This window comes from Chiloscyllium punctatum, chromosome 23 (genome assembly GCF_047496795.1).
Source record: "Chiloscyllium punctatum isolate Juve2018m chromosome 23, sChiPun1.3, whole genome shotgun sequence".
Taxonomy (NCBI): Eukaryota; Metazoa; Chordata; class Chondrichthyes; order Orectolobiformes; family Hemiscylliidae; genus Chiloscyllium; species Chiloscyllium punctatum.
In genome coordinates this window covers 89,074,823-89,146,911 of record NC_092761.1, presented here as the reverse complement: position 1 = coordinate 89,146,911, position 72,089 = coordinate 89,074,823, and positions in this window count along the sequence as shown.

Genomic DNA, 72,089 nt, shown 5'->3' with positions numbered 1-72,089 from the left:
TTCCTTTATCCCGAATATAAGACACACCAATCAGGTCATAATGAAGTTAACTGATATTACTGACCTTCTATTCATTGAATGATACTGTCAGTGGAAGAATTGTATCCCTTTAGAGGTGTGCATTTGTTTTATATTAAAGAACAGTAACAATGCTTGCAAACAGAAGCTACTGTTATAAATATCATATTTGCACTCAATAAATTAATGTTGTAGAGCAACAGTATAAGAACTTTGACAGGCCCCAATTTCAGATTCCTTATAGCTGTTATAAAGCAATCTGGAACTTAAAATAATTATAATAATTTGCATAATTACAATAATTTGGTTAAAGCAGTAGCTACTGTGCATTAATGATGGGTATTAGAGTTCACTGTCAATCAGAGTTCAAGACTCGAAGCACGATGCTTCAACTCTGCTACCATTCCCACTGACTGTACAGCTGCTATTCTACTGTCCACTAAACCTCCAGGTCAGAGCTTGCTTCACATTAACCACCATTTCAAAGGAAGTTATCAACATACCTTCACTCTCCTGTCTGTATATCACAGGATTGCAGAAAATTAGTGCCGTTTGTCCCATTTTATACTCCACTCCAGTCTTCCCATCTCTCTTTATCTGATGTCTTCACCCAAAGGGTTGTGAATCTGTGGAATTCCCTGAAGTAAAAACAATGACTGCAGATGCTGAAAATCAAATACTGGATTAGTGGTGCTGGAAGAGCACAGCAGTTCAGGCAGCATCCAACGAGCAGCGAAATCAGTTGAGGCTACCTCTTGAATATTTTTAAGGTAAAGAAAGATTTTTGAACAGTAAAGGAATGAAGGGTTATGGTGAATGGGCGGGTTAGTGGAGCTGAGTCCACAAAAAGACCAGCCATGATCTTCTTGAAATGGCTTACTCCTGCTCCTATTTCTTATACAACGTGTATATCTGTCAACTCCTTTCTCCCTTGTGTGCTTATATAGTTTCTCCTTAATATTCCACAGACAGCAATGTGATAATGACCAGGATTTTTCTTTTAGATGAGGTGAGATTCCCTACAGTATGGAAACAGGCCCTTTGGCCCAACAAGTCCACACCGGCCCTCCGAAGAGTAACCCACCCCGACCCTATATTTACCCCTGACAAATGCACCTAACACTATGGGCAACTTAGCATGGCCAATTCACCTGACCTGCACATCTTTGGACTGTGGGAGGAATCCCACGCAGACACAGGGAGAATGTGCAAACTCACACAGGCAGTCACAGGAATTGAACCTGGGTCCCTGGTGCTGTGAGACAGCGATGCTAACCACTGAGCCACCATGCCTCCCCAGAGTGATGGTGATTGAAAGTTGAGTGTTGGCCAGCACACTCCCTGAACAGAAGTCCCCGGTGCATCTGAAAAGTAGTGTCATGGGATCTTTTGCAGCGTCCACCTGCGAGGGAAGACAGAGCATCAATTTAAAAGTCATCTCCGACAGTGCAGCACTCCCTCAGGGCCATGCTGAGAGTGTCAGCATAGATTTTGTACACAAGTCCTTGGAGCGGGAATAGAATTCATAACCTCTTGACTCGCAAGCAACAGAATGTTGTAAGAGAAGCGTTAAGGATCCCTTGGAAGATAGTGAAAGATAGGACAGTGAGAAATATGCCAGATTGCGGGGCAGGGAGAGAAAAGGAAACAGTTAAGGAAGTGGATAGGGAGAGGGTGCTAAAAACCTATTACGACAGAGTGAGTGGATTGAGATAAAAATGACTAATGGACAGAGAGGATGAGTGAGCTGGGACATACTGCAGTAAGGCAGTGACGGAGACATGTAGAAGGAAAGTGAGACACAAAGATGAGAGAGATAAAGCCATATTGGGACAATGGAATATAATAAAGCAAACAACTGAGAATGGGCATAAAGCACAGTAAAAATACTAGAAGACAGAAAGATAGACTGACTGACACAGAGGAGACCAATAGGAAGAGACAAGAGGTCAGGACACAGAAAATGTACAGAGAATATTCCTCTATCTTTGTTTGCTTTTCATCCACTGACTGGCTGATCTCATTATCTGTACACCTGGGAGGAGCTTGCAGCGAGATAGCATTCTAACATTCAAACAGATTTGACAGCTGTGGTGCAAATTGCGTTAACACTCAAAGACATGGAGAGTATCACCACACAATCTCATTTGTCTAAGTCCAGACATAATGGTTTTTATTTCCCCTGCTCCATATTACCTTCACCTCAGAGTCCAGTGCAAACGTTTGTTCGCACAGAGTCAGAGCAAGTTTTGTTGCTATGGTTATATTGTTAGACTGTTAATTTCATTGTGAAAATTTTTCAGTTTCTGGTTAAAGTACAGAAGGAAGGAAATTGAATTTATAGAGTAGCTTTCACATTTTCAGGGCATCGCAAAGGGCTTTACAGCCAATGAAATACTTCTTCAGTGTACTCCCTGTTGAAATATAGGAAATGCAGTCGTTGCTTTTTGCACAGCATGCTCCCACACACACTGAAGTGAACTTACCCAGATACTCAGTCTCATTGATGTTGGTTGAGGGATAAATATTAGGTACGACACTAGGGGAAAACTCCCTTGCTCTTTTCAAAAACTGCTGTGCAATCTCTCACTTCCACTTTGTTTTGATGTCTTATCCAAACCATGGCACCAGTAGTCACTCTTAGACAGTATTTAATTGGATGTAAAGTGCTTTGAGTTGTCCTAGAATGTGCAGCATTTTTAAAGGTGATTTATTGGAGCAAATGTTGGTCACAGATTTTGCAGGGTTAGTGGGAAGTTCTAACCCATCAGCGATCATTCAGAGTTCAGAGCCAAACTTAAACCCTGCATCATCCACCTCCGATGTGGTGCTGTCACTGAGAAAAATACCATTGTTGCACTGATGAATACACACAGAGTGTGAGACTAAGGCAGACAGACCAGGACAGCTAAGGAATCGATTTTCCCCACCTCCCCCATTGCCTCGCCTGAGAAGAGATGATGGATTTTGGCTTCAATGCATTTAAAGCGGAATTACCAAACACCAGCTCCTTATCACCTTCTACTGTGTCCTGGGAGAGCTTCCTTTTCTGTGTAATGAAATGGATTTAGAAGCACTGGAAAAGGTGTGAAAATTATTTGCAAGGGTGATCTCCGAATTGAACAATTGTAAGCAGGATAGGCTGATCAGAGTAGGGCTCTTTTCTCTGAAACAAGAGAAGTCTGAGAGATGACCTGACCATGATAATGAAAGGGTTCGATGGTCTAGACATACAGGATCTGTTTTCATTTGTGGCCAAGACCAGACTAGGGGGCTGTAATTATAGGACAGTCACAAATAAACTCAATAGGGAGTACATGAAAAATGTGTTTAGCCAGAAGGTGGATAGAATGTGGAACTTACTATCACAGGGAGGGATTGAAGTAAATAGCACTGATTTATTTCAACTGGATAAACGTGTGAGGAAGAAAGGATTATGCTGATAGGCCAAGATCATAGGGGATGGGGGAGGCAAGAGTGGAGCATGCTTAGAACAAGCAAAAAAACGGAGAAGTGTAGGTCAGTTAACTTGATGTTTGTCACTGAGAAGGTGTTAGAATTGATCATTAGAGATTATTGCTGCAATCTGGGAAAAGGCGAAGGTAATTTGGAGACTCGGCATTGATTCGTCAAAGGGAAATCGTGTTCAGCTAATTTGTTGAAGTTTGTCGAAGGAGTAATGTGTACTGTGGCTAATGAGAACCCATAGACATGTGAAACTTGGATTTCTAGAAAGTATTTGAAAAGGTACCATACCAAAGGTTCCCGTTGAAAATAAAAGCTCCTGGTATAAGGGTAACAGAGAATGTAAGCAAGTCTTTGATTGGCAGGATGTGACTGGTGGAGTCCCACAAGGATCTTTGCTTGGTCCTCAACTGATTACAATCCCACCCACCCCCAATAAGACCAAAAGATATAGGATTTGACTTAGGCCGTCCAGCCTAAACTGAGTCTGCTTCACCATTCGATCATGGCTGTTAACCTCATTGTCCTGTTTTTTCCCTGTAACCCCTGTTCCCTTCAAGTCCTAGTTTCTCCTGCTAGTGGAAACATCTCTTTATCCAATCTATCCAGGCCTCTCAACATTCTCTAAGTTTCAATCAGATCCCCCCCCCCCATCGAGTACAGACCCAGAGTCCTGGATTGATCCTTGTATGACACACCCTTTGTCCCTGGGATCAATCTTCGAAACCTCCTCTGGACCCTCTCCAGAGTCAGCACATCCTTCCTTTGATACAGGGCCTAAAACATCTCACAAAATTCCAATTGCGGTCTGACCCGAGCCTTATAAGCCTCAGAACGTCTTTGCTCTTGTATTCTAGCCCTCTTGAAATAAAAGGAAACATTGCATTTGCCTTCCTAATTGCCAGCTGAATCTGTATATTAACCTTAGGGTTAACAATTTACATCAATGACTTAGATGAGGCGATTTAAGGTATGGTACCATAATTCACAAACAACACAAAGATAGAGGTGGGAAAGTGTGTTGTGAAGAAGAATAGAAGATGCAGATGGATATGGATAAGTTGAGTGAGTGGACACAGCTATGGTGGATAGAGCATAATGTGGAGTTTGACAGGAAGCATGATCATGTTAGTATGCAAATACAACACATCATCAAGAAAGCTGTAAGGACGCTGACCTTTATTACAAGAGGAAAAATGAGGATATTATGCCTCAGTTCTACGGGGCTTTGGTGAACCACATCTTGAACACTGCAATCTTGGTCTCCTTATATAAGGAAGGAGATAAATACGTTGGTGGTGGTTCTGATGAAATTCTCTCGATTGCTAGTTAGAATGAGTTGATTACCTAGGAAGGATAAGTTGGACAGGCTGGGCTTATTTCCACTGGAATTTAGGAGGGTATGATGTAATGTAATTAAAGTGTGTAAGGTCCTGAATGGTCTTGACAAGGTGGATGTGGAAAAGACGCCTCCTGTTGTGGGTCAGTCTGGAACTGGGGGGGCTCTGTTTTAAAATTAAGTGCCATCCTTATTGGACTGAGATGAGGGGAATATTTTTCCTTCTGAATATTGGAGCTCTCTGCCTCCAAGGGGTATGGAAATGGTGTCAGTGAATATTTTTAGGGAATGTTGGATGGATTCTTGTTTAACAGGGAAATCAAGAGTTATCAGAAGGAGATGGGAATGTGGAATTTGAAACTCGTACAGCCATGATCTTGTTGGATAGCAGAACAGAGAGTGGAATGGTCTGATTCTGTTTCTATTTTGTATGTTTTTATGTAAATACAGGATTCGGGCTGAATAATTTGTTTCTGTCTCATTTTTTTGTAATTTTATAAGAACTTGGGTCACCCATGAGCAAGCACTGCCTAGACTCTCATGCAAACAATGGGTGATAGGGAACGGTCAAATAAATCTCTGTGGCTTGTGCAGTTACATCTGAGCATGAGACTGTAGCTCCTGGGAGCAGTGTGGAACTATGGGTGAGTAAAAGGATTAGGGATAATTAAGAGGGGAAAAAAGCCCCTTTTTCATCTAAATTGGCAATGATTACGCTCACCAGAAGTAATGGAATTTACAGCTCAGCTATAGATCATACAAAGCACGGTGCAAATTTGCAGATAGTTTGCTCAAAATGTTGAAAAAAAACAAAAATTGATGGAGAACCTCAACAAGTCTGGCAGCATCTGTGAAGATAGAAACAGAGTCATCTCTTCACAGGTAATGTTGCCTCTGCTCCCCCTCTGCAGATGCTGCCAGACCTGCTGAGTTTCTCCAGCAATTTCTGATTTTGTTTCAGATTTCCACCATCTGCAGTCCTTTATTTGATTTTAGTGCACAAAACGTTGAGACTGAGGCCACTGAAATGTCCAGAAACTGGTATCGATGGATTGTCTTTGCATTAAAGAATATAGTACCAGTGTGCAATAATGGAATTTAGATATAGACCAACTGTGATCTAACTTTATGACAGGACAAGCTCAGTTGGTTGAATGGTCGTCTTATGTTCCTGAGTCATTTGCCACTTTTGCTCTGTTAATGCTTATTCTTTATGTAAGCCACTTTCTATATGATATTTTCTTTACTTATTTAGAATGATGGAATTCCTGCAGTGCAGAAGCAGGCCATTCGGTCCATCAAGTCCACACTGACTGACTAAAAACGAGGACTGTAGATGCTGGAAACCAGATTCTAGATTAGAGTGGTGCTGGAAAAGTACACCTCGGTGCTGCCTGGACTGCTGTGCTTTTCCAGCACCACTCTAATCTAAAGAACATCCCACCCAGACCCACACCCTACCCTATCCCTGTAACCCTGCACTTTCCAGCCTGCACATCCCTGGACACAATGGACAATTTAGCATGGCCAATCCACCTTATCACTTACAGGATGTGTGTGTCACTGCCTGGCCAGCATTTACTGCCTGACCTTAGCTGCCCTTGAGAAGGTGGTGGTGAGCTTCTTTCTTGAACTGTTGCAATACTTGAGATGTTGGGACATTCTCAGAGCCTTGAAGGAGGGAATGCCTAAGGCAACAGTGAAGGAAAAAAAGATGTAGTTCCAAGTCAAAAATCTGTGGTGCTGGAAAACAAACTTGAAAGTGATATTGTTCCCATGCATCTATTGCCTTTGCTTTTTAAGCTGGTAGAGCTTGAAAAGTACTCTCTGAGCGGCCTTGGTATATCTTGTCTATGGGCGTAAGTGAGGACTGCAGATGCTGGTGGTTAAAGTCAACATTAGAGTGGTGCTGGAAAAGCACAGCAGGTCAGGCAGCATCCGAGGAGCAGGAAAATTGACATTTCGGGTAGGAGGCCTTCATCAGGAACATATCTAGTCTATGGTATATATTGCTGCTAATGAGCAGGTGGAGGGAGTGGATGTTTGTGGATGTGATGCCAATCAAGCGGGCTGCTTTGTCCTGGATGGTGTTGAGCTTTTTGAGTGTTGTTGGAGCTGCCCCCCTCCAGGCAAGTGGGGAGTATTCTACCACACTCCTGACTTGTGCCTTGTAGATGGTGGACAGGCATTTTTTAAAAAAAATCTACCGTTATCAGTGTAACACTGGATCCCAGTCTCCTTTGTGGCCATCCAGCTTCCCCTTAAATACATTCTGACAGATTCCTTGGTCTGGAGCCTCGGGGCTGATCGTCAAACTGAGGATTCAATTCAGGCCTGCATGAACCTGCTCGGAGACAATCGATTATACTAACAGGGCTTTTTGTCCAAACTGGATCCCTGATGGATAAAAAGAGCTCCGAGGGTCTGTAAACTGAGCTGTTTTGACGGCTGCTTTTAAAGTGTCAGATTGTTATTTGGTCCAGTGGTGTGGAAACCTTGTCACATTGTAAAAACATCAAATATTTGCACTAATCAGACCACTACCCCCACCCACCTCCCCTTCTCCTTCTTTCTTTCAGCAAGTCCAGAGATCTCTGGAAGACAAAACAATGGAAGGGAGATGAGAAGCCCCTGCAGAGAAGTCTCAGCAGGCTGTAGTTGAGCCTGATTTAATTACTGTCGAATGTTAACCAGAATGCCTACAATCTCATGCCAATTAGGCGGCGAAAGATGAATGTGCTGATAAAGGTGAGAAATTCTACATCTGTCTTTTCACACTTTTCAAAGAAGCTTCTAAATGACAAGCAATTAAATATCAGGCATTCACCTAAACCACTAAGAATTAAAATGTTTCGTTGGCGCAGTGGAGGGCTGTTATGAGATTTTTGTTCCTTTATATTTCACACTATAAGAGTCCCCTCCCATAAAAGTCACTGAATATTGAATGTAACTGGCACGTTTCATTCAGCGTTTTTAAAAATAATTTTGCAGTGTTTCACTCCTCTGTTCTTCTCCACCATCAATAATAACTTGCATTTATGTAGCTCCCTGAAAGGAGTAAAGCATTTCTCAGTTGATTATCAAATTTGATTCGACATTGAGCCACCTAAGGTATGAGGACAGGTGACCCAAGCTGAGATGGAGAGGCTATTTTTGATCAGTATCTTTATTGGAGACAAAGATGGGAGAGGTTGAGAAAGGGAAGAGGGAATTCGAGTTTGCGCAACTGAAGCCATTAGTGGCATTTACTCCTTGTTGAGATGACACCAAACCTTCATATTTACCTGAGTCTTGGAAGGCTATTTGTCTGTAGGTGGCATTACATACTGTATATCCATATCATATGGATAGCAATTGAAAGCAGTAATGCTTGCCATGCCTGGATCTTCCTTATTCCTGACAAATTGGAGACTTTAGACTCCCGAGTTGGATGTCACATAACAGCTCAAATTAAAGCAAAATACTGCAGTTGCTGGAGATCTGAGATAAAACCAGGAAGTGCCAGAGAAACTCGGCTGTTCTGGCAGCATCTGTGGAGAGAGAAACTGAGGTAATGTTTCCGAGATCCATAGAAACCAGCAGCAGGAGCAGGCCATTTCGCCCATTAATCCTGCTCCATCATTCAATATGAACACAACTGATCCTCTATCCCTGTGCTACTTTTCTGCTTTCTCTCCATCCATCTAATCTTTCAAGTCCAATATATTCCGAAGAATCCTATTGGACTTGAAATATTAACTCTGTCTTTCTCTCTCTCTCCACAGATGTTCTCCAGTATTTTCTGGGTTTTTTTGTCAGGTAATAGTTGTTTACTTTTCTCCCTGTTCAGGTGAGTGTTCACAGTCCAGAATTTGTACTGACCAACACTTTTTCCTCAGCTGTGGAAAGAAAGGGCTTCTTGATCAAAAATACGGTTTACTAACATGCAATAATTGCCAAGACATAAAGCAAGAAAATACCTTTTTGCACATGCAGGATAACATTGGATAGGCTTTCTCTCTTCCTGAGATTTGCAAAAGTGAGCACCAGTGAGAGTGAAAAACAGAATCTTGTTAATCTCTGCCTCTCACATAGCAGTCCACATCACAATCTGTTTACACCGGAGGGAACCCCCCCCCCCCCCCCCAGGAATTTGACCAATTTGGAGATTAGACACTATTATGTTGCAGGCAATGCTGACATTTTCTTTAACATCTGTCCATGTTCTGTTTTTTCCAGAATTTAAGAGGTTAAGGGGTGAACTGCTCGAAGTCTTCAAGATAGTAAATTCAGGGTGGATAAAGATAAACTGTTTCCACTGGTTGGGGATTCTAGATCTACGTGGCATCGTCTGAGAATAGGATCAGACTGTTCAAGAGAGATGTTAAAAAGTACTTCTACACACAAAGGGTGGGAGAAGCAGTTGATAAATCAGTTGCTAATTTTAAATCTGAGATAGATACATTTTTTATGAGGTAAAGGCATTAAGGGATATGGGTCAAAGGCATGTATATGGGGGAAAAGGCACAGATCAGTCATGATCTCATTAAATGGTAGGACAGACTCAAAAGTCTGAATGGCCTATTCCGCTCCTATGAGGTAAAAACAATAACTGCAGATGCTGAAAACCAGATTCTGGATTAGTGGTGCTGGAAGAGCACAGCAGTTCAGGCAGCATCCAACGAGCAGCGAAATCGACATTTCGGGCAAAAGCCCTTCATCAGGAATAAAGGCAGTGAGCCTGAAGCTTGGAGAGATAAACTAGAGGAGGGTGGGGGTGGGGAGAGAGTAGCACAGAGTACAATGGGTGAGTGGGGGAGGAGATGAAGGTGATAGGTCAAGGAGGAGTGGGTGGAGTGGATAGGTGGAAAAGGAGATAGGCAGGTCGGACAAGTCCGGACAAGTCATGGGGACAGTGCTGAGCTGGAAGTTAGAAACTAGGATGAGGTGGGGGAAGGGGAAATGAGGAAGCTGTTGAAGTCCACATTGATGCCCTGGGGTTGAAGTGTTCCGAGGCGGAAGATGAGGCGTTCTTCCTCCAGGTGTCTGGTGGTGAGGGAGCGGCGGTGAAGGAGGCCCAGGACCTCCATGTCCTCGGTAGAGTGGGAGGGGAGCTCCTATGTCTTACAGATTTAAATACCCATGGCTTGCTCCTTTCCAGGCTGTGTGTCATTGTAGATCAGTGGGCCATCTGCTTTCACTTTTAACTCAGGGTATTGTAGGTTCAAGACCCAACCTGGTCTCACAATGGACTGCAGTACTGAGAGAGTGCTGGCCTGTCAGAGGGTCAGTGCTGAGGGAGTGCCGCACTGTCGGAGGGTCAGTATTCAGAGAGTGCCGCACAGAGGGTCAGTACAGAGGGTGTGCTGCACTGTTGGAGGGTCAGTACTGACGGAGCACCACACTTTCAGAGGGTCAGTGCTGAGCGAGTGGCACACTGTCAGACGGTCAGCTCTGAGGGAGTGCCACACTGTCGGAGGGTCAGTGCTGAGGGGGTAGCGCACTGTCGGAGAGTTAGTTCTGAGGGAGTGCTGCATAATTGGAGAGTCAGTACAGTGGGAGTACAGCACTATCGGCGGGTCAGTACTGAGAGAGTGCTGCACTGTCGGAAGGTCAATGCTGAGGGAGTGCTGCACTGTCAGAGGGTCAATGCTGAGGGAGTGCCGCAGTGTCAGAGAGTCAGTGCTGAGGGAATGCTGCACTGTCGGAGGGTCAGTGTTGAGGGAGAGCCGCACTAGCAGAGTCAGTGCTGAGGGAGTGCCACATTGTCGGAGGTCACTGCTTAGGGTGTGGCATACTGTTGGAGGGTCAGTGCTGAAGGAGTGCCACACTTTCGGAGGTATTGATTGTTTTCTGAATGAGATGTTAAACTGAGGTGCTGTCTGCCTCTTCAGGGGCTGCAATATTTCTCACAAAGAGCAAAGAGTGTCCAGTTAATATGCATTTTTCAGTTAGCTTTAAAACAGATGAGCTGGTCGTTATGTTGTTGCTCATTGTGGGAGATTGCTGTGCACAGATTGGCCGCTGTTTGCCCGACACCACAGCAGTGAAATCAAAAAGTATTTCATTGAGAGACAAAATGATTTGAGATCATGAAACATGTTATACAAATGCAAGCCAACCATCTTGTCCCCTCTTTCAGAAACCAACTGAGCCTCTTAGACTGTGAGAAGCATGATTTCCTGCTTGCCAATGTTATTCTACATTAAGGTCTTGAATTCACGTAGTGGCCTCAAGCAATCTGTATTTCCTAAAGAAGTTATAGGAAGGGGTTGTTTCACTTGGGGGTTTCCGCAGACTTACACTTATTTTGAAGTATAGAGTACTTTGTGAGTGACTTGTGGTGGCTCAGGGGTTAGCACCGCTGTCTCACAGCTCGAGGGACTCAGATTTGATTCTAGCCCTGGGAAACGGTCTGTGTGGAGTTTGTACATTTCCCCATCTCTGGGTGCTCCAGTTTCATTCCATAGTCCAAAGATGTGTGGGGTAGGTGGATTAGCCATGGGAAATGCAGGGTTACAGAGATGGAGAAAGGTCTGGGTGGGATACTATTTGGAGGGTCGGTGTGGACTCTGGGCCAAATGGCCTGCTACCAGACTGTAGGGATTCTGTTTACCAGCCTTCCCATTCATGGATCATGATTGTCCTAATTCCATATTCTAACTAGGCCTCTGCTTGGAGCTGCAGGAAGGAAGTAGGATTTAATTTAATCCTGCTATAATTGGAAGCTGAGGTTGTCCAAACACTAAGACAGCAATTAAATGGTAAAAGTGCTTGTGTTTCACGAATACTCCAAATTATGTTGCCAAGTGTGTTCTTGGTGCATCATACAAATTACTTTTGAAGTGCGGAGTAATTCTGAATTCTGTTTTTAATACTTTCATGGGATGTAGATGTTTGTGGCAAGACCAGTATTTGTGCCCATATCTAGTTTCCCTTGAACTGAGTGACTTGCTTGACCATTACAGAGGGCGGTTAAGAGATTTCCATGTTACTGTAGGTCTGGAGTCACATGTAGGCCAGACCAAGGAAGGACAGCACACTTCCTTTCTGAAAGGACATCTGTTTTTACAGCAATCAGAGTGTTTTGTAGCTTTCTATTCTAGATTAATTAATCAAACATAAATTCCATCAGCTACACTGTTGGCATTTGAATTTATGTTCCCAGGGTCTGAAGAAGGGTCACTGGACCCAAAACATTAACTCTTATTTCTCTGTCAACACATGCTGCCAGAACTGCTGAGTTTCTCCAGCACCTTCTGATTTTGTTTCCAGGTTATGAGCCTGGCTGTCTGGTTACTGGTCTGGTGACTTTACCACTACACCATTGAACCTCTGCTGAGCAGGAGGAGGCCGTTGTGTTTGCACTGGCTCTCTGAACGTTTTAATGCCAACCTCCTGCCTTTTCCCCATACATTGTTTCTATTTAAATACTTACCCAGTGCCTCCATTATACTTCCAGGCAGTGCAGTCCAGACCTTCATTGTGTGAAAACGTTTCTTCTCACCTCATATCTGGTTCTTTTGCAACACATTTTTAAAACTGTGCCTTCTGGTTCATGATCCTTTTGTGAGTGGGAACAATTTCTCCCTATCCACTCCCTCCAGACCCCTCATGATTTTGGAAATTTCTTTCAGATGTTGTATTTGTCTTCTTCTCTCCCAACTTCTCCAATCTAGCCTCATAACTCATGTCTCGTACCTGGGACCCTTCTCATAAATCTCTTCTGCACCCTCTCCAAGGCATTCACATCCTCCCTGAAGTGGAGCACTCACAACTATATATAATCCTCGAGCTGAGCTCAAAACAGTGAATCATACAAGTTCAACAGCTCCACTTTGAACCCGTACTCTATACTGCTACTAATGATGCCTGTTTATTTTATTAACTGCTCTGGCTATCTTGAGGTGTAGTCGCTGACTTAATGTACAAAATCATGTACAGAAAGCTCCCACAAACAGCAATGTGTTAATGTCTGGAAAAGCTGTCTTGTAGATGTTGGTTGAGAGGTAAGTATTGGCCAATGTGAGCAGACTGTTCTCCTTCCAAATCATGTCATGGGATTTCTTGAGGCGAAACAGGCAGGACCTTGTTTTAATCCAAACAATGGCACTAGTGCCATTGCAGCAATCTCTTTGCAGAAGTATCAGCCTGGATTTCGAGCACAGGTCCCTGAGTGGGATTCAACCCACAACCTTGTGTTTCTGGAAAGCGTGTTCTAACATTGAGTCATGGCTGATGTCCAATCCAGGCTGGCTCCATTGGGTAGCCATGATTTGGAGATGTCAGTGTTGGATTGAGGTGTACAAAGTTAAAAATCACACAACACCAGGTTATAGTCCAACGGGTTTAATTGGAAGACTAGCTTTTGGAGTACTGCTCCTTCATCAGGTGGTTTAGATTAGATTACTTACAGTGTGGAAACAGGCCCTTCGGCCCAACAAGTCCACACCAACCCTCTGAAGAGCAACCCACCCAACCCCTTCATCTAACACTACGGGAAATTTAGCACGGCCAATTCACCTAACCTGCACATTTTTGGACTGTGGGAGGAAACTGAAACATCCGGAGGAAACCCACACAGACATGGGGAGAATGTGCAAACTCCACACAGACAGTTGCCTGAGGCGGGAATTGAACCCGGGCCTCTGGCACTGTGAGACAGCTGTGCCAACCACTGTGCCACCGTACCGCTTTGTGGAGTAGCACTCCATTGGGTAGCACTGAGGATAGAGTCTAAGACTCCTCTCCCTAGCCACCACTGTGCATGGCCTTGGGCTGATTGAGTGACCAGGGCAGAGTTCAATAGTTTGAAGAGTTTGGTTTAAATTTGTTAATGGTGTGCCAGTCCATTAGAGGCAATGACTCAAATTGGGAATGAGAGGGTTACATAGTCTGTGCTTCACAGGAGTGTATTACATTTCTTGCTGGCATGTGGATGTTAATGATACCCCGTGCTGGCTTCACTGACTTGCAAGGAAGCTCATTCTGCATTCTGAATGAGCTTTGGTAAATAACCATGTCGCCCTCCTTCCTAGAGCCCTATGCCTCCCAGCACTATGGCTCAGTGAAGGGAACAGGAGCCAGCTCTGGGCTATCTGTGTGAATGTGGAGGTATTTATAAATAACGAGGTTTTTCCAGACAATGAGAGAGAGGCGTTCTGTTTGCCTTTCTTCTTTTCCTTCCTGCCTTGTTCCTGTGTCACCGTATCTGCAGCTATTGTCTCCTAACAGTTTCTCCCCTTTGAATTTCTTTGAACTGACAGGCTTACTGAACTACATTACAGGTTGGCTCTATTCCATTAGACCAGTACCCTCCCCCCAACACATTCATCCATAAGTGAGAGTACGCAAATCAGTCTTTCTCAGATTGGTTCCAAACTGTGCCAATATCTGCATGTTAAGATGACTACTGATACTTGCAAGGGCGCTGTTTCTCTATCGTTGATAAAGAATAGAAAAGACATACATTTCTCTCGTGCCTTTCATGGTTTTTTGTTAAAATAGTTAATAACATTCTGCTAAGATTTTTTTGAACTGTAGACTGAATTGCAACATTGTGAAATATGGCAGTCAATTTCTGCACAGCAAGCTTTTTTATAAACAGCTGTAGATGATAATGAGCAGATCATCTTGTTTAGTGATGTTGATTAGGAATGACTATCAAACACAGGACTCTCCTACTTTTCACAGAATTACAGCAAACAGAAATGTTACAGCACACAAGGCGACCATCCCACCACACCTCCAGGCAATACATTCCATATCCTAACTACTTGCTGTGTGAACAAGTCTTTTTTATCAGCTTGCATTTGCTTCTTTTGCAAAATGCTTTTCAAACTATGTCCTCTCTTTCTTAATTCTTTAACAAGTGGGAACAGCTTCTCCCTATCCACTCTGTCCACACCCCTCAAGATTCTGAAAACTTCTAGCAAATCTCCTCTTAGTCTCACGTCTCCACAGAAAACAGTCTCAACTTCTCAAATCTTTCTTTATAACTGAGCTACCTTATCCCTGAATCATTCTCATAAACCTTTTTGCTCTCTCTAGTGTATTCTCCCTGAAATGTAGCATCCAGAATTGTATACAATACTCTAACGGAGGTCTAACCAATGTCTTATATAAAACCATCATAACCTTCCTGCTCCTGTACTGTCTGCCCTTTGAATGAAGCCTCGAGTACTCTCTGTTTTATAAACAGCTCTTTCCAAGTCTTGCCACATTGAATAACTGATCCACATATGCACTCAGGTGTCTCTATTGCTGCATGCTCTTTGCAATAATTGTCTTTACTCTATATTCTTTGTACCAAAGTGTATCACCCCATATTTGTCTGCACTGAACTTCCATCTGCTACTCATTCACCTCGTTGACCAACCTGTCAATGTCCTTCCGCAAAATAATGCCAAGGGATCTGATACACTTACCTCAGAAAGGAGATGGAGCCTCAGTTCAGTATTTCACTTGAAAGGTAGCATCTCTGACACCACAGCACAGTTCAAAAGTGTGGGGGTCTAACCTCAGCCTGTCGCCCTCCCTCCATTGGTTCTTGACTGTGTCAGACCTTTAGAAAATTAATAAAGAATGAGTGTTCAAATTACGTCAATACTTGTCCTTATCATGTTTTCCCTGGGTTTCGCTCTCCCATGTTGCCTATGCAATTGATCTTTAATTATGAGAGATTTCTGGTCAGATGAACACTTCTACTTACAGTTGATAGGCAAGGTCAAGAGCTTAGTTTGTCAATCTGACCAAGTTCTATTGCCTACTCACCCAGACAGATCCAAGAACTTATTGTACTATCATGCTAGAATTCTGAAATATTCAACTGATCGTCAGGGTGTTGGATTGCAATATTCTTTGTAAGAACCCAGAACATTTAATTGGTATTTTATCAATAAGCTAGAAGTTGATTCTGCAGCAGCTTGGTTTATTTGCTTTTACTGTGCTCCAAATAGGTGTGAACAGCAGACTTCGTCAGCAATATACACTGAAATTGTGTGTTAAATTTCCAAACTTCAAAAACCCTGCTTTAACACAGCAATAATGATGCTGTGGGATCAGTGTATCCTGTAACGTGATGTAGCAAAATAAGCTCAAACTCTCATAAAGGCTAACTGCTCCACAACCTCATACAATCCCAGACAGGATGTAAGGAAGAGCTTGTTCTCTCCCTGAGGATCCACCTCTTACATCTGGCTTCCACTCTTTGGTTATCAGAACATTCCTAATCTCCAGATTATTGATGCTTTGATGGTCATTGTTTCTCTGACTTGTTCGGATCGATTTCCATCCATGTCAAATAGGTGACCGCGACAAAACGGGGGTGGGGTTGGGAGGGAGGGAGGTGAGGGGAGTCTGGCTGGTGCAGATGGTGGGTGGGTTTTGGAGTTAAGCTACAGATCAGCCGTGATCTAATTAAATTGGAACAGGCTCTATGCTGTTAATGGCCTCTTCCTTGCCTTGAATTTTCTTATCCTACTGGTTCTTATTCCTCCCTGCATCTTCAGTGTGATGTTTCCATCATTCCCTGTTCCAACTCCTTCAATGAATCAAAACAAAAGACAGAATAAAAAATCAAGGTCTTTTTCCCAGAGCAGGGAAGTCCAAAACTGGAGATTTAAATTGAGAGGGGAAAAATTTAAAAGGGATCTAAGGGGCAACTTTTCACACAGAGGAAGGTGCATGTATGGAATAAGCTGCCAGAGGAAGTGGGGGAGGCTGGTACAATGACAACATTTAAAAGGCATCGGGTATATTTTCCTTTATTGGTCAGATCCTTGAGTATAGGAGTTGGGAGGTCATGTTGCAGCTGTATAGGACATTAGTTAGGCCACTGTTGGAATAGAGAAGAACCTCAAGTATCTGAACGACATGGGCAGGGAGTATTTTGTTGGATAATCAAATGCTTGGATAATTGTATGCCGAAAACACAGTTTAGCCAAACATCGAGACCTTGCAATCTTGCCAGATAATCTGAAATTCAGATGATTGAATGCAGATAATCGAGGTTCCTCTGTATTGTGTGCAATTCTGGTCTCCTTCCTCTCAGAAAAATGTTGCGAAACTTGAAAGGGTTCAGAAAAGAGTTAAAAGGACGTTGGTCAGGGTTGCAGAATTTGAGCTATAGGTAGAGGCTGAACAGGCTGGGGCTGTTTTCCCTGTAGCATCGGAGGCTGAGGGGTGACCTTATAGAGGTTCATAAGATCATGAGGGGCTTGGATAGGATAAGTACACAAAGTCTTTGTGGGGGAGGGGGTGGGGAGTTCAGAACTAGATGGCATAGGTTTAGGGTGAGAGGGGAAAAGTTCAAAAGGAACCTAAAGGGGCAACTCTTTCATGCAGAGGGTGGTGCATGTATGGAATGAGCTGCAAGAGGAAGTGGTGGAGGCTGGTACAATTACAACATTTAAAAGGCATCTGGATGGGTGTATGAATAGGAAGGGTTTAGAGGGCCATGGACCAAGTACTGACAAATGGACTATATTAGGTTAGGATATCTGGTCAGCATGGGTGAGTTAGGCTGAAGGATCTGTTTCCGTGCTGTATGTCTCTATGACTCTGTGGAATGGTATATGATTGGGAAGCGTTTAGAAAGATATGGGTCAAATGCTGGCAAATAGGACTTGTTTAATTTGGGGTATCAGGCCATCATGGATGAGTTTGACCAAACTGTCTGTATCCATGCTGAATATCTCTATGACTCTACTTGCTTCATCTCCAGCAAGTAGTTTCTTCCTAGGTATGGAGACCAGAACTATCCACTGTGTGGAGGGTATGGCTGCTGCAATAATGGAGAAGCTATCTTTCAGATGAGACATTAAACCTCTCAATTAAACATGGGATTTCTCCACAGTGTGTTGGCCAAAATTAACATCCCAGCCAGCCCAAGTGAATTCAAGAAAACAGATGATCTGACCACTGGTCTTTGTGGGAGTTTGCTGTGTGCTGCAATTTTTCCTTATTAAAACAGTGACAACCCTTTGAAAAAACACTTCAGGATGTGATGAGAGTTGTAAATGCAAGCTCTTCCTTAGAAATGTGTTGAGATATCCAAGATCCCATATAAATGCAAAGTTACATTGTGGTCATAGACCTTGCTGCATAGTCTCAAGCAGGCTGTGGAATTTACAAGGTGAGTTGTAAATGAAGCTTTCCCATTTCCTGATGAGCTCTGCTTCATTGAGCGTTAAATTCTTTGAGATTCTAATCCATTTAAATCACAACATGAAACATGGGTTAGTGAAGCATAATTACCAGATTGGGTTCCCAGCAGATGGATCTTACCTCGAGGGTTTTAGAGACCTGCATTTAAGCCTTCAATGCATTTTCATGCAAGGATCCTCTTTGAAAGACTCAGTTACAGTTACAGTGTCCAGCTTGTGTGAGAACAATTTCTGACATCAAATCCTTGCTAGAATCTGATTTCCAATACTGACAACAACTTAAGACCTTGTAATTTTATGCTTTCCAGTAAAAGATTTTCTTGTACACATTTGCTACAAACTAAAAATCTTTGTTGAAGGGTGAGGAGGTTTTTGTGCCAGAATTGGTAATCTGCTGTCTGGAATTCTTTCTGATCCCTGGTGGATTTAATTCTGCTGCCTTTACCTAGTCTGGCCCAGACCCACAGCAACTGGTTGACTCTTAACTACCCTCTGAGCATTTGGGGATGGGCAATAAATGCTGGCCTGGCCAGCGATGTGCACATCCATGAATGAATTTTAAAAGTCATATTCCTATCTCTGATTAATCTATATTGTTTTTTATTGTCTTTTTGAGTCATAGAGTCCTACATAGACCAGTTTGGCCTAAACTGGTCCATGCTGGCCAAAATGTTTGTCCACGCTAACTCCACTTCCCTGCACCTGGCTCTTATCCTTCTAAGCCTGTGTATTTGTTCAAATGTTGTTTAAATGTTGTTAATGTACCCGCCTCAGCCACTTCCACTGACAAGTCATTCTATATGTGTACCACCCTCTGTGTAAAAAGGTTGCCCCTCAGGTTCCCTTTTATTCTTTCCCCTCTAACTTTAAACTGATGCCCTCTAGTCCTTGATTCCCCAACCCTTGTTTTGCTTCTTCTTCTCCTGGTGGTGGTGCTTATTGAAGCTCCACAAGCAATGTGGCTCACTCTTAACTGCCCTTTAGGCAATTGGGAGGGGCAATAAATGCTGACCTAGCTGGTAATGTCCTCATCCCATGAGTGAATAAAACAAAGATCACACTGTTTACATTACAGTGTGGAAACAGGCCCTTCGGCCCAACAAGTCCACACCAACCTGCCGAAGCGCCTACATTTACCCCTTACCTAACACTAAGGGCAATTTAGCATGGCCAATTCACCAGACCTGCACATCTTTGGACTGTGGGAGGAAACCGGAGCACCCGGAGGAAACCCACGCAGACACGGGGAGAATGTGCAAACGCCACACAGTCAGTTGCCTGAGGCGGGAATTGAATCCGGGTCTCGGGTGCTGTGAGGCAGCAGTGCTAACCACTGTGCCACCGTGCCACCCATTCTGCTACTTGTTCCAGGAGTCACTTTTTGTGAGAGAATGTACGCCTGGGCTTCCCCAAGTTTGAGAATGGGGGAGTGTTTTGGGACCTGTAATGGGGGACTGGGCATTGGGTCAAAAGCTCTGAATCATTAGGTGGCTCATTGGTTAGCACTGCTGCCTCACAGGGACCTGGGTTCGAATCTGGCCTCGGGCGACTGTCTGTGTGGAGTTTTCACATTCTCCCCATGTCTGCGTGGGTTTCCTCCAGGTGCTCTGGTTTCCAAAGATGTGTAGGTTAGATGGATTGATCATGTTAAATTGCCCCATAGTGTCCAGGCATGTGTGGGCTTGGTGGATTAGCCATGGGAAATGCAGGGTTATGAGGTTAAGGAAAGGGAGTGGCATACTCTTTGGTGTAGACTTGATAGGCTGACTGGCCTCTCCCTGCATTAGTAGGGATTCTATGAGTCTAACCAGCAATGGTTGGTCTGGAGTTCCCCACCCTCATTCCCCTGCTGTGTCTTGTCTTCTCAATGTGAGAGGTTACAATGGTCTTCCAGCCCTGAAGTGGGGTCACAGTGGGAAAGAGTTTCGGAAGCACTAACCCAGATGGTCAGTGTCACAGGCTATTTGACCCTGATGGCTTCATAACCAAGCTTTATGCAGGCAAACAATTCAGTAAGGCATTTCTGAGTAATCACTCCAAAAGCTGTGACCTCTAACACCCACAAGACAGACAGTTGGTGAATGAAAAAAACTGTCACTTGAAAGTTCTCCTCCAAGTTACATCTCACCCTGACATTATATACCCATTCCTTCACTGTGACTGGGAGAAACAGCCTCCCTACAGCACACTGAGAGGTACATCATCCAGAAAGACTGCATTGGTTAGAGAAAGCTGTTTACCAATACCTTCAGGGGCACCAATGGGATGGGCCATTAACGCTGATCTAGGCAGCAACGCAGACATCCAACAAATTACACGTTTTAAAAATCTCATGGAATAATCAAATCTGCGTGCACAAGATAGTGATTAAAGGCTCGTCGACATGAACTCCCAAAGACATTGGAGAATAAAGAAAAGCAACACATTTTCATATCCAGGGAGAACATGCCTATTCTTCAGAACACTGCCTTGGGCTCTCTTGCATTTGGTATTAATAAATGCAAGTTGCAGTTAAATGTGGCCACTTGAATAGGTGACTAACTGTCGAATCAAAGAGTAAGTGTGGGTATTGAGTGACAGGGCGGATGTGAGACATATTATAATTATAGTGGGCCAGGGCCGTGATGTTCTTTTTCATTCAGATTTTAATCTTCATAAGCTGTTCTGAATGCTGATGTACTGAATAATACTTCATGACCTAATGTTCCGGTTGTAATCAGCTCATGACAGCCTCTTATAGGACAATGCCCATTAAAGGATTACAGAATCAAAGAATGGTACAGGACACAGGAGGGCATTCTGCCCCTTGAATTTGTGCTTGCTCTTTTGAAGAGAAATCCAATCAGTCTCACTAATACCCCCATTCTCCATTTGCTTGGAAAGAGGTCAAAGGTAAACAGCCAAACTCTGCTGCATCCACTAGCAACATTCTGGCCAATCAGAATCTACCTGCCTGGTTTGACAATTAAGATTGACAATTAACTGTTCTTGCTATATCTCCATGCCAATTATTGCCCAGTCAGCACCTTTTCCTCAGCTTGCATAAAGTGGTGTCTCTATTGTATCCTATTTCTAATGAGTGCAAAATGGAAAGCTTCAATCTTTAGTTTTGTTTTAACAGTGTTTAATTTTTTTATCTACTGTCAACATTCTGGAAGTTACCATGGACTAGAAACTGAACTGGACTCACCATATAAATACTGCAACGACAAGAGAAAGTCAAAGGCTAGGAATCCTGCACTGAGTAACACATCTCTTGACTCCCTGAAACATGTCCCTCTCCAAGCCACAAGTCAGGAGTGTGATGAAATACTCCCCATTTGCCTGGATGGGTGCAGTCCAACAGCAGTCAAAATATTTGATGCCATCAAGGAGAAAGCAGCCTGTTAGATGAGTACCATATCACAAGTATCCACTCCTTTGACCACTGCTCAGTAGCAGCAGTGTGTACCATCTACAAGATACACTGCAGAAATTCACCAAAGATCCTTAAGACAGTACCCACGACCACTTACATCTAGAAGGACAAAAACAACAATTGCAAGGGAGCACCAGCCCCTACTGTTCCCATCTGAGCCACTCACGATCCCGACTTGGAAATATATCACTCAATTTCTTTGGTGTTCCTTCGGTGTTATTGGGTCAAAATCCTTGAACTCCCTCCCTAAGGGCATTGTGAATCTACCTATAGCACATGGACTCCAGTGGTTCAAGAAGGCAGCTCTCCACCACCATCTCAAGGGGCAATTAGCGACAGGCAATGTATGCTGGGCCCAGTCAGCGGTGCCCATGTCCCATGAGTGAATAAACAAAATCAAAACTATTTGTAAATTTGAGTGTCTCCAACAAATGTTCTCTTAGTCTTCTGATCTATAAGGAGAATAAGCCTGACTTTTTCAATTAACAGACTTTTCTGTTGGAATATTGCATACTAAGTAAATAGTTTTTTATTTGTCTTTGCAACTTTTTACCCTGCTTGTTGAGATAACTCTCCAAGGTATTCTCCATCCTGGACAGAGACCATTTTCAGGGAGAGCTAACCTCAGCCAGAGCTTCAAGTTGGAAATGAAAAGAATAGAGTCATCCAGCTGTACAGCATGGAAGCAGACCCTTCAGTCCAACTCACCCATGCCGACCAGATATCCTAACCTAATCAAGACCCATTTGCCAACATTTAGCCCATATCCCTGCAAACCCTTCTTATTCATATACCCATCCAGATGTTGTAATTGTACCAGCCTCCATCACTTCCTCTTGCAGCTCATTCCATAAATGTACAACCCTCTGTGTGAACATGTTGCCCCTTCGGACTCCTTTTAAATCTTTCCCCTCTCACCTTAAATCTCTGCCCTCCAGTTTTGGACTTTCCTACCCTGGGGAAAAGACCTTGTCTATTCATCCTATCCATGCCCCTTTATGATTTTATAAACCTCAGCCTCCATTGGAGACCAACATGTATGAAGTGTTGTTGGATTAGCCACGGTAAAGGGAGCTGAGGAGTTACAATAGACTCACTGCTAACAGTTACAAGGCAAATATTTACACGTTTGAATTTTTTTGTGGTTTTCAGATTTCTGTTTCTCTTTAGAGAGGATGATTGCGTGATGATTAGGTTACAGGAACTTGCAAATTTTCTCTTTCATCCAAATGTTATGGGAAATCCAATTCAAGTAATGCACTCACTGACAGAAAAGCTTCAGCAACATTGGAATTGAAACATTTTTCACAGTTTGAATTGTATCTAGTGTTAATTGTTGCATTTTATGAGATAGTTGCAGGATTTGTTTTGGTGGAATATTCTAAGATGATTAATAATGTCCATGCTTTGAAAACTGAGAAAGCTATCTAGTTTCTCAGAAGCATGGCTTTTATTAATTGTACACAAAGCCCAGGGATGGACTAGTATGTTGGCAAGAGTGTTTCAAATTGTGGCTTCCAGGAACCATTGCAAAAGCCTTTGTATAAATAAAAAGCTTAAGGTTTCAATCAAGGTGAAGGAAGGCTTTCCTCTGCCAAGGGTTGATCTGTGAATAAACAGGACTCATCCAAAATTCTGTTGCCTCAATCCCAACGAGTACCACGTTCCATTCAATCACCAGCTTCTCTATTTGCTGACCTATATTGTCATCCAATCTGTAACTAACCACAAATACTCATCCTTTTCTTCAAATTTCTCCATCACCTCGGCCCTTTTCTTTGTAATGCCCTTGGTCCCTCCAAAACTCCTTCACCGCTAATTCTGGACTGTTGCATGTCCCTGAATTTCTGGCCATCCTGCCTTCAGCTACCAAGGCTCTCAGCTCTGGAATTTCCTCCCTAATCTCATCCAGCTCTACTTGACAAAGCTATTTGAAAACCAACTCATTGACCAAACGTTTGGTCAGCTGTCCTCATGTTTTTTCTGTAGACCCAGTTAAAGATATTTATGATTATAAACAGCTTTGATGGAATAGGTGCAGAATGAATGAATGAATGCTGTGGGGTGAAACATAGCTAGAGGCCCATTTTTTTAAGGAAACCCAGCAGTGAATTCAAATGAAATTTCTTTATGTGCAAAGTGGTCAGAATGTGGAACTCCCTACCATAAGGAGTGGTTGAAGCAAACCTTACCTTTACATTTAAGGGAAGCTAGAGAAGTACATGAGGGAGAGGGAATTCGAGGAAAACAGTGGGAGGTTTAGCTAAGAAAAAATTGGAGGAAGCTTGGTTGATTGGGCCAAATTACTGCTTCATAAATCCAACATAATTTATTTGGCTAGTTTTGAAATTTTATTGTATAATATTCCTTTGGGATAATTATTGCACTTTAAAGACACCATATAACGGTAAGATGCTTTATGATTCTGGAGTCTAAGTGAGGTAGAAACTAAAGTGGGTCAGATATTGTATGAGGTTTTCTGAGTAAATCTGATAGAAGAATTATAAACTCAGCACTACAGCATGCTGAGGGTGGAACATATTAAACTAAAAATCTCATTCAAAACTGTCTCTGAGGTTCTTCAAACTCAGTGCAAAATTGTTTGGCTTCATTTCTCGTGGAGACATTGTAATGAGTCCACGCATTCCTCAATTAGGCCGGGACTCATTTCCTCCGGATCTCTTTACTGGTGACTGTCCAGAGCCTAAAGAGAAACCTGTGTGAGGTGGGGAAATGGACGTCCTCCCAAACCACGCCCACCGTGAACCTGACAGCTGCTGAACTGCTGCCAACATCTACCAAAGAAAACTGCAATGGTCTCTTGGCAAGGTTCCAGAGGGCAATTGGTATCTGAGGGGGGAAAAATGCATCATTGCAAGCACAGTGCTTTGTAACTTTGGTCAGATGAAGGAACAATATTGCTACATTAAAGAAGAATTTACATTTATTTAGGAACTTGCAAAATGCTACAAAACACTTTAGAAATGACAAAGTACTTTTGAAATGTAACCCTTGCTGTAATGTAGCAAGTGTCAATTATTATGTGCACAGCAAGAGTCCACAAACAGTCATGAGCTAAATGACAATGTAATATGGGCTTTCTTAGTGACTTTGGTCATGGATTAAGAATTGGCTGAGACAACCCTTTTTTTTGTAAAGAATGGTATTTTGCATCCACTTGAAAGTTGGTACCTCCAACAGTGCACTCAGTGCTGCGCTGACTGTTAGGCTACATTATGCCCTCGAGTGGAATCTGAACCCACACCTTTCTGACTCAGTGTTGAGAACACTGAGTCATGGCTGACAAATAAATCAACTCTCACATTAAAATAATGCAAAGTACAGCAGATGTTGGATATCTGAAACAAAACCGAAATTGCTGGAGAAACTCAGCATGTCTGGCAGTGTCTGTGGAGAGACAAACAGCGTTAACATGTCGAGTCTAGTGCCTCTTCTTAAGTTAGTCAATTAAGACAGACTGCCCCATTTTTCTCTCTCCAAAAGATACATTATAAAGAGGAAGAAATCCGAACTGTACGATTGTTGTATCTGGGTGAACAGGTGATTTAACCTGAATTAGAAACTTGTAATTTAAGAAAAGTGATGCCATTATGAAGGGTGTTTTTGATCTCTGCCATTTCTAATCTCCAGTCTGGTGTGTATACACAGATGCCATTCCAACACACAGCCCACTGTAATATTGATGCTGTAACCAGGGAATGTGTGTACAGCAGGATCAAACCGACAGCACTTTAACAGCTCGATGACATTGAATGGAACATCAGTTCTAGCTAAAATAGAGAACATTTGTCGTCATGGACAGCAAACCAAAGTTATCTCCCAAATTAATCAGAGTGTCAGACTGCTGTAAAACTGCAGTGTGTCACACCTCAGAGCGAGACAGATAGAGCAAAGTCTCCTTATCTGGAATATTTATGTACCTGCTTTGAACACAGTATTTGCAGTCCAGAAACAGGGCATTCAACCCAACTGGTCTTCCCTGTATGAGCACCTACCACCCTACCTTGTCCTCCCTCTATCTGGACCTATTAACCATTTGGTCCCTTCTCTATCAGGAGCTTCTCCAGCTTCCCCTAAAGTGATTCTGGTAATCCTTACCTGGTCTGGCCTACATGTGGCTCCAGACCCACAACAATGTGGTTGACTCTTAACTGCTCACTGGGCAATTAGAGATGGGAAAGAAATGCTGGTCTGGCCATGTAACACCCTCATCCCACGAATGATTTACAATAAAACTCTTCCCCTCAACCAATCCTTATGGGAGCAAGTTCCACCTTCTTCCCGCTGTCTGAAAGATTTCTTCTGAATTCCTGATTATTAGTGAATCTCATATTTATTGCTCCAAGATTATACTTACCCACAGGTGATGAAATCTCTTTGACTACCCTATCAAACTATTTTATTACCATAAAGACCTTTAACAAGTCAAAGCTTTGGTTGGATGGAGAACAAAACCTCAGCCTGTTTAGCTTTCCCTCATAAACATCACTCTTATCTGGTATCATTCTAGTACATCTCTGATGCCTCCATACAATTTTACTGTATGAAGCTCAGAACTATTTGTGTATTGAGGGTCGAAGGGCCTGTACTGTGCTGTACTGTTCTATGTTCTACTCGGTGTGGTCTAACCACAGATACTCTGAATTCCTCTTAGCAGAAAACTGATAAAAGACTTGAATAAAGAGAAGGATCACTTACTTCACTGTTCGCTGTGATGGGTTGTCTATGATACTGAATTTCCTTGTAATGCCCCATGTATAGCTGTACCAAGGAAGTATTGAATATTATATTACATTCTCCTCTCCACCAACCCTGTGTAGCAACTCCTGTTGATGGTGGATCAGCAGTTGTAGGCAGCTGATGACTGCTGTCCTCCACTAGAATCCTCCCTCGCCTTTTACACCTTTTCCTCCCAATATCGATTCTCCCCGAGATGTTGCCTTGTTGTTTAGGCCATACTTCTGATGTCTACTCTGAGCTAAAATGGTAGTTGTTATATTGTGGGGGAAAAAAAGCCAGTCTGTGCACAGCAAGATTCCACAGCAACAATGTGGGGATGACTATATGATCTGTTTGTGATACTGGTTGAGGACTATATATTTGCCAGACAGCAGGGATGGGACCTCCCGGTGTTCCTCCAGTTAGTGTAATGAGATTTGTCCTATTAAGCTGAGAGGACAAAGTGACCCTTAGTTTAACTTCTCATCTGAAGCGTAACATCTTTGCTGGTGCAGCACTCCCTGGGTACTGCACTGAGGTCTTAATGGATTTCTGTTAATTTGATTTGATTTATTATTGTCGCATGTACATAGGTACAGTGAAAAGCTTTGTTTTGTGTGCGGTACAGGCAGATTATACCATACAAAGTGCATTAAAGTAGTAAAACAGAATGAGGTCAACTTTAAATTTGAAATTTGAGAGGTCCATTCAGAAGTCTAATAACAGTGGGGAAGAAGCTGTTCTTGAATCTGTTGGTCTATGTATTTAAATTTTATATCTGCTGCCTCACGGAAGAAGTTAGGAGAGATTATAACCAGGGTGGGAGGGGTCTTTGATGATGTTGGCTGCCTCTGCACGGCAGCAGGAAGTGTAGATAGAGTTAATGAATGGAAGGCTGGTTTGTATGATGGACTGGGCTATGTTCACAACTCTCTGTAATTTCTTCCAGTTCTGGGCATAGCAGTTGCCAAACTGTGCTGTGATGCTTCCGGATATAATGTTTTCAATGATACAGTTGTAAAAAATGGTTGGAGTCTTTAAGGACATGAGCTGAAAATTTGTTGCTGGAAAAGCGCAGCAGGTCAGGCAGCATCCAAGGAGCAGGAGAATCAACGTTTCGGGCATGAGCCCTTCTTCAGGCTCATGCCCGAAACGTCGAATCTCCTGCTCTTTGGATGCTGCCTGACCTGCTGCACTTTTCCAGCAACACATTTTCAGCTCTGATCTCCAGCATCTACAGTCCTCACTTTCTCTTAGAAGTCTTTAAGGACATACCAAACTTCCTTAGCCTCCTAAGGAAGTAGAAGCGTTGGTGAACTTCGTTGACCATCGCATCAGTGTAGGTTGACCAGGACAAATTGTTGGTGATTGTCACTCTGGGGAACGAGACACTCTTGCCCGTCTCCACCTCAATCTGATGTTGATAGGGGCGTACACTCCACCTTGCTTCCTGAAGTCAATGATGAGTTCTTTTGTTTTGCTTATTTCTACAGAGGACCTTGAAGTTTTTCAAAAAAAATTATTCACAGGGTGTGGATGTCACTGGCTAAGCCAGCCTTTATTGCCCATCCTTAATTGTTCTTGGGAAGGTGATGCTGAGTTGTATTCTCAAACTGCTGCAGTCCCTGTTTTCTAGGTGCACCTATAATGCTGTTAAAGGAGGGAGTGCCAGGCGTTTGACCCACAGTGAGACTGTTTCCTGATTTGTCAGCAGGGATGATATCTAAGTGGTAATTCTTCTTGTGTGTGCAGTGTTAGTGAGTTATTCAACTGTGGATAGATTGCAGATAGACCTCACATTTGAGAACAGCCTGTGCAAGCCGTCGTTCAGTGGTGACTGAGTGATGCTGAGGAGAGAGAAGTGACAAGGATTGATTCATTTACCCAGGCAGGTCAAAATTATCGCAGTGTTTCTTACTTCGGCCCAGACTGATCTGTGTGTCTAAACATTGCACCCTCTGGATCAGTTCACATTCATTCTGTGTGCTTTTGAGTGCCTCCTGACTGTCAAGAAATAAACGCATTATAAAAAAACCACAAGTTTAATGACACTGTGGTCAGTGTTCTGTTTTAATAATGTGCCATTGAATAAGTAATTATTCTTAACTTAGAAGGGGGTGGGGGGGGGGTGCCTCAACACAGATCTAAGGTAATTGGCAAATGAACCAAAGGTGAGGGATGTGGAACTGCTTCTACAATGTTTTGCTTTTTTCTAATTGGGAATGCACTGCCTGAAAAGGTCAATATGAAGAACAGGATGGAAGGATGCTGCTTCTTTCAGTCTCACGGAATAATACAGCACAGGGAAAAGTCGTTTAGTTCATAATAGCCACGCTAGCTCTCTGAAAGATTTCACCCAGTTTGTCATTTTTGAGTTGGCTGAGCTCAGTTGGCTGGATGGCTGGTTTGCAATGAAGTGTGACGCTAACAATTCCTGCACTGGTTGAGTTTACTGTGATGGATCCAACATTGCCTGGGGCTCAGTGAACTGATCACCAACCATCCATCTTTCTAGTGATTGTTACCACTTTCCTTTGTAGGTTTCTGTCCTTCAACTATTTACCCCATTCCCTTTTGAAAGTTACCTTGTGAATCTACCCCTTTACAAACTTCACTCCACACTGGCTGAGCTGAACCAATGGGTGATCAGCCATGGGACCTTATCTGGTTTTGGTTTTATTTTCACTTCCTCATACAGAGGCACTGAAGCTAATATTTAGTACATCAAATGTTATTGGAACTGTTTTGCCAAGCTTTTTGTGTTGCTGGGTTAAAATCCTGGAACTCTCTCTCCACCTTTACTGTAAGGTTGCCCTACAGCACTGCAGTAGATCGAGAAGGTCAGGTCGAGATTGGAAATGAATATTGATCTTGCCAGCACTCCCACATCCATGCAAAAAAAAACCCAAAAATGTTGTTTGAGATCTCGAGCACTGCAAAGCCTGAGGTTGTTCAGGTCTCAAATGTCCAGGGCTAAGTTGGCATGGTAATTTTACAACATAGCATTTTAATCACAGCATTCTTTCACCCTTGTAGGAATAAAATGAAACCTGGAATCAGAAAAACAAAGTTCAGAAGAGGTAAGTGCTTCATTCCCATTAATAAATCTTTCTGAGGCAGAGTTAGCGAGTGAAGTAGTTATGAAAACAGAAATTGCCAGAAAAGCTCAGAACGTTGTGGGGAAGGGTCACTGGATCCAAAGCATTAACTCTGATTTCTCTCCACCAATGCTGCCAGACGTGCTGAGCTTTTCCATCAATCTCTATTTTTACTTCTGATTTACAGCATCTGCAGTTCTTTTTGGTTTTTATTTAGAGTGAAGAAGTTAGATTCTTTCTGCATGCTCAAAATCTTTCTGCAAAAGAGTTTCAAACAATAGGTTAATGGAGTTATTAAAATATTACGGGACTTTACTTCTGACAGGATCCTGTACATTAAAAATAGAACAAAAATAAATTGCAACTCCAATTTTGTTTTTATAACTAATCTTCTGGAAATTTGACCGTAGTTGTGATGTGTTGAGTTTACCAATACATGATTTTGTGCAAGAATAAAAAGTAGATTCCTCTAAGGATTTTGTTATGAAATGACAATCTTTGTTCTTCACTTGCTTGTCAAACAAAGATAGATAAGAAAGCCCTGACATTTTGTAATGATCACAATAACTTGCATTCATATAGCTTCTTTTAATGTAGCACAAATGGTCCCAAATCCTTTACAGGAGCATTATAATCCAACAAAGTTTGGTAATGAGTCACATAAAGAGATATTAAGAAAGCTGACCAACACCTTAGTCAAGCAGACAAACATTTGTGAGCATCTTAATGGAAGGAAGATTGTTTGGGAGGGATTTCCAGAACTTATGGCCCAGGAAACTGAAGACCCTGCTCCGAGTGGTTGAGCAATTTAAATTAGGAATGCTCACAGGTTCAGGATTAGAGGAGCCCCCCAAGATCTCTGATGTTGTCGAGACGGATGATATTTCACAGCTAGCAAACAGTGAGGCCATGGAGGGCTTTGAAGGCATAGGTGAGAATTTTAAAATAGAGACATTGCCAAATTCATCAAGTACAGGAACGATGGATGAATGATTCTTTATATGTTACCAAATTGGAATACTGATTGATGTTGACATTACAATGACATTAAATTGTCTTAGTTACAAATGATTTGGAAAAGACAAAGCCCTTATAAAAGTCATTCTTTCCTTCCATTTCTCTTACTTGCTCATGACTGAGATGGGGTTAAAACTCACAACACCAGGTTATAGTCCAACAGGTTTAATTGGAAGCACTAGCTTTTGGAGCGCTACTCCTTCATCAGGTGGTTGTGTCCTTCCTTATTTCTTTGCTTCTGATGATGCTAACTCAAAGATCTCTGTGCTCCTCCAATTCTGAATCATTTGCATCCTTGATTTAATTGTTAGTCATATTTTCAGTTGCCTAAATCATAGAAGTCCCCTCAAACTTCAATTTTCTGTTACCTAACATGTTAAAATGTTGCAATTAACCAGATTTATCAAATCATGAGGGGTTAATGGTCTTTTCCCTAGAGTGGGGGAATTTCAAGACTAGGGGGCACTTTTTTAAGATGCGAGGAGAGAGATTTAAAAAAGACATAAAGGGCAATTCTTTTACACAGAGAGTGGTTCGTGTGTGGATTGAACTTCCTGAGGAAGTAGTGGATGTGGGCACAATTACAATGTTTAAAAGACATTTGGATACAGACATGATTAGGAAATGTTCGGAGGGATATGGGCCAGGAGCAGGCAGGTGGGACGAGTTTAGTTTGAGATTATGTTCAGCATGAACTGTATGTTTCCTTGGTGTCTCTAATTGAAAGAATATGGTCAGGCACATGATGATGTATTGAATCTATGAACAGCTCAGGCTGCTGAGTATTAGTGTTAATATCAATGTGGTGCTGTAGTATCACACGTTTGGCAGGAGTCTCATCAATTTATTACACTCTTTACTCTAACTGAGGATTATGAACTGATACTTCGCTGAAGCACACATTCCTGACGTGTCCCCAGATTTTAGTTGCTGGAAATAAATCTGAGGCAACTGAACATTACAGTGGTGAGGCTATCCTAAACTTCTTCATTGTAAAGCCACAGGCAAAGACTATTTGGCCCACCATGGCTCTGATAACTCTTTGAAAGACATGCACAGTCAGTCACGTTCTTCACAATTTCTCCTGCAAATATTTGTCCAATTCCATTTGAAAATTAATATTGACTCTACCTCCATAGCTTTTACAGTCAGCAGATTTCACAATGACATTCGCAATCTCAAAAATGTAGTACCTGTTTCTTTCGCCAATCAACCTCAAAGTGTGTTCCTCTGGTTACTGCCGCTTCTGCAACTGGAAGCAGTTTCCTCTTATTTACTCAATCAGAACCATTCATGATTTTGGAAATCCCTTTCAAATCTCCACCTTAGTCTTCTCTGTTTGAAGGAGACCAACCTCAGCTTCCCCAGTCTCCGAAGTCTCTGGTGTCGTTCTTGTAAACAATGGAATATGTCCATTAACACGATCCCCTGTGCTCAGTTTGAATAAAGAATGATGAGATGGGTCTTGTTTCATTAGTTTTTCTTTTTGCTGAATTCTTTCACTGTCCGTGGAGAACAAGCGATAAAAACACTTGTAAATCCCACAGAAATAGCTGTGAACAAGGGAGTGCAGGAAAGGAAAAATGGTGGCTCAGAGCTGCTATAGCTAACAACATGAGGAAGCAGCCTCAATGGATTAACTGACCTGCTTCTGTTCCTCAGAAAGCTTGGCTTGTTCTTCTTGCAGCAAGACAGATGAAGGAGAAATTTAACATACATATTCAACATCCTGAAGAATCAGTAACCAGACGGCACTATTTTAAGATAACTGTTCAGAGAGGCAGGAGGTGAGGGAGATGAGAAATGTTTCTACAGGCTATTTGTTATGATGTGCTGCCTGAAACGGCAGTGGAAAGAGATTCAATAAGTTATACAAGGGGGGGAAACGGGATAAATGGTGGATGAAAAGTAAAGTTCTGCAGAATTGTGGTGAAAGAGGGGGAGAGGTGAGATAGTCTGTCAAAGGCTAGGCACAGACATGGTGGGTTGAATGGCCTTCTTTCATTATTTGTATGATTCCAGCTGTTAACTGACCAGCCCCTATGAGCTGTGCCCCTGGCATATTTTCCTTGACAATGAAACATGTTTCTATTACATGGTTAGCACATTGCAAACACTCCAAATTCAGATTCGACAGCAGTCAAAGGTTTTATTTAACAGACAAAGGCGTCTTTTCGTGATAGGGAGAGACTCGCAGGGAACAAGAACTGAAAACATGATTATGATGGATTATTGTAAATGGAGCCATTGCAGAGTAACTGGAGAAATCTCTGTTGACTCCTGCAGTGATCCAGATGGTTTGACTTTACCTTCAGAATGTATTTTAAAATAATATTTCATTGATGTACTTTAATAAATAGGTCAGTGTGAGCTGCAGCCAAAACTGGGCCTCTGGGGAGAGAAACTGATTTGGCTTCTCAAGTGTGCAGGGCTGTGAAATTAGACAAGCACTTTCCTTTGGGAACAGTCCGTCTGCAAATTGGAGCAGATCTGTTGACCGAACTATTATTCTTCAGCAAAGGTCCCTCCCTTTGGCCAGGGGAGGGTTCCCCTGAGAGTTGGATGGGTAAAGAGTGCGCTCAGTGTTGCACCAAAGCCAGAGAGACCAGGAGATACACAGTTCTGTTGCCAATTTGTGTCAAGCCGTATAAGGAAGAAAAATGCAAAACATGCACTTTCCAATGTGTCTCAAAACACCTTGCAACTGGAGAGATCAGCTTTGAGGTAGAAGGTGGGTTGCTGCCTAGTCTCCTGGTCAGTATTTATGCCTCAATTGACAGATCCTCATAGAGCACGGAAGCAGACCCTTTGTTCCAACTCGTCCATATTGACCACATTTCCCAATCTAAACTGGTCCCACTTGTCTGTACTTGGCCTGTATCCCATCACTAGAACAGATGGTCTGCTGATTCCACTGCAGATACTGCAACCCTCAGAAAGACAAGAAAGAGTCATCCCAACCTGCAGCAGCCATTCTTTTGGGGTGTGTTCCTCACTCAGCTTCTGCCTCAGCTGGAGGACTGTGTCCTAACCCCTGGCCTCACTCTCCCAGAAGACCTTGACAAGGATGCAGCAGACTGGTACCAGTGCCAAGGTACTGTAGTTACTCAGAGAGGCGAGAGGAGCTGGAGTTGTTTTCCTTTAGAGTGGAGCAGGTTCGGAAGAGACTTTAAATTATGAGGAATGAATCAGAAAGTGCTGGGGAAGTCCTGAAGGAGTCTTATTGGACTTGAAACATTAACTCTGTTTCCCCTGCTGAAGCATTAACTTTGTTTCTCTCTCCACAGAATGCTGAGTTTCTCCAGCACTTTATGCTTGTTTTGGATTTCCAGCATCCCCAGTATTTTGTTTTAAAATGATGGTAGGGTTTGAGAATAAAATAAAAATAAACTGTTTCCACTGGCAGATGGGGTTATTAACAGTAGACACAGATGGAAGGTATTAACCACCAGAGCAGGGGTAGGAGCAAGTAGTTATGATCCACAGCATGGTGCATGAAAGGCCAGTGAAAGCAGATTTGAGATTTCAGATTCAACTTTCAAACAGAAATTAAATAAATACTTGAAGTGGAAACTATTATTGGACAATGGAGAAAGAGCAGAGGAGGTAGATAGCGCTGTAAGAAAACTGTGCAGGCATGAAGGGTTGAATGGCCTTCTGTGCTATAAGATTTTACGGTTTCTCAGAAAGTGATTGTTCATTAGGTACAGTTTAGTGTTGGTGCAATGTTGGGTGAAGATGTAAGGGTCTCTAACCCCTGGTGTGCAGGACCATTACAATTGAGAGAGGAAGACTTTCCCAAGGGGCTGTGCTGGAGGCTGAGTCTGAGGTCAACTTGCTTTCTGACTGATGTTCCATACGTCTGAATTCTTTACTCACTCCCCCCACCCAAGAAAAAGGAGGTGTGGGGGTGGTTGCTGCTCTCTTGTGCTGCCCATCAACAAGTTCTCTGGAGCACAGTCCAGCATTTTATTCAAGGAGTTGGTTCACCAAGGAGAGACAAAGCGTGTTATTGAAATCCAAGACACTACGAGACTTCATGTCTGAAGGCTTGCCAGAAATATCAATTTTACGATGTAAAACCTTGGCCATGACAGAGGGGCCGTGATGGTGAGGGTGTAGCTGGATTCCGATCACAAGCTGTACAGGCTCTGAAGCAACATGTGCTGTCAGTGTATGAAAACTGCTTATTACAATGGAAATGGGGCCTCCCAGAGCATGGACAATGGGGTCAACAGCACAGATTTGTCAAAGAATTTCTTGGGCCACTGGCACTTTTAAATATAAAACTGACTGCGGGAGAGAGTGAGTGAGTATGAAATGAAAATGTGTCTCTCCCTCTGACTATCATTTATTTCTCTGACTGTCTGTCCAGATCTCAGATTTACAACCAGGATGAACTAAACGGTATAAATTTAAATACAAATGTTGAACAGACTGGGTTCTTTTCTCGAGGGAAAGGCAAGCTGATAGTGATCTTTAGAATTTAAAAAAAAATTCATTCATGGGACATAGGTATCGCTAGCTAGGTCAGCATTTATTGCCTATTCCTAATTGCCCAGAGGCAACAGCACTGTTGTGGGTCTGGTGTCACATGTAGGCCAGACCAGGTAAGGACGGCAGATTTCCTTCTCTGAAAGTCGTTAGTGAACCAGATGTTTTGTTCCAACAATCGACAATGGTTTCATGGTCATCATTAGACTCTTAATTCCAGATGTTTATTGAATTCAAATTCCACCTTCTTCCATGGAGGATTCAACTCCAGGGCTCCAGGACATTGCCTAGGTCTCTGGATTAAGTGTCTAATGATATTACCATGAGGCCATTGCCTCCCCATTATGGAAAGGTTTGATCAGATATATGGAGGGAGGATGTTTCCACCTGCTGGTGAGATCGGAATTAGAGTCCATAAAGGTAAAATAGTCATGAATAAATTCAGGAGAAGTATTTTTACTAAAGAAGTTCTTAGAATGTGGAATTTGCTACCATAGGGAATGATTGAGGCAAATCTGACAGGAGAGTAAGGTGGGTAAGTACATGAGGAAAAAAAAATAATTTAAGTTCATGCACAGGATGAGGGCATCACTAGCTAAGCTAGCATTTATTGTCCATCCCTAGTTGTCCAGAGGGCAGTTAAGAGGCAACCACATTGCTGTAGGTCTGGAGTCACATTAGACTGGACAAGGTAAGGTATGGTGCCAGACCTGGTGAGGACAGCAGTTTCCTTTCTTGATGAACATTAGTGAACTAGGTGGATTTTTCCAACAATTGACAATGATTTCATGATCATTCTTAGACTCTTGATTCCAGATTTTTATTTTACCAACTGCCACGGTGGGATTTGAACCTGACTACCCAGAACATTAACTGGTTCTCTGAATTAACAGTCCAGTAATAATACCCATAGGTCATTACCTCCTTGGGTGAGATAAGGTCAGATGGGAGGAGGCTCATATGGAGTATAAACATGAGCAAGATCAGTTCAGTTGAATGGCCTGTTTCTATTCTGTAAAGTCCTGCAACAAAACTCATTTGGGGCTAACTGGGGAGATTAAGGATAGTATTGTATTGAAAGAAGACACTTGGAACCTTCCAATGAATAATCCGAGGATTTACTGTGTTTTGGAAGTCTGCAAAGGACCACTGAATAGTTGGTGGAATGAGGAAGGGAAGTGGAATATGAGAGTAAACTAGCCACCTATACTAAACAGATTGTAAGAATGTTCATTCATTCATAAAAAAGGGAGAAAGTAGCTAAAGTAAATACTGGTTGCTTAGAAATAAAGACGGGATGTTATCATGAAGAATGAGGAAGTAGCAGAGGAATTGAACAAATATTCACAGTGGAAGACACAAGTTACAAATTAGAAATGCAAGATATTGTAGGGTCTGAGGAACTTAAGATAATTCAGCAAAGAAATGTATTAGAGAAGCTTGATGGACTAACAGTTGATACATTTCCAGGTCCTGAATCCCTCGACCTTGGCTTCTAAAAGAGAAAATTTAAGAGATTGTTGTTACACTGGTTGTGATTTTCCAAAATTCTGTAGATTCTGAAGTGGTCCCAGCAGATTGGAAGTTAGCATGTTTCAAGAAGGAGTGAGAAATAGGGAACTATAGCCCTATAGTCTGATATCAGCTGTTGGACAAGGACTGGAGTCGTTTATTAAGGAAGTCTTAACAAAGCATTCAGAAACTGATGTAAGATCACAGTCAGTACAGTTTTGCAAAGGGGAAATTCTGTTTGGCAGATTTATTAGAGATTTTTTTTCAGACTGTAGAATAGATATAGAGAAAGCAGTAGATGTAGTATAATTGGATTTTTAAAAAACATTAGGTAGGGTGCCACACATAAGTCAATCTGCGTGGTAAAGATTCATAGATATGTATAGAGGATTAATTATCAAACAGCAAAAAGTTGGGATAAATAGGGCACTTTCAACTTGGCAGGCAGTGATGAGTGGAGTGCTGCATGGATCAGTACTGGAGCCTCCGCTGCTTACTCTACTTCATCATCCAAGTCATTAATATAGCACTCCAATCTTATTGATCACACAAAGCTAAATGGGAATGGAAATTGTAAGGAGGTCTCAAAGAAGCTGAAAAGGGATACAGAGAGGTAAAGTGATTGAGCAAACAGAACAAATAAAGTATAATGTGGGATGCGTTAGATTATTCTCCTTGGATACAAGTATGAAAAGGCAGAATACTTTGTTAAAAGATGTGAAACTTCTTAAGTATTCATGTTCAGAAATACTCAAGCAAGGAAGTTTTTCACATGGAGGGTGGTGTGTATATGGAATGAGCTTCCAGAGGAAGTGGTGGAGGCTGGTATAATTTCAGTATTTAAAAGAGATCTGGATGGGTAATGAACAGGAATGGCTTAGAGGTATCTGAGCTAAATACTGGAAAATTGGGACTAGCTTTATTTAGGCTATGTGGTCTATATGGACACGCTGGACCGAAGGGACTGTTTCTGTGCTGTACGTTTCTATGATTCTATGAACGCAGTTGGCATGCAACTACAGTAAAACATTGTGGCCTTTATTGGAGGATAAGAATAAAGCTGTTTTTACCACAGTTGTGTGGGGCTTTGGTGAGACCATGCCTGGAATACTGTGTGTATGATCTCCATATTTAAAGAAGATTTGTTTGTTTTGGAGGCAGTTCACTAGTTTGGTCTCTGGGATGAGGGGATTGTCCTGTAAAAGGCTGATTAAATTGGGCTGCATTCTCTGATGTTTAGAAGAATGAGACATCATCTCATTGAAACAAACAAGATTCTGAAAGGGACTCAACGATGACAGATTGCTTACTCTGGCTGGGGAAATTAGAACATGGAGAGCACGTTGAGGAAAAAGGCAGACGTTCATGGCTCAGAGAGAAATGTCTTCATTCACAGGATGGCTAATATTTGAAATTCTCTACCCCAAAGAGTTGTGAATGCTCCATCACTAGTCCCTCGGGAAAGTGAGAAAGCTGAAGTTGAAGGTGAAGATCAGCCAAGATTGCATTGAATAGTCTGTATGTATGGTCCAATCCTGCTCCTGTTTCTTATTTCGTTATGCTCTTGTCTGGCGAGTGTGAGTGTGTGTGTGTCTGTGTGCGTGTGTATACATTTTTTGTGCCAAACCCATAAGCTGATTTACCCGTCCATCTGCAATAGCATGAAGGGACAAAGGGAGTTTGCTTTTAGGTGCTGCAGGATCTTACATTTAAACACTGATGCTTGGTAACTCTGGAATATGGTTATACATTCCAATTTTGGCTTTATTCTGGAAAGGTCGAAGTGCCTCTTTCTGATTGCTTTGCAAAGTACCAGTCCTCCAAAGTGAGCAGATGTGACAAGACGATCAGTATTTTTTTCATCTTTAAGGGAGCAGTGATGTTGGAGGTGTCTCCATTTACAAACACAATGACATCAGATCAATCAGGCTTCATCAGGAGCAACCAGGAAATAGTCTCTCAAATGCTCAAGTGACTGGGAGAGCGGGTGATGAACTGTCTCTTGTCTGTAGTGTTGTACAGTGCAGGTACTTAGGAGTGGAGTAAGATGTGACAGTAAACCAGAGCCTGGGAGATTGATGATGAATCTTCTTGCTGCAGAAACCTTCATGAGAAAATAGTAAGTTGACAGAGACAGAAAAATTAAAAAAAGGGAATAACATACCGAGAAAATATTGACAGCTTCTAGAAATGATGTGATAGGGAAGATGTCAGTGAAATGTTCAAAATGGTGAAAGGTTTTGATCGAGTAGATAGGGAGAAACTGTTTCCTCTGGTAACTAGAGAACACACTTTAAAAATAATTGGCACAATAGCACAATAGATAGGGAGAAGATTTCATGAAACGACATGTGATGATCTGGAATATGCTGTCTGAGAGAATGACAGAAAGAAATTCAGCTGTAACTTCCAAAAAGAAGATGGATAAATACCAGGAGCAAAGAAAAATACACGTTTCGGGACAAAGAACAGGGAACGATCACACAGAAAAAGATCCCAAAGAACTGCAGATGCTGGAAATCAGAAACCAAATCAGAAATTGCTGGAAAAAGTCTTTAGGTCTGCCAGCGTCTGTGGAGAGAAAGCAGAGTTAACGTTTCGGGCTCAGTAACTCTTCCTCAAAAGCTGAAGATGCTGCCAGACCTGATGTGTTTTTCCAGCAACGATTGCAAAGAATTTTCCAAAGGGCTGAGACAGTCTCAGAGGGCTGAATGGTCTCCTTTTATGCTGTGCGATTTGATGACGGGTGTTTGTTTGCAGTACAAAGTAATTCCTGTCATCACAGTTGGCCACACAACCTTCTCAGGAAGAACATGAAAGAAGCTGGGAAGCTTCCTAAAGTAACAGAGAGGGGTTATAGTGGCAGTCAGCAGTCACAGCCACTGATGCTAGGATAGAAGAGACAGGTGCTAAACAGGCCAAACCACATTGAAAATGTATAGGAAAATGTCTGGCTGAAGGTTTGCCCTGGGAGATCACAGAGGGATCTAAAGACTATGACAAGGAGCATCACTGAAACTTTTTAAAAACTGTATTCCTTTGTGGGGTGTGAGTGTCGCTGGCTGGTCAGCATTTGTTGCCAGTTCCTAGTTGCCCCTTGAGAAGGTGGAGGTGAGTTGCCTTCTGGAACCGCAGCAATCTTATCTGCTGTGGGTTGTCCCACAATATTGTTAGGAAGGGAATTCCAGGATCTTGATCCAGTGATAGTGAAGGAACAGCTATATATTTCCAAGTCAGGATGGGGAGTGGTTTGGAGGGGAACTTGAAGATGGTGGTGTTCCCATGTATCTGCTGACCTTGTCCTTCTAGATAGAAGTGGTTGTGGGTTTGGAAGGAGCTGTCTGAGGGTCTCTGGTGAATTTCTGCAGTGTATCTTGTGGATAGTGTACACTGCTGCTACTGAACTACTTGCATTTATATAGAGCCTTTAACAACGTAACCCATAGGACTTCACAGTAGCAATACCAATTTGGCACCAAATCACCAAAACTGAATAGATAGGTTTTAATAAGCATCTTAAGAGAGACAGAGAGATTTGGGGTTCACGTGACCTAATGTATGACACCAACAGTGGAGCCATTAAAATCGGGAATGGCAACAAGGCCAGGATTCAATAAGTGCACAGACCTCCCAGGGATCACGTGGAACTGATCAAGGATAAGAGCTTAGGCTGTGGGATCCTGATTTAGTCATCTGGAGTCTGGGCCTGGGGGGCGGGGTAATAAGAGGAAACAGTGCAGGAGGTTGTGGTTGTGCATGGTAATGTCACTGAGAACAGAGGGGAAGGAGAACGTTGGGATTGTGATCACAGAATTTCTGGGATCCTGCATTTTTGAAGTTTCTGGAAGGTGATGGCTTGGCGGGTTGCTGAAGTCAAGGCCTCAGAGGCTTAAGGTGTTTCCAGGACCCAGAATAGAGAGTTTTAGGTTTGCTTTGGCTTAACAGAAAGAAAGACTTGCATCTCTACAGTGCTTTTACCAGGATGTTGCAAAGTACTTGACAACCCATTTGGTACCAACGGAAGTATAATCATTGGGTGTAAGATGGAGAAACATGGAAGTCAGATTCTGCAAAGCAAGATCCCACAAACAACAGCGAGATCAATCTGGACCAGACCACTGAGCAACCCCACCCCAACATTCCTTTGAATATTGTGCTATGATCTTTTACATTGACCAGTGCAGGCTTCACTGAACAACCTAATTATCAGACAATTCCCTTGCCAGTGCAGAACTCCCTCAGTATCACGTGGGGAGTGGGAGCCTGGATTTTGTGCTGACGGTGCAGGAGTTGGGCTTGAACCTGTGGCCTTCTGGCAGAGCTGTGACTACTGCCCTTGGGGCTGCTGCTGGCTCTTGAGAAAGGATGAAGAATAGGAAACCTGTAATGGCTCCACGTCTTCCTCAGCACGTTCTTTTTTTAAATGCCAAACTAATTTTTCTAAAATAAATAGAAAGAACTTCATTTCTTTAGCAGCTTCCAGAACATCAGGATGTCTTTACAGCCACTTAAATACTACTTGAGGTTTATGCAATCACGGAATTTTACTGTAAAAAGGAGGCCATGCAACCCATTGTGTCTGTACCAGCTCCTGAAAGAGCTACCCAGCTATTCCCACTCTCTAGCCCTATCACCATAGCCCTCTAAATTCATTGCCATTCAATCACTATTCTATTGCAAATATCAGAAAGACACCATTCTGCCCCACTAGACTGCTTCCCTATTCAGTTAGATCATTGTTGTTCTGTACCTTAATGCCTAGCTACCTGCTTTTGTCCTATTGTCCTTAACAAACAACAATCTATCAAGGTGAATGGGTCATTGTAGCAGACTTCCTCTAATTTGGCCAAAGCCTCTGTGTCTCTGAATCAAGGACTTCAGACATAGGAGGCTTGCAATGCATCTGCCCTTTCTTTTCTGCTGCTCTCCTCAGTAAGCATTCAATCAAGATAATGGATCATTTCCATCCTTGGCCCTGACAGTAGTATTAAATGAGTCAGGAGATTGATCGACCAAGGTGCTGTCTTTCAGGAACGTTCAGAAAAAACAAAGCTTGTTTAACTGTCACACCATCTCTCAAGGTTACCAAAATGGCTGAAAGGAAGATCAGATAGTGCCCCATATATCTGGATGGCGAGGATCTTTCTTCTGAAAATTCCTTTTGGCATTGTGGGATGGCATTTGTGACAGGCTATTGAAATTCATTGTCTGCTCCTGACCTGCTCAGTTTTCTGTCTCCGTAATGAATGAGAAGCAAGAAGACAGCAAGTGCATTTTAGGTTAGACTGCAGCATAAATCAACTGCACTTTCATGCATTTTCCTACAGCAGTAAATAAATATCGAATGCACATTGTGAGCATTTTAGCTTAAAGACTGATTATATATTCATAGGCATGAGAGCCATGAGCTTTTCTTTAATTCAAAATTTGCATTAAAGATTTTTTCTTCCCCTGTCTAGCTCTTTAATTCCAGCAATTTAAAACAGCTAGAATCTCCCTCTGATCCTCAGTGCTTCGCAGGGTCCTCCTGTGATCATGTATTCCTTGCCTTGTTTGTCCTGCTGAAGTGCATCACCATATACCTATCTGAATTGAATTCCATTTGTCACTGATCAGTCCATCGGGCCAGCCCATCTATAGCCTCCTGTAATCTAAGGCTACCTTCCTTACTGTTTACCACCTCAGCAATTTTTATGTCATCTGCTAACCTACTGATCAACCCTCTGGCATTCAAGCCTAAATTTTTTCTCTGTACACATTTGCAATGCCAAGGCATACAAGATTATAGACCAAGTGCTGGGAAAATGGGATGAGAATAGTTAGGTAGCTGTTTTTGACTGGTGTAGTCTTGATGGACCGAAGCACCTTTTACTTTGCTGTAGATCTCTATGACTCGAACAAGGAGTGTTTTCAGTATTTTGAAAAGAAACAAAAAATATTATTTTGTTTCAATGATGTGTATGCGATTTGGATGGCAAGATAGCTCAGCGGTTAGCGCTGCTGCCTCACGGTCCCAGGGTCCTGGGTTTAATTCCACTCTTGGGCCACTGTCTGTGTGGAGTTTGCACTTTCTCGTTGTGTCTCTGTGGGGTTCCTCTCATCTGCACATTTATGGATGTGCAGATTAGTTGGATTGGCCATGAGCATTTTTTCCATAGTATCCAGGGATGTGCAGGCTAGGTGGGTTTGACATAGGGAATGCAGGGTTACAGTGATGAGTTACAGGGTGGTGGGATTAGATGGGATGCTCTTTGGAGGATCAGAATGGGCCAAAGACCTGCTTCCAAAATATAAGGATTCCATATTTTAATAAAAAGATAAAGGAGGAAAATTATTTATATAGTACTTTTCACAGCCCATGGGATAACTTCACCACCAATGGTGTACTTTTTGAAGTCTGTTTATTGCTGGAACGTGGGAAACATAGCCACCAGTTTCCGCACAGCAAGATCCCAGAACCATCACTGAAGCCATGTAAACAATTATCCAGAAGTTTACTTGAACAGCATTTCACCATACAACATTCAAGTCTGTTCTCACCAGCATTAAGCAATCAGCAGACAGTTTTAAATTGTTTTTATTTTTAAAGATCAGGTTTCTGTGGGCCAATTTTATATTATTCTGCCATGTGAGAGACAGGAGAGCTTTTGCTTGCCCACCTGTTTTACATGAAGTCTAGTGAGAGTTTACCACAATATTTGGCAATCCAACCTCATGTTTACCAGGCAGGTAATTTACAGTATGGACTTTGGTACATTTCAACAATAACTGGTATTTCTACAGCACCTTTTAACAGTGCAGAACATTTCAAGATACGCTGCAGGGGTGATTATAACTGAAGCATGTAGAGGGATAGCAGGTTGGCTGATCAAATGGTCACTCAAAGAGGTAGAGGTAGTTTCTTCAAGAGGGAGAGAGATGATGAGGTTTACAGAAGGAATTTGCATCTTGAGGCCTTCAATGAAATGGCCATTGTTGGTGGCAGGATTAAAAGTCAGAAATGTTAAAGAAGCTAGAATTGAATGAGCAGAGTTATCCTGGAGGGTTCTAAGGCAAGAGACGGTAATAGAGATCAGTGCCAATGACCGTTTGTCTTCTTAAGCACCAACTTTCCTCTCCAACTACACCTGATGACACTGCAGAATTCAATTGTTTGGCAACCTTGTTTTACACTTGTTTCTGTAAAACTCAGGAAATTTATGTTTGTGTTTAAACTGAGTGGATCTTTCTCTGTTCTTTCAGGTTTAATGTTGGTTGGCCAGTAGCTCAAGGTGAAGAATAGGAGGAAGTTGGGTTTTGCTTGTGTATGGAGATATCAATACAGGCAGTGACCTTCCTTTAACCCTCTCCTCATATGGCAGGGCCAGAACAGAAAGAGAGTATGTGAAATAGAGTGTGAGAGTATGTGTCTGTGAGGCAAAGGAGTGTTTGTGTGTGAGTTGGGGTCTGTAAACATGAGACCATCCAAAACTCTGCTGTTTGTCCCATGCATCATATGGAGTCCCAGTGCCCCCATGCCCCTATCGGAACTGATCTCCATTTGCGTAACCAACACCTTGTTTTTAAAACTCTCATCCTTTCTTCTGAATCCTCTCATAGTTTTATCCCTCCCTAGCTCTATAATCTCCTGCAGCTCCACACCACTCTGTGGCTCCTCCAAGTATGATCTTTTATGCATCCTAAGTTTTCAGATTTCATTTCAGGCTGGTCCCTGAGCTCTGCAATTCCCTCACTTACCCTCTCTAGGTTGCCCATCCTCTCTCTCTCTTGTGCTCCCTTGCTCTCCTCTCCATCACAATATTCTTGATAACCCAAACAATTTAATTGAACATTTTGCCACCTGCCCCAATGTCTCCTTCAGTGGATCAACATCAAATATTGTTTGATAACACTCTTATGAAGTGCACGGGGATGATCTAAACTGATGAAGGTGCTATGTCAATGTAAATTGTGAGTGTGTGAGACTGGTCATGGTAGATTTAGCATGAGCCTGTGTGTCACTGGAAAGACAAGATGATGAGAGAATGACAATGAAAATCTGTGCATGTAGGATAGAGAGTATCAGATTGTACCTGAGAACGTGAAAGGGAGAAAGTGAATGTGAAAGAATGACAACACAAATGTGAAAGGAAGAGGGTTAGAGTGAATTTGTGGGAGCTTGCTGGAGGGTGGGCTTAGTGAACATGAGTGGTTAACTAGATGGTTCCGAGCAAACGTGATCCATGGGGAACCAATGGTGTACAGGACCCTTCCACCACTGTGCGGAGATGGTGGGGACAGGGTATGGGGTGATTCAGCCTTTACTAATTTATTAAAAATGGTACCCTGCCACTTATAATCCAGGATGTTTAACCCATAAAATGTTGGAGCAGAAGCAAGCCATTCAGCCCAATGGGCCTGCTGCACCATTCAATGAGATCATGTCTGATCTGATAACCGTCAACTCTACTTTCCTGCTTTTTCCCCAGCACTCCTTAGGTACTGACCCCTATTACACATTCTGTTTGTGGCTTTACCTCTAAATGAGCAGAAACAACACTTTTATGAATGACTGGGCCACAGTTGAGATTAACAGAGGCAGTAACTCAAGGATGATCTTACAAATATAACTATAAAAAGGGCTGAAGGATTAACCCTGTTGAACAGCAGAGACAGACAGAAATACAAGGAACTCAGTGCTCTGGAATTGGGAGGTTATCCCTCATAATGTCTCCAACCCCACCCAAACCAGGTTGTCACTGTCTGTTTTGTCAGTGATTCAAATGCAAATGTGAGGTCAGAAGATGAGACAGTTCCCACATAAACTTGATTCTCTGTCTGAATGCTGCTCCCATCCACCATTGTCTGAGAGTGAGAGAGAGAGAGAGAGAGAGAGAGAGAGGAGTTTGGGGGGTGGGGTTGGGGGGGGGTGGGGAGCAGGGATAACATTGGAATTTCAGCCACCACTTTTTGAAGCCCCTGAGCAAACTGGTAACAGGATGGTGACAGGGGGCTTGGAGGGTTTATTTTAAAAATCCCCTTGAGTGGATTGCTCATTAACTTGACAATATTTACGGAGGAGAGGTTGGTTAAAGGGGAACGAGTCACTGGATTGTTACAGAGAGGCGATGTGGTGTGTGCTTCACTCCCTGACTACAGCAGGAGCCCCTTCCCTGCCTGTTCCCTGGGCCCTGCACCCCCAAGTGAGAGGAGGGTGGTGGGCGAGGATGGAGGGAGCTTCCCCCGCCTCACTCCCAGCCTGGAGGAGCACACCTCCTGGCCAGCAGTGACAACAATATCAGCTTCAAGAAAGCCCTTTGTCCCTGACTAATACATTCACCTGAAACGTCTGAATCACTGATCCACCCAAATTGCACCCGGCTTCCGAGGAACTCCTGCTGGGAGATGGACTGGGGGGAGATTTGGGAATGGTTTGGTTGGGGAGAGAGAGGCAAGAGGAACTGGGGTGGTGGGGATGAGACAAGAAACAGCGAGAGGGAGAGACCACCCTGGAGAGAAACATAGCAAAGCTGAAAACTAAGAAAGGGAAATTAAAACTGAAGACAAGAAAGAGGCCAGAGAGAAATAATCCAGAGAGAGGGATGAAATGAGGGGGGCAGTGGATGAGGAAAAGAGAGAGAAGGGGATAGGAAGAGAAAGAGAGGGACAAGGAGAGAGGGAGGGACGGGGTTGGGGGGGGGGGGGCGGGAGACAGGGACAGGGGCGGGTTGGAGGAGCACAGGGAGAGAGAGGGGGAGGAGAGACAGAGAAGGGCAGGGGAAGAGATAAGGCCGGGGCAGGCACGGGGAGAGAGGGACAGAGAGAGAGACGGGGATGGGGAGTGAGAAGGACGGGGGGGGGGGGGGGGTGGGGATGGGGAAGAGAAAGGGATACAGAGAGAGAGAGAGAGAGAGAGAGAGAGAGAGTAAAACAGGGAGGGGGTGGGGAATGAGGTGTTAGAGAAACATCAATGAAATGTGACTGGGAAAGAGACAGGGAGAGGAAGGCCTAAGGATGTGGGAGAGGGAGAGGTGAAGGAGAGGCAGAGAGAATAGTAAAAGTGAATGGAAACAGTGAAGAGCTGAAAATGTGTTGCTGGAAAAGCGCAGCAGGTCAGGCAGCATCCAAGGAACAGGAGAATCGACGTTTCGGGCATAAGCCCTTCTTCAGGAAGGCTTCACCTGAAGAAGGGCTTATGCCCGCAATGTCGATTCTCCTGTTCCTTGGATGCTGCCTGACCTGCTGCACTTTTCAAGCAACACATTTTCAGCTCTGATCTCTAGCATCTGCAGTCCTCACTTTCTCCTCGGAAACAGTGAAGAACCAGGGAGACAAGAGGAGACTGATAGAGAGCTTTCAGTATGAACTCTACAAGCCTCCTGGAATCAGAGTAAAGAAATACTGGAATAGGAGGAATGGTGGGTGCTATAGTTAGCCTTCAGACCCCCACCTCCACCCACCCCGGGAGGGGGTGAGGGGGGGGCAAGCGAGCTGGGAATAGAGAGGATGCAACACCAGCTTCCCTTCACATTGACACCTCTTCATGTTTTCAAAACACCTCTGGTTCTCCTGAGGAGACAGGGGGCTATGGTGGCGGTGGGATGGGGGTGGTGGGGTTGGGGAATTATAGTGGCTTATTTGGGGTGGAGGTGGGGTGTCAACTCAGCCAGCAGCTGGTTATTAACCACATTCCCAATGAACTTGACCTTGGGGCGGCTGCAGTCTGCTCCTGTTCAGGCACAGGGGATTCTGGGATAGACTGCTCTGTACAAGTGACCTCCCCCCTCATCTCCCCTCCCTCCCCACAGGCTGCTTTCCACCCCCTTCCTGGACAGAGAAGCCTCTTTGAGGGAGGGCTGTTCACATGGTGGAGTCAGGAATTTGATCCTCCACAGTGATGAGCTGTTGGTGTAGAAGTGATTTTTGTGTGCTCACTGGACTGTTGCAGAATCCTGTCTTTTACAAACAGAAACTGACCCCATCCCCTGAATGTTTAATCTCTGGTGTCACGTTCATGGCTGAAGCTAGTCAGCGAATTAATAAACTTCAGAAATGCACAGCTTTGCTTATTGCATTTCATCGATCGCATTGCGGGGCTGTTAATTGCAGGCAGGGAGGTGATGGATGAGGCTGCTCAGCACTTGGGGATTTGTTGCATTGGGGCTGGGAGACAGAATGGAGGGGGTGGGAAGAGGAGAGAGAAATGCGAGCACTCGGGCCTTTGTGTGTGGTGGATTCTTTGATCTTTGTCTCTCTCACTCGCGGTTTGCAGAAATTTCTAACACAAGCCTGTATCATTTCCATATTCCACTAACCAGTACAGAGCGCAGTTTATCAGTGTTGTATCTGTTGGTATGTCTGGCGTTGTATGTATCTACCTCTGTCTCTCTATGACTGTGTCTATTCCTGTGTCTGTATCTCTGTGTGTCTGTATCTCTGCCCCTGTATCTGTGTGTGTGTGTGTGTGTCTGTATTTGTGTGTGTCTGTCCCTTTGTCCTGTGTGTATCTTTGTGGTTTTATATTTCAGAATGGGTATTTTTAAAATGAGAAGGCCAATGCAAACATGATTCTCTGATTGTTAACATACAATCAGATTCACTCAGAGGTGGAATATTCAAAGTTAGCCAAACCACAATAAAAAACTAACTCTGAGCAAGTGTTCTGCCACTGCCTCATGTATCAAGAATTAAGAGGGAATTAGTTTAACCTTTGGGTTTATTTGAATTTCTTTTGGAACAAATGTGTTCTTCACTGTCTGAAATGATTTTCCAGTGTTTGTGTGTCTCTGAGAATGTCAAACAATAGCCCACACCGGTCCGCCCACCCCCCCGCCCCAACAACAATGGTGTTTTCAATACAGGGTGCTGATTACTGATTCACCTTTATATTAAACTCCATTTGGTCAGGGTTGGTGCAGGTGAACTCCAAGTGAGAACAAACACCATGTAAATCTCTTCAATATTCAGACTGCACCACTGGAGAGGTTTTGTTATTTGTCGCAGCCTGATATTTATTTTAGTTCTGGTCAGCAGTGCTTCTCTGTGGCTTCACTCATGACTCAGTGAAATGCCGGGCACACACGATTCCCTCATCGGGAACCTGCTCACAATGAGTGTGTCTGGGTAAAGCTGAGCAATTCGATCATGCAAGGCATCAGACCATCTGCACTCCGGCAGTGTGGCCAGCCACCTACGCAATGAGAGTGACTCTCAAACAAATCAGAAACAAAAAGACAAGGGGTTTAGACCCTGCCCTCAATGCTGTTTGATTGCCAGTGATCCCACCGATTATAGGATGGTCCTTGTGTCTGTCTCTCTTTAACCTTTCCCTGTTCTCCCTACCTCTCAAGTCCCATTATATTGACATCACATCTTTAACTCCAAAGAAAAGTTGATTCACCAAACAAAGGTCAGCTCAAGTTGTGTTCCCCCATTCAGGTGTTGGGGTCTTTTAGCTATTCCTGACCCAATTGTAAGCTGTAATAATGGCTACAGGCTGCTTGATTCCAGGTGTGTGCACGTGTCACAGCGACAGTACACTGAATGTAGGGCTGTACATTTTGCAATTAAGAGGGAATGTTGTAAGTTTTCCAAGATAACGTTTGAAGGAAGAACGGGGAGGGGGGGGTAAGAAGTGTATGTAAATTCAATTAGATTCTCTACAGTGTGGAAACAGACCCTTCAGCCCAACAATTCCACACCGCCCCTCCAATGTGTAACCCACTCAAACCCATTCCCCTACCCTATATTTACCCCTGACTAACGCACCTAACACTGTGGGCAATCTCCCATGGCCAATTCACCTAACCTGCACATCTTTGACTTGTGGGAGGAAACCAGAGCACCCGGAGGAAACCCACGCAGACACGGGGAAAATGTGCAAACTCCACATAGTCAGGCGGGAATCAAACCCAGGTCCCTGGTGCTGTGAGGCAGCAGTGCTAACCACTGAGCCACCGTGCTGCTCCATTGTTCTGAAGCTTTCTGAAGTAACTAGTGATTTTGTGTGCAGGCATGTTACACTCAGCTTCTACAAATTAAATTAAAAACTCCAACGGTACAAAGGTGAGAGAGCCCTTAGCATCTTGGAGAACAAAGTCACTGTTTAATACATGCCGTTTGTGGGCAGTTTTGTTCTGGAATGTGAGGATCACAGTAGGAGTAGGGGTTTCAGCTCCTGCATAGTCACAGCCTGAGCCACTCCTTTTGTCTGCAGTTCTTTGCATTTCTCCTTTATGACTTCTCAAGTGGCATCCTTGCCAGTGTTTTGGAGAGGGCTGGAGGCTGAGAGAATGACTGGGTATTTGTACATTGATGTACATGTGTGTGTTTGTATCTGTGTGTGAAGCAAAGAGAGAAGCTGAAAAGTACTACCATACATTCATGTGACATGTAGCTGAGTATTGCTTTCTTCAGTTTAGAAATCGCACAGCCCAATTCTGTGGTCTCCTCTCCAATCAGCTTGTTGCTTTCCCATGAGGAGAACATGATGGGTTTGGGAGGGATTCTTTGTGTCTGTAACGTTGAGAGTCGATTCAACACGACTGTCGAAAGAACAAAGGCTGTGAGGGGCAGAGAATCGCAGTTACTCAAAAACTGTTACAGATACAACATGAAAATTCCATCATTTTGTCCTGTTTCATTTAATTCTGCTTGGATTTTGCAGTGATCTGGGCAGAAATCATGTGGAAATTGGACATCCAAAGAATTTCACTGAGTTTATTAGAGTCAACAAAGAGAAAACTAAAAATAACAAAGTGTTAATACCCCAGAGTTTCTGGTCATGCTGCTAGATTTATTTTTGTGGCAAAATAAAATGTGAAAATACTGCCTTTTTTTTGTTTTGTTGTCAGAAGTTGAATTAATTTGTACACAGTTATTTGTGAGAGAGGGAGAAATTGAGGAATTATCAAGGTTCATGTGGAGGGAAAGTGGGGAGGGTGAATTTTGTGAGAGAGCTGACAGAATGGCCAGTGGATTCCTGGAAGTTTTACCCTGTGAAGAGATGATGAAACTGCTGTGGGAGAGGAGTGCTTATTGAAAATCCCAAAACTGGGATTGAAAATTCATTGTTAGGCCACTCTATTAAGGATTACAGAACCAAAGTGGGTTGGTGGAATTGAGATCAAGATGAGCCACAGTCCATAGATTGTTCCTGCCCTGATATGATTTACTCTGCAGCTTCAAAATACCTTTGAGATTTCAAACCTATTTGAAAACCTGGAGAGTTTCTGATCACATGATATTTACATCCATCACTGGAACCTAACCCAACTCTAAATAAGCTCTGAGCTCATCTGCTCCTGAAGCTCTTCTGTCAACCTCTTTTATGTTTCAGAACGGTGATTACAGTTCTCTCCAGGCTGGTCTTCTGTTTGCTGCTCTATCCAAGACTCAATCATTAAGACCCTTATTTGCTCTAAGTCATCCCTCTACACATCAAGTGATGTTGGCTCCAAGTCTAGTAACAATCCCGTTTTAAAATTTTCTTGTTTTAATATCTATCACAGTGGTTATGTTACTGAACTTATAATCTGTATTGGAATGATTCACAGTGATAGTTCCATTCACAACTTTTCAAATCCTGAAGCATTCCATGCCAGCTTGCAACATGACATAGACAGCATTAAGACTTGGGCTAACAAATGGGAATTAATGGTTTTGCTAGACTATTGCTAGACAATGACCATTTCTCCTCAACATCCATCACCAGATTCCCCAAAAGCAACCTAAGGGAGGTCACAATTTTGCATTAAATAATATGGCCAAAGCAGGTCAGAGGTTGGGAATTACGAGATGAATAATTCCCCACTTGATTTTCCAAAGCCTATATCAAACCTTCAAGGCATAAGTCAGGAGAGTGATGGAACACTTTCCACTTGCCTGAAATAGTGTGGCTCCAACAATACTCAAGTCACAGAACATCATTCAGAATAAAGGTGGTGGCCCATCACTCCGTTACATATTCACTCCCTGACCACTAGTTCTGATTGGACACATGAGCAGCACAAACAACACTCTAACAGTATCTCCCAAACTTATAGCCTCTGATACGGAGAATGAGGGCAGCAGGCACTTTGGCACACCACTTTCCTCTCCAAGTTGCACACCATCCTGACTTGGAACCTTCACTGTTGCTGGGTCCAAGATGATAGAACTCAGTTTATAACAACATTGTTCTTGTACCTTTGCCATTGGGAAGGCAATGCTCTGTTGGTACTATCGCTAGACTATTAATCCAAAGACCCAGGTAATATTCTGGGGACCCGGGTTTAAATCCCACCATGGCAGATGGTGGAATTTGAATTTAGTAAAAATCTGGAATTAAGAGTCAAACGATGACCATGCAACTATTGTCCAAGGGCGAAACAGTGGCTATGGGTGGCATGGTGGTACATTGGTTAGCACTGCTATCTCACAATGCCAGAAACCCAGGTTCGATTCCGGTCTCGGGTAACTGTCTGTGTGGAGTTTGCATACTGTCTTGTGTCTGTGTGGGTTTCCTTTGGATGCTCTGGTTTACTCCCACAGTCCAAAGATGTGCAGGTGAGGTGGATTAGCCAAAGTGTCTAGAGATGTGTAGGCTAGGTGGGTTAGCCATGGGAAATGCAGAATTACAAGAACAGGATAGGGGAATGGATTTGGGTGGGATGCTCTTCAGAGGGTTATTATGGATTTGTTGGGCCAAATGGTCTGCTTCCACATGTTGGGGATTCTATGTTCTATGATTTTATGAATTTTTGGAAAAACTGAAATGGTTCACTCATGTCCTTTTGGGAAGGAAGCTGCCATCCTTACCTGGCCTGGCCTACATGTGATTCCATACGCACAGCAATGTGCTTGACTCTTAACTGCCCTCTGGGCAATTAGGGATGGACAATACATCCTGACCTAACCAGCAACATCCACATCCTGTTCATGAATTAAGAAAAAGGAACTGCTGTGTTTCAAAATGGCGACATAGCACCATCTCAATCATAATAAATGCAAGTCATGTTCTTGTCGCATGAACAAATAAAATTTTTAAAAATCTCCTAATGCTGTATGAGCCACTAAGATATCTCTGCTCCTTTAATTCTGTCTCCTTGAGCATCTTTAATTTTAATCACTCCACTATTAGCAGTTGTACCTGCAGCTGCCTGGGTCTCAAACTCTGGAATTCCCTCCCTACACACCGCAACCTCTCCCCTTATAAATTCAGCTTAAAATATTTATCTTTCTTCATGTTCTTGGTCACCCATATGGCCTGGTGACAAATTTTCTCTGTTCCTGGTTCTAAAAGGTGCCTTACAATACACGAATCTCATGAAGCTGATGTATTAATGTTGTCTTCTGCTGGCGTACTTTTAAAATTTAGAGTTTATAAACCTCATTGGTTATAATTAAAGTCTGATTTGTAAATTGCTGCTTGTCTTTGACTGTGTAGGAAATTGAAGCACAGGAGGAGGTAAAAGGCTTCTTTTTTGCAGTAGGTAGGTGGTCTTGTCGGTTTGGATATAAAATTGGAAAAGAGCCAGAGAACGTTTGCTAAACGTGGATAAACTGATGCTGTCAGCAATCCAGCTTTTAAAACTTGTGTCAGTGTGGACCTGGTAAGAAAGTTAAACAGAAGGGCCTCACTGTAAAATAAATGTGCAACTGTGTTTGAAAGCATGATCTGCCTCATAGCTTCAATGACTGACTTTTGTTCACACCGACCCACTCTCACTTCAATCTAATTTCTGTGTGTGCATTTAAGGTCAGGGAGATGGTGACAAGAAAAGAGATGACAGACCCTCATGTGGGTGAGGGGGAATTGTGCGTGTGTTTGCTCTCAGCTTGGCGAGGTCAGATGTGTGAAAGCACAAGAGGGGGTGGGGAGAGTTTATGTGTTTGAGTGCATTTCCAGAGAGAGCGCCAGACTGAGTGTGAAAGAAGGGAAGTACATGTGAAAGGCGATTGAAGGTTGCTGCAAAAAAGGTGGATTCGTGATTTAAGAGCAAGCGGTGCTTATGACCATCGGGGGAATATATGTGCACCTCTAACTAAATGTAGGCTGGGAAATATACAGTATATACATTGGAGGAAGGTGAAATTCCTGTGGAGAAGATGGGTGAGGGAAATTAATGTTTGGGAATATAGTTCAGGGTGGTGAAGGACATGCATTTGGGAAATGCATTTCTTGGGGGTGGTAATGGTGTGTATTTAAAGGGATAGTGAAGAGTGTGTAGTTGGAGTAAAATGCAAGATGCCCATTTAGGCAGGATGGTGAAGGTTGCATACTGTGGGAGAATGGTGAAAGGGTGGGAAGATGGGGGCATTTTAACATTGAGGAGAGAATATAAAATGGACAATATCAAATCAGCCACTCATTGCATATCCATCACAATTTTTGTTTTGTTGAAAGAAGATATATTGATGCTTTTGATCTTATGCTCATTTAGGACAGTCACAGGAATATGAATGTAAAGAGGGATAACGATTTACACCATCTGACAGGAGAGTGCTGATTAGTTGGTAGTGGTGGTGGTAGAGGTGTTTTCATGCCCAGGTACATTCTCTGTGCCAATGCATCCATCAATTGGAGTCCAATTGCCAGCCAGTCAGCACTCTCTTGTTACACAGTATAAATTGTTGTTTCCCTTTACATTCATACTCTCGTGAATGTCTTGATAAGTGTAATATTAAAACACTTTGACAAAATCTGCCTATATTTTCAAAAGTGCACAAATTCTGTGCTGCCAAATGATCATTTTTATTTTCATTACTTGGCCAACATGCATCTCTCAAACAGAAAGAAATTGACCTCTAATTGTCTTGCTGTTTGTGTGAGCTTGCTGTGCATAAATTGGCTGCTCTGTGTGCTACATTACAAAGTGTTTGACTTCCAGAAAGTAATTCATTGCCTGAAAAGCATTTTAGAATGTACTAAAATTGTAAAAGGTGCTATATAAATGTAAATTTATTTATTTCTATCTGAACCCATTGCATTGACATCAGCACTGGGTGTTAGATACAGGTCACTTGGTAGTGCTGTCATGCCTGGTAATGGTTCAGGTCTCATTCCTCAGGGCAGTACTGAGGCAGTGCACACGTTTGGAAGAATTGGTTTTCCAAAGAGATGTTAAACCAAAGTTGTCTCTGCCCTCTCAGGATGTAATAGATTTCATGGCACTATTTTGCAGAAGAGCAGAGGAACTCCCGCTGGTAAGATGATCAATGTTTTTATATTAATCAACATTAGTAAGGCATTGCCTGGTCTTTATCAGACATTGGTTAGGCCACTTCTGCAATACTGTGTTCAATTCTGGTCTCCCTGCTATAGGAAAGATATTGTTAAACGTGAAATGGTTCAGAAAAGATTTGCAAAGATGTTGCCGGGTTTGAAGGGTTTGAGCTACAGGGAGAGGCGGAACAGGCTGGGGCTGTGTTCCCTGGAATGTCAGAGGCTAACGGGTGGCCTAATGGAGGTTTTGAGGGGCACGGATTTGGAGAATAGCCAAGGTCTTTTTCCCAGGATACGGGAGTCCAGAACTCAAGGCATTGGTTTAAGGTGAGAGGGAAAAGATTTGAAATGGACCTAATGGGCAAGGTTTTCTTACAGAGAGTGGTGTGTGTTTGGAATAAGCTACCAGAGGAGGTGATGGAAGCTGGTACAATTAGAACACTTAAAAGCCATCTGGATGGGTATATGAATAGGAAGGGTTTAGAGGGATATGGGCCAAATGCTAGCAAATGGAACTAGATTAATTTAGGATATCTAGTCAGCATGGATGAATTGGACCAAAGGTCTATTTCTGTGCTGTCAACTCTATGACTCTGTAACAGTGCCCTAGGAAGTTTCCTGTGTACAAATTGGTTGCTATGTTTCCTACATTGCAGCAACTGGCTGTGAAAAACCTTGGGATGTCCTAAGGTACAATGTGAAAGATACAATGGAAATACTGGACCTGTTTTCCTTTCAATTATGACTGGGAAGAGTTCACAAACTATACTTTGATGCTTGACGGCTTCTGGTTGACTCTAGGAGGTCGTTGTTTTGTGAAGAAGTGGACAGCTTGTTTGTAAAAGGAGTGATTGACTTCATGCTTAAAAGGTGAAGTTACAGGTTGTGAGAACATGGTCATTTAAAATCTGATAATGGAAAAAGATTTACGAAAGGGCCTACTCTTGGAACCCTTTCTCTCAAACTGCACACACTCTCTTCTGATGTAATATTGGGGTATAATACTATAATATTGATTATTTGGAAAGTGGCAGGAGTGGTAATGTAACTGGGGCCTGTAATCCAGAACCACTGACTAATTTTCTGGGAATATGGATATGAATCCCACTATGGCACATGGTGTCATTTGAATTCAGTAACAATTTGGAATACCAGAATGATAGCCTGATGGAATTCTCTGTCCTTACCTAGTTGTGGTACTTACAGAAGACCTAGACCTACAGCAATGTGGTTGACTGTTGATTGCTGTCTGGGCAATTAGGGATGGGCAATAAATGGTGGCCCAACCAGTGACATCCCATGAGCAAATTGAAAAAAAAATGCGGCTTCTGTGAAGTTTGGCTCTGTTCACTAACTTTTATTTATGTTTAAAATGGGATTCTTACAATCTTTGTCAGATGTTCCTCATTCTCAGGGAGCCACCCAAGATGCTGAAATCCTGCCACAGGATCCTGCTGCAAGTGTTTAGTGGGAGCACATTTTGGGTTTGATCCTGGGAGGAAGTTGGCGAGCTATCAGGAAGGTGGCTGTGATCTTATCTCACTGCAGTCTATCACCTTCCTAGGTCATATGGTTCAGTGCTTTATATTTGTTCTCATGGGATTGGGACATGTTCTATTGGTAGTCTTGTCTTCCGTGGGCTGAGAAGTGGCTTTTCTTCTTAATGAGTTGGTAGTTTTTGCAGCCATTGTAGGCCATTAAGGAGGTTAACACTGAACCCAGTCCATGAACTTGGTATCGTGCATGAGTCACATTGAGGCGAGTTGACATGTGAAAGATATTCATAGAATTCTTACAGTGTGGAAGCAGGCCAATCGGCCCATTGAGTCCATAATGACCCTCTGAACAGCATCCTACCCAGATCCAACTCTCCTACCCTGTCCCTGTAACCCTGCATTTCCCATGGCTGACCCACCTACCCTGCACAACCCTGGACATTATGGGCAATTTAGCATGGCTACTCCACCTAACCTGCACATCTTTGGACTGTGGGAAGAAACCAGGGGACCTGGAGTAAACCCATGCAGACACTGGAGGAATGCGCGTAACTCCACACTGACAGTCACCCAAGAGTGAAGTTGAACCCAGGTTCCTGGCACTGTGAGGCATCAGTGCTAACCACTGTGCCACACATAGGTGGCATTAATCCATGGGATTAATTTATAATTTCCAATACAGTTCAAAACCTAATGATCAGCTGCAGAAACCTCCCAGTCCAGGGGTAGGGACACTACCATTGTGCCACAATAAGGCCCTCATATTTTATTTCACCAATTTTTCTGATCAATATGTTCAGAGATGTTATTACCCACCTCTGGAGCAGGTGAGACTTGAACACAATCCCATTAGTTAACAAGTTTAACTGTTGTGGTCAAGGCCCTCTGGTGGCTCAGAAATACCATCCCTATCCTTAGACCAGGAGGCCCACATTCACGTTTCACCAGCTCCAAAGATGTGTAATAACATATCTGAATATCTTAGAAAAATAGGTTAAATTAAAGCGAAACTGTTGCTGTCAAAGCCCTGTTGTGGCACGGTGGTAATGTCCCTACCCCTGGATTAGGAGACTGCAGCTGATTGTGTTTTTGAACTGCATTGGAAAATATAAATTAATCCCACTCCTACCATTCTGGAGAGGGTGGAACTAAAGTTAACTATGGAGATTAGTTCTCAGCTAAATTGTGATGAGTTGTAAGTAGGTCTACCATTCCTCCAGGGTTGACCTGGAATCTCCATGGATTCAAAATAATAATCTCCAGGCCACTACTGAGAGTAAACCTAATGAAAAAGCATTTTATAGCACCTTTCAGGATCACCTCAAAATGCTATTCAGCCAATAAAATACTGTTGTGCTACAGGAAACATGACAAAGTGTGCACAGCAGAGTCGCGTAAACTGCAATTTGCCACAAACAGATTTTTTTTGTAATGATATGAATTGAGTGATAAATATTGAAAGGGACACTGAGAGGATACTTCATGAGCCCTTAATCACAACAGGGCATTTTTTACATCGTCCTGCAGAGCCATGGTTTAATGTCTTATTCAAAAGATGGCCACTCTGACAGTGTAGCATTCCTTGGTACTGTGCTGAAGTACTAGCCTTGATTTTTAACATGTTTTTTTGTTAAGGCTCTGGAGTAAGACTTGAAGCCAGAACTTTGTGATTCAGAGATAATGGTCCTCCTAATTCATTAAATAAAAATCAGTTATGCATTCTGTTTGTGATGTTTATGTTGGGTCTTCAAAATTAAACCTATTGCTTTCATAAATACGACCGTTCATATGTCGGCCCTTAATGAATCAGGAACCCCACCCGTATAACTCCTAGGACCTCCTGCATGGCTGGGGAAATGTGTAAAAGATTTAATGATATGAGCCAATAGTTTTTTTAATAATAGAAGAAATCCAAAATCTTAATTATTTACTGGAAAATTGAAGCCACAAGATTCTATGGTTTAAAACAAAGAAATTTTACAAGATAAGAATCAAACAATACAACTATTAAATTTAATCATTAACAACCTCCTGTCGACTTAATCCAGAAACAACATTAATTAAACATAAATTTACAGGCAAACTGTGGCTGATTATAAACCATTGCACACTAAATTGCAGATATGACTAAAACAGATTGTACAAATTGACTCATCAGACCACGCAGCCTTTATGTCATCAATCTCAGTCACAAAGTTCTTCTAAACATTGTCTTTCTCATGAGGGAGCTAGTTCTACAGGCACAGTCTTCAACAGAAGGGGCAATTGTGTGCATAGCATCTTTCACTCTGCTTATGACAGTGTAGATGGCATCGATCCATCAACATTATCTTCAAATAACAGGAACAGCTGCAACAACTATATATTTGCCTATTCTCAGCTTCTGGATCATGCCCCTGTCTTCTTCAACCAGATTGTGAGATCTTCAACTAATCTCTGGCAACTAAGTCTCCTTTTTATATGATTTCAATCAGTTCCACATTTCCCAGAAGGTTTGGTTATGGTTTCCATCTTAGTTTCATAAGAAACTGGAAAGGTCAGTTTTCTTTTCAGTTTCCCTTTTGAATTAGGGTCTGTTTCACAAAACGCAAGTATTGCAATGGAAGATCCCATTTCAAGATTGTTACATACTGTGGTGAGCCAGATTGATTGCCAGAAATTACCTTTTCTGATCCTGGACAATGTCATTGACTATTATTCTCTGTAACTCTGAATCATGCAGAAGTAGCTTTACCTGTCTTCCCCCCATGTTTGCTGGGCTCCCTGTCCAACAATGCCACAATTATAGAAGTTAAAAATCGTGCAACATATTATTCTCCACAACCACCTGATGAAGGAGCAGCACTCTGAAAGTTAGTGCTTCCAAATAAACCTGTTGGACCACAATCTAGTGTTGCGCGGTTTTGAACTTGTCCACCCCAGTCCAAAACCAGCACCTCCAAGCCATGATTATAAAATTCTCACATTTTCTTTTTTAACCTGATCATGGTCTGCCTTCCCCATCTATGTGATTTTCCCAACCTTTCAACCCTCTGCACTCCCTTTCCATTCTAAGCTCACCAATTTTCATCACTTGCCATTGGCAGCTGTGTCTTCAGCTGCCAGGTCCCTTAGCTCTGGAATAACCTCTCTGCTTTTCCTTCCCCCTTTAAGTAACTTCTTAAAACTGACCTCCTTCTATCCTAATTCGTCCTTACTTGGTTCAGTGTCAACTGTTGTAAGACTTATGATCACAGAAAAAGCTTTGGGTTGTACCACTATATTAAAGGTGCTGTATAAATGAAAGGTGTTGTTGAGCTGGAGAGGATTCTGGCAGCTCCTGTTCTCAGTTACAATGGAAGCAAACAGTTATTCTGTTAAAGATGAATAAACTATCCCATGAGTTTGACAGGAAGGTTAATTTCGGTGAGGGAGGTCTATGACATTATGAATTAAATGGGTAAGGGGTCAAAAGTGAAATCCAAAAGAGGAGGGGAGAAAGATCTGCAAAAACAAGGAATGTTGATTTAGATTTTGTGTGTGTGTGTGTGTGTGTCCATACATGTAGCTTGTGCATACATAAAGTGTGGACTACACCGTTTGGCTGATGTGCTGTGTGTGTGGTCTTCCATTATCTCTTTATATTTTATATTTTGTCTTATAGTGGTCCCATGAGGTGCTTTGGGATACCTTATTGCATTAAAGTTACTAAGTAAATGTGAGCTGTTGTGTAGACTGGTGTACATGTGAGATATGTGTCTTGTGCATTCTCTAGAATGTGGTGTCCATGTCTTCGGCCTGGTGTACGTAGCCAGTGTGTGTGTTCCTGTGTATATCAACATGTGGCGTGTGGGTGCATGCATGTTCCCGTTTAGCATTGTTTCATTTTTTTTAAAAACTGGAAAAAAGAGTTAAAGAACATTGTGCAAGACATTAGCTAGGGTGAAAAGTGCTGCAGAGCTAAAGGTGAGCTCAGGAAAACAAAAAGTTAATGATTAGAAACACCAAGCTTGAATTTCCAAGGCCTGTAGATGGTGGGACGTTGAAGTCAGGAGAAACATTCCAAATGTTGCAGTCTTTTGAAGAAAAGAGACAGAACAAAAGCTTGGGTACCATGGAGGGAAAGGTAAATAGTTAGGGCACTTAATACTGAAATATCTACAATCGACAATAACTTCCGGAATTGGAAATGTTTTCAATGATCTTTGTCAGCTAGTGTCATGTCTGCCAACCGGGTTATTTTGTTGTGTGTTGGACTGATGTGAACATTGACTGACAATTACATCAGGTACGAGAGTGCAGTGCTGGAAAAGCACAGCAGCTCAGGCAGCATCTGAGGAGCAGGAGAATCAACGTTTCAGGCAAAAGCCCTTCATCATGAATGAGGCTGTGAGCCGAGGGGTGGTGAGATAAATGGGAGGGGGTGGGGCTGGGAGAGAAGGCAACTGAGAGTGCGATAGGTGGATGGAGGTGGGGTAATGGTGACAGGTCAGAGAGGAGGGTGGAGTGGATAGGTGGGAAGGAAGATGGACAGGTAGGACAGGTTGGAAGGTTGGATCTGGGATAAGGTGGGGGATGAGAATGAGGAAACTGGTGAAATCCACATGAATGCTGTGGGGCTGGAGGGTCCCGAGGCGGAAGATGAGGCGTTGTTCCTCCAGGCATCGGGTGGTTAGGGAATGGCGATGGAGGAGGCCCAGAAATTGCATGTCCTCAGCAGAGTGGGAGGGCAAGTTGAACTGGTCAGCCATGGGGCGGAGGGGTTGGTTGGTACGGGTGTCTTGGAGATATTCGCTGAAGCACTCTGCGAGTAGGCGTCCTGTCTCCCCACTGTAGAGGAGACTGCATCGGAAGCAACAGATACAGTAAGTAACGTGTGGAAGTACAGGTAAAACTCTGATGGATGTGGAAGGCTCCTTTGGGACCTTGGACGGAGGTGAGGGGAGGAGTTGTGGGCACTGGCTTTGCAATTCCTGCGGTGACAGGCGAAGGTACTGGAAGGGGAGGGTGGGTTGGTGGGGGGCGTGGACCTCACAGGCTAGTCACAGAGGAAATGGTCTTTATGGAAAGCAGATTGGGGTGGGGAGGGAAATATATCTCTGGTGATGGGGTCATTTGTAGGTGGTATCAGGTAACTAATTGGCTGAAGTTTGGGTGTTTAAATACAGAATAGTTACAAGTTTCAGCTCCTAATCAATATGTTGGTATAACAGACACCCCCTCAAATTCCTAAGCAGATGATTTATATCTATTGGTGCATCTAGCAAATAGTTCTTTTTCAGAAGGCCCCTCTTGTGATGCAAGGTAATGTCCCTACCTCTGAGCCAGGAGACTCAGGTACAAGTCCCACCTGCTCCAGAGGTGTGTGATAACATCTCTGGACAGGTCGGTTAGAAAAATAGGCTAAATAAAAACAATTACTGTAACCGAAACCCAAGGGTTACAGTCTGTAATTTAATTCATGGGGTTAAGGGATATTGGGATGTCTTCAAGCTTATACAGGAGTTTACTGCATTGTAACAATAACTTGTTGCTTTGTTGCTCCTAACCCAAAGCTCATTTACCCGGGATTTATGCCAGGAATGGAAATTTATAAGAATTCACAAATTCTTCTGGGGATGGAAATTCAGCAACAAGTAAAGCTATTGAAGGAAGGAAGATCCTGGTTGGTGATATAAAGTGACGGGTGGCAGGAGGGAAGATTGTGAAGATGGAGTAACATACTGGAAAATAAATACTTGCACCACCAGAAGGTGTAAATTTTTGCACTGTGGGTGTTTTCTTCACTGCCCAATAATGACAGGCTGGAGAACAGTTAAGATAGAGGCTCATTGTTCCTTGAAAGTGGAGTTGCAGGTAGATAGGATAGTGAAGAAGGTGTTTGGTATACTTTCCTTTATTGAGTACAGGAGTTGGGAGATCATGTTGCGGCTATACAGGACATTGGTTAGGCCACTTTTGGAATACTGCTTGCACTCGTCTCCCCGCTGTAGGAAAGGTGTTGAGGAAACTTGAAAAGGTTCAGAAAAGATTTACAAGGATGCTGCCAGGGTTGGAGGGTTTGAACTAGACAGAGAGAGACTGAATTGGCTGGTGCTATTTCCACTAGAGGCTGAGGGGTGACCTTAAAGAAGTTTATAAAATCAGGGGCAGGATAGGGTAAATAGACAAGGTCTTTTTCCCAGGGTCGGGGAATCCAAAACTAGCGGCATAGGTTTAAGGTGAGAGGGGAAAGATTTAAAAAGGACCTAAGAGGCAACTTGTTCATGCAGAGGGTGATGTGTGTATGAAATGAGCTGCCAGAGGTATTAGTGGAGGCTGGTACAATTTTAACATTTAAAAGGCATCTGAACGATATACGAATAGGAAGGCTTTCGAGGGATATGGGCCAAGTGCAGACAAATGGCACTGGATTAACTTAGGATATCTAGTCAGCATGGACAAGTTAGACCGGAGGGTCTGTTTCCGTGCTGTACATCTGTATTACCCAATAACTGTACTTTGCATCACTGATACAGGTCTCATTAAACATATACTGGCTGTGAATGTAGTACCTGTACCTGGAGACAGTGGGACGTTGAGACAAGGTGGAGTCGTTTCTGTCATACCTGTGCACACTAAGGGCACCCCACTTACCTGACAGACAGGGAAGGGGTCACTAATCCATCAGTATGTTCCTGTTCAGTGCTGAAGCCTTAGCTATTTCTTTGCTTTATTCTTTCATACATTGCACCCATCACTAGCAAGGCTAACAGTTATTGTCCCATCCCTAATGACATTTGAACTAAATGGTAATGCTGGGAAAGAGGTCAAGTAAGAATCAACTGCATTAGTGTGCGTCTGGAGCCAGACCAGGTAAGGATGGCAGGTTCCCTTCTGTAAAATGTGTTAGTGAGCCAGATGGGTTTTAACAATAATAGTTTCATGGCCTCTGTCACTGAGATGTATTCCAATTTTATTCATTGAATCTCAAATTCCATCATCTACCGTGGGATTTGAATCTGTATCCTGGCCCTCTGGATTACTAGTCGACTGACTGTACCACAACCTCTCACTGATCACTGACAACATTCAAAGAGGAGATTGATTAGATTTTTGAAATATTGGGGAGTTGAAGGCTGTGATGAGCTGGTAAGAAAGAGGAATTAAGGCCTAGGGCAGAATGGCCATGATTTTATTGAATGGCAGGGCAGTCATAGAGTCATAGAAATCTGGAGTCATAGTACAGCATGGAAACAGACCCTTTGGTCCAACTTGTCTATGCTGACCAGATATCCCAACTTAATCTAGTCCTACCTGCCAGCACCCGGCCCATATCCCTCCAAACCTTCCTATTCACATACTCATCCAAATGCCTTTTAAATTTGCAATTGTTCCAGCCGCCACCACTTCCTCTGGCAGCTCATTCCATACACGTACCACACTCTGTGTGAAAAAGTTGCCCCTTAGGTCCCTTTTATATCTTTCCCCTCTCACCCTAAACCTATGCCCTCTAGTTCTGGACTCCCCAACCCCAGGGAAAAGGCTTTGTCTATTTACCCTATCCATGCCCCTCATAATTTTGTAAACCTCTATAAGGTCACCCCTTAGCCTCCGACGCTCCAGGGAAAACAGCCCCAGCCTGTTCAGCCTCTCCCTATAGCTCAAATCCTCCAACTCTGGCAACATCCTTGTAAATCTTTTCGGAACCCTTTCAAGTTTCACAACATCTTTCAGACAGGAAGGAGACCAGAATTGCACGCAATATTCCAATAGTGGTCTAACCAATGTCTTGTACAGCCGCAACATGACCTCCCAACTCCTGTATCAATACTCTAATCAATAAAAGAAAGCATACCAAACGCAGCCTTCACTATACTATCTACTTGCAACTCCACTTTCAAGGAGTTGTGAACCTGCACTCCAAGGTCTCTTTGTTCAGCAACGCTCTCTTGGACCTTACCATTAAGTGAATAAGCCCTGCTAAGAGTTGCTTTCCCAAAATGCAACACCTTGCATTTATCTGAATTAAACTCTATCTGCCACTTCTCAGCCCATTGGCCCATCTGGTCAAGATCCTGTTGTAATCTGAGGCAACCCTCTTCGCTGTCCACTGCACCTTCAATTTTGGTGTCATCTGTAAACTTACTAACTGTACCTGTTATGCTCACATCCAAATCATTTATGTAAATGACAAAAAGTAGAGGGCCCAGCACGGATCCTTGTGGCACTCCACTGGTCACAGGTTTCCAGTCTGAAAAACAACCCTCCACCACCACCCTCTGTCTTCTACCTTTGAGCCAGTTCTGTATCCAAATGGATAGTTCTCCCTGTATTCCATGAGATCTAACCTTACTAATCAGCAAGAAACCTTGTCGAAAGCCTGACTGACGTCCATACAGATCACATCTACCGCTCTGCACACATCAATCCTCTTTGTTACTTCTTCAAAAAACTCAATCAAGTTTGTGAGACATGATTTCCCATGCACAAAGCCATGTTGACTATCCCTAATCAGTCTTTGCCTTTCCAAATACAATTACATCCTGTCCCTCAGGATTCCCTCCAACAACGTGCTCACCACCAACGCCAGGCTCACTGGTCTATAGTTCCCTGACTTGTCCTTACCACCCTTCTTAAACAGTGGCACCAGTTAGCAAACCTCCAGTCTTCTGGCACCTCACCTGTGACTATCGATGATCAGCAAGAGACCCAGCAATCACTTCTCTAGATTCCCACAGAGTTCTAGGGAACACCTGATCAGGTCCTGGGGATTTATCCACCTTTACGCGTTTCAAGACATCCAGCACTTCCTCCTGTCATATGGACATTTCAGGAAGGGCTGAATGGCCTATCCCTGATTCTATTTCTTAAGTTTTAATATTTCCCTGAAAACATTACAGGATATATACCCCCACTCCCACTCAGAACCTGTAAAGCAAAAGATAAGAGGCCATTACCAGCTATCTCCTTTTTATACAAAATAATATCTATTCCAGCAAAAAACACATCTATCTCCCCAGAAGCTGTCAGGCCTGCTGAGCTTTTCCAGCAATTTCTGGTTTTGTTTGTGTAGAAACAGACTTGGTTTGCATTCAGATAAAATCAGTGAAAAAAATGCTCATTCTCTGGGAAAGTGGAACGATCCAAGACCAAGTGTTCTGGCCTCAGTCACCCGTGACCCCCATGTCCTTCTGTAATGAGTCCAGCTGAAACTATTTGTCTGCACAAACACAGTGTAATCCTGAACTCAATCAAATTACTGTCAAATCTACTGGATGGTCAGCCAAGGAGCAAGTGCCTGACACCTTTCAATTCAAGAATCATCAGCTTTAAGTACTAGCCTGTGGACAATAACATATATGTGTAATGTGTAATATAAGAGAGATCATACAGGAAAACATAACTGCTGAGTGTCATTCACTGGATGTGAATGTAACTGGCTACCAACATTCCCTGTGAGATGGAGAGCCGCTAGGTAGCTCATGAGTGTCGCTGAGCACGGATCTCAGAGGGATTGGAGGGAATGGTGCTGGCTAGGCCAGAATTTATTACTCATCCCTACAGTGGAATCTTGCTCTGCTCCCAGGATGAAGGAGCAGGGGCTGGGCAAGAGGCCAAAATTCAAAGGCCTAGAAACACAGGAAAGTTTGCAATTAACTTCCCTGAGCATGAAAGGCGATGGGAGTCATCAGGAAGCTGTTTTGCATAGATTTGCATATTACTGTCTTTCATTAGGAGGTCAGCACACCAGAATTAAATTCTGCTTCACAATTAAGTTCTCTGTGAGTGAGCATTACATAATATTTGGAATCCACCTTCATATAAGGGACATGCAACCTCTTGTTTTTGTGGGATTTGATGCCATGCTATGGGTTTAATTTGATTTATTGTTGTCACATGTACTGAGATACAGTGAACAGTGTTGTTTTGTGTGCTGTACAGGCAGATTGTACCATACAAAATGCATCAAGGTAGCAGAACAGAGTACAGAATATGGTGTTACAGCTGCAGAGAAGGTGCACAGGGAGAGATCAGCAATAACATTTGAGAGATCCATTGAACAGTCTGATAAAGCTGGTCTGTTTCGAGACACACTGGTTGAGGAAAAGGCAAAGTTGAAAAGTGCCTCAGCTAAGGCCTGGATCCCATTTGCCTTCTCAATCACCTGCCCTGTACCTTCAGGGTGTTATGCACACTAAGGTCCCTCTGATTTTGAGTACGTTCCAGCATCCTCCCATTCAGAGTGTAATCCCTTTCCAACCCTCTCCAAGTGCATTATGTCACACTTTTCTAGATTGAGTTTCATTTGCCACTGCTTGGCTTAGCTGATCAATCTGTTGATATCCTCTTGTAGTTTAAGGCTATCCTGTCCTCAATTTTACATAGAATCCTATGAATCATAGAATCCCTACAGTGTGGAAACAGGCCCTTCGGCCCAACAAGTCCACACCAACCCTCTGAAGAGTAACCCACCCAGACTCATTCCCCTACCCTATTACTCAACAGTTATCCCAAACTAACCTGTACACCCCTGAACACCATGGGCAATTTTGCATGGTCAGTTCACCTAACCTGCACATCTTTGGATTGTGGGAGGAAACCGGAGTACCCAGAGGGGGCCCACACAGACACGGGGAGAATGCGCAACCTCCACATAGACAGTCATCCAAGGTGGCAATTGAACCTGGGTCCCTGGCGCTGTGAGGCAGCAGCGCTAACCACTGAGCCACCGTGCCACCCTACACCTGACTAATTTTCATGTTATATGTGACTTTCTTGATCATATCCCCTATGTTTAAGTCCAAATAATTAATTATACCTCAAACATCAAGGGGACACCTTCAAGCCTTACAGAACACCACTGGAAACCAATTTCTAGAAACATGTCCAACTACCACCTTCTGCTTCCTGCGTCTCAGACAACTTTGGATCCAACATTCAACTTTACCTTTGATCCTATGGGCTCTTACTTTCTTGGCCAGTCTGCTGTGAATGACCATATCAGAAGCCTTGCTGAAGTCCATGTAGACCACATCAAATCCATTAGCCTCATCATCACCTTGGTTACCTCCTCAAAACAATTTAATCAAATTTGTCAAACATTACCTTAACAAATATCTGACTATCCCTGATTAATCCATGTCTCTCCAAGTGCAAACATATTCTGTCCTTCAGAACTCTTTCTAGTGATGTCCCCATCATGAGGTTAGACTTACTAACATTTCCTTGTCTGACTTCTCTATTTTTTAATAATGGGACACTCTAGCATGTCACCTGCCAGAGAGGATCTCAAACCCACTATCAGGACCCCTGACATCCCTAGTTTGCCTCCCTTAACATCCTGAGACACATCCAGCCGTGCAGGTTTATTCCTTTTTAAGGCTGTGTAAACCCACTGGTTCCTCCTCTCTCTCTTTCTCTCTACTCTGATGTCTGTATCTGTGCCATCCTTCTTCATTGTGAAGATCAATACAAAGCATTCATTAAAACTGTGCCTACACCTTCTAGGTCCACACACACATTACCTCAATGATCCCTAATGGGTCCTACACTTTCCCTAGTTATATGATTGCTCTTCATTTATTTTGAAAAGCCCTTTGGATTTTCCTTTATTCTACCTGCCATTGCTTTCTCATGTACTCTCTTTTCTTTCCTAATCTCTTTTATAAGATTCTTCCCTGCAGTTTTTATACTTCTGTAAGGACCTTACTGCATTGAGCTCTTGGTATCTGCCATAAGCTTCTCTTTTTCGCTCCCCCATCATAGAGATTGGCCAAAGCTAGAGATTTGAGAATCAGGCTGAGTGAATGGGGCAGAACTGGAAGTGTCTACTTCAAGAGCTGAAGTCAAGCTGCTGATTTGCAAGTTGTGACTGTCTTTCTGGGTCACCTTGAAAATGCAGCAGGACCTTTGACCACATTTGACAAGGCTAGGTATGTGTTGACGTGTTGCCTGACCTACCATGAGATTCCTTATGAGTGTGTTCATGCTGAGCTGGTCATGAATAAAGCTCAACTGCTACAGAGTGAAAGTGATGCTCACATCCACACTCACTGCTGAACTGGCACTCCCCAATGGAAAACTCCACTGTAATTGCTCTCAAGGTAGTGGTGAGTTGCTTTGCTGACCTGCTACAGTCCATGTGTTGTAGGTACACACACGTGGCTGTGAGGTAAGGAATTCCAACATTTTGACTTGGCAACTGTGAAGTAACAATGATTTATTACCATCGCTGAATTCCCCAGTATCAGCATCCTGGGGGGGGTACCATCAACCAGAATTGAACTGGACTCGCCTTATAAACACAAGGGCTACAACAGCAGGTTACAGGCAAGGAATCCTGCAGTGGGTACTTCACCTCTGGATTCAGCGAAGCCTGTCAACTATTGACAAAGCAAGTCAGCAGGTGCAGCACTAACAACACTCAGGAAGTTGGACACTCTCCAGGATAAAAGAACCTACTTGTTGCTACAGCATGCAAAAGCATTCAGTCACTCTACCACTGATACTCAGTAGCAGAAGTGTATCCCATCTACAAGATGTACAGCAGCAATTCACCAAATCTCCTTAAACAGCATCTTCCAAACCCAGAACCCCTACCTTCTAGAAGGACAAAGGGCAGCAGATACATATGAACATCACCACCTGCAGGTTCCCCTCCAAGACACTACCATTCTGACTTGGAAATATATCACTGTTCCTTCCGTGTTGCTGGGTCAGAATCTTGGCACTCACTCCTAAATACCATTATGGGTTTGCCTGCACCAAATGGACTTAAGCAGTTCATGAAGGTTGCTCACCACCATCTCAATGGAACAACGAGGGATCAGTGACAAATGCTGGCCAAGCCAGTGACATCCACACATCCCCTGCACAAATGAAAAAAAAGAATAACGCAGGAAAATGTGAAATTAACTAGTTTGGCAGAAAAACTAAAGATGCATACTGTCTAAATAGTGAGAAATTGTACAGTTCTGAGTTACAGAGGAATCTGGGTGTCCTCGTGCATGAATTGTAAAAGATTGGTATGCAGGTTAAGCAAATAATTCCAAAGGCTGGAATGTTATGGGTTATTGCATTAGGAATTGAAGATAAAGATAGGAAAATTAGCTATGTGCTTTACAGGACATTGATGAGACCACATCTGGAGTACTTTTTTTTTAGATTAGATTAGATTACTTACAGTGTGGAAACAGGCCCTTCGGCCCAACAAGTCCACACTGACCCGCCGAAGCGCAACCCACCCATTCCCCTACATTTACCCCTTTACCTAACACTACGGGCAATTTAGCTTGGCCAATTCACCTGACCTGCACATCTTTGGACTGTGGGAGGAAACCGGAGCACCCGGAGGAAACCCACGCAGACACGGGGAGAACGTACAAACTCCACACAGTCAGTCGCCTGAGGCGGGAATTGAACCCAGGTCTCTGGCGCTGTGAGGCAGCAGTGCCAGTATTTGTCTCTGTATTTGTCTCTGTATTTAAGGAAAGATGGAATCGGGTTGAAAACATTTCAAGGAAGTGTACAAGACTATTGCCTGGAATGAGTCAAAAAGGGTGGCACTGGAAAAGCTGTTCAGCATATGCCCGAAATGCCAACTCTTCTCCTCCTCGAATGCTGCCTGAACTGCTGTGCTTTTCCAGAGGAAAATTCATTGAAACATAAGATTCTGAGTGCTGTTAGTAGAGTGGATATAGGAAGGGTGTTTCCTCATGTGGGAGATTCTAGAATTAGGAGCTCATTGGGTCAGAAATAGTCAGCACCATTTAAGACAGAGATGGGAATTCTTTTCTCATGGAGATTCATGAGTCTTTGGAAGCCTCTCCCTCAAAAGGCAGTACAAGCAGAGTCTTTGAATATTGTGATGGCAAAGATGGATTCTTGAGCAGCAAGAGGATAAAAGGTTATTGGGATAGGCAGGACTGTGACATCACCATGATCTTATTAAATAATGGAGCAGGCTATAGGAGCTGCGTGACCTCCTCCTGATAACCTAATTGAAATTGATTCCTCCATTGCTAATATATCACAAATTATGGTACTGACAAGTCTGTTCACCAAAATGTTCATTTTCTACAGTAACTTCAGGATGTTCCAAAACATTTAACAGCCTATGAAATATTTTGAAATGTAAAGATTATTGGAGAGTTATAGAATCATTAGCCCAGGAAAAGGCCATTTGACCCATCGTGTTCATGTTGGCCCTCCTAAGGAGACTCATCTACTGCCTCTCCCCATGCCTTGCACAGTCCGCCTTTGGAAGTTATGAAAGTTTACAGCACAGAAAGAAGCCATTCTTCCCATCATGACTGAATGGACCAGAAAACGAGCCACCCATCCTACCCCATTTTCCAGCACTTAAGTCTATATCCCTGAAGTTCTTGGAATTTCACATGCGTCTTCTGGCGTCTTTTCAATGAGTAGTGTATCTGCATCAACTCCATTTTCAGGTAGTGAGTGGCAGAGCCCAATCAACCTCTGGATGAAGAAAAACACTTCCTTCATTTCCTTTGTTGTTATAATGTAGTAATGGGAAACTAAGTTGTGCAGATCAGAATCCCACAAACAATAATGTATTAATAACCAGGTGATTTGCTCAAATTGTTTGACAATCAGGAATCATCCAGTTGGTGAGGGAAGACCCAGTCACACAGGGTTTGATTTGTGGCCAAATGAATGATTAGTTCTCATGGATGTGAGATTGTTTGGAAGGTTATGTGAGTTCAAAACCAAAATCAACAACCCTACTGGAACCCAGGGGTTTCTCTGCAGGCTGAAAGACAAAGTCAAGGCACTGCCCAATCAGAGTCAACCAGCCTGGTTTAAAATGTAAACAAAGCTTGGTGGTTAACTGTCAATCATTATCTAACTGGTTTATTTTCCATGGCAATGCCTCAATCAATCAAAGTATGCTTACTAACCAACCAGCACTCTTCTGTCATACAGTGTTGTTTTCCTTTTGCTTTAGTATTTCTTGTGAACTGTCCTGAGGAGTGCAAGATGAAAAGCTTTGACAAAATGTGTCTTTCTTTTGGTTCAGAAGTGGGGATGTCTTGCTGCAGTTTTACTGGACCTTGGGCCCACACCTGGAGTACTGTGTGCAATTTCTTTTTCTAAGAAAAAGAACATACTTACCATAGAGGGAATGGAGTGGAGGTACACTAGACTGATATTGAGGCTGGCAGGACTATCCATTGAGTGATTGGTCAACTGGGCCTGTATTCACTAGAGTTTAGAAGAACAAGAGGTGATCTGATTGAAATATATAAAATTCTAATCAGTCTCAACAGATTATTTGCAGGGAGGATGTTTTCTTTGCTTGGGGAGTCTAGTACCAGGCATATATGCAAATAGTCATAGAGTCGTAGAGATGTACAGCTTTTGGTCCAACTCGTCCATGCCGACCAGTATCCTAAATTAATCTAGTCCCATTTGCCAGCACTTGGCCCATATCCCTCTAAACCCTTCCTATTTATATACCTATCCAGATGCTTTTTAAATATTGTAATTGTATCAGCCTCTACCACTTCCTCATTACATACATGCACCACCCTGTGCAAGAAAAAGTTGCCCCTTAGGTACATTTTAAATCTTTCCCCTCTCACTCTAAACCTATGCCCTCTAGTTCTAGACTCCTCCAATCCAGTGAGAAGACCTTATCCATGCCTGTCCTGATTTTATAAACCTCTATAAGGTCACCCATCAGCCTCCGATGCTCCAGGGAAAACAGCCCCAGCCTATTCAACCTCTTCCTATAGCTCAAATCCTCCAAATCTGGCAACATCCTTGTAAATCTTTTCTGAACCCCATCCAGTTTCACAACATCCTTCCCATAGGACGGAGATCAGAATTGCACACAATATTCTAACAGTGGCCTAACCAATGTCCTGTACAGCTGTTGTTGGGATGTGACAGGGCATTGGTCTTAAATTCACAGTGATTATCCTTTTCTATCAGCGGTATTCAGTACTCAGTGAAAGACTCGAGATACAGAATAGGCCATTGAGGACTGAGATGAGGAAACATTTCTTCACTCTAAGGATAGTGAACTTGTGGAATTGTCTACCACAGAAGAGTCCAAGTCACAGAAAATTTTCAAGGAAGTCTTAGATGCATTTCTAGACTGTAAAGCCATCAAGGGCTATGGGGTGAAAATGGAAATGTGACAATGAAATAGAGAATCAGCTGTGATTGTATTG